The sequence below is a fragment of the Poromitra crassiceps genome, assembly GCF_964638095.1.
Source record: "Poromitra crassiceps genome assembly, chromosome: 19".
Lineage (NCBI taxonomy): Eukaryota > Metazoa > Chordata > Actinopteri > Beryciformes > Melamphaidae > Poromitra > Poromitra crassiceps.
The window spans coordinates 17,018,280-17,083,279 of record NC_139646.1 but is presented as its reverse complement, the minus strand read 5'-3'; the positions used below and the strand labels follow the sequence as shown (position 1 = coordinate 17,083,279).

The following is a 65,000-nucleotide window of genomic DNA, read 5'->3' as shown; positions in this document are numbered from 1 at the left end:
CAAAATAAAGGCACCAGCTACTGGCCAACATTAACATTAGCAAGCAAAAACAACACATAGAGAGCAAATCATGATTGGAGTGATTCCAGAGACTCTTGAAACTTTATCGGTATTTATACAACTGCTGGAACTGTAGAGATTCCTGAGGGGTGCCGGTATTGTTGGGAGGGACGATCTCTGTGCGCACTGGGACAACTGAGAACACTGTGTCCCAGTGTGTGTCCCAGTGTGTGTCCCAGTGTGTGTCCCAGTGTGTGTCCCCCTACCCGCCCACATTTAATAAGACCATCACTTCCTGAGATACTTGTAGCTGCTTTAATGAGGAACAGATTTAGATTTTATGGACATCACAACTCACACATGACTCTGCTGTGTAACTCTCTCTGATTTCCTTATAGGAGTCTCATTTTCCCATGTTCCTCTTTCTCCCTAATGGGCTTAATCGTCGATCTCTCTCTCTCTCTCTCTCTCTCTCTCTCTCTCCTTCCCTCTCTCTCAAGTTCAGTTCAACTTTGACACTTTTCAGCGAGGTAAGATGACAAACCACAGAGTCTTTTTCACATTCGGCCCTCTCTCTTCTTCGTGACAGTATGTGAGATATTCCACAGGCCAGACAGAGAGAGAGAGAGAGAGACGAGCAAGAGAGGAGAGAGAGATGAGAGAGACGAGAGAGAGATGAGAGAGAGACAAGAGAGAGAGATGAGAGAGAGACAAGAGAGAGAGATGAGAGAGAGAGAGAGACGAGAGAGAGAGAGAGAGAGAGAGAAGAGACGAGCAGAAGCCTGAGTTGCTCAATAGGGATATGCCAAGTCCAAGTATACGACTAAGCCATTTTGGACGGCGGTCCAAAACGATTTCTTCTTGCCAACCTCCTATAGTCGCCCTCTTTTTTCTCTCTCATCCCTCCCCTCTCCAGCTTCCTCCACCTTCTCCAGTCTCTCCTGCTCTCTCTCTCTCTCTCTCTCTCTCTCCATCTCTCACACACAAGCCTGATACATGCCTGTGTGTCAGCCTGTTTGCTCTGTAAACATCTCGGAGGGGACCGAGCGAGCTGCAGTGGGTTCCCAAGGTCTCTCTGGGTTCTGCTCCGGGGCCAAACAAACAAGCCAGCCCAGTCCTCCTCCAGCCTGGACTGCTGACCAACTCACACCACAGCTGGGTCGCACATTTCACATGTTGGGCCGGTCTGGCCTACTGAAACCTACAGGACTGTCTCACGTATTTGGCGAGAATAGGGGGGTTGTGGTTGCCACCCTCAGGTAATAATGAACGTGAGACTGGATACTGATCTCTGGTTCAACGCAAAACAGGAAGGAAGGAAGACAATAGATTTGGTTTGATATTTGCACCCTAAGCCATGCAGCTCTAGAAAATGGTCGAGTTGACTGGAAGGATGTCAGGTTTCTATTTACTGTAACTAAGGTCTGCTGTCGGCAACACGTTAATAGGCAACAACAAGACTAGACGGTTTCAACTCGACAACATAAACACTCTAAATTGCCCCCAGAGGACTTCCTGTTGCAGTGTTTGCTAGTACAATAACTGACAGAACATAGGGTAAGCTAGGTTCCAAACTGTCTAGAAACACAAATCTGTGAAAACCATCTATAGAGTGCCTGGGGGCCAAAGACATTTCATTCCTCATTCATTTTCCCATAGACATTTCTTAAAGTCCTTATACAAAGGGTTGAAAAAGAAGTGATTCAGCTATATTCAGAATCATGAGAGACCATAGAACATTTCGCTGGGACAAAAAAAAAAAAAAGTAAAATGAATGGGTAATGAAATGAATGAATGAAATCTCTTAGGCCCCATGCCGAACCCGGAAGAGGGCGTGACTTAGGCACTCTACAGAAAGGGTCAGTCAATAAAATGTGATGAGGACAAAATTATTTCTTTTTAAAGCACCCGCCCACACTGTATATATACCAACATTTAAACACGCATAGGAAAACATGGACAGATATAGACACAGAAATGCGTGTGTGCACATGCAGATTCACACAGTGTAAATGCAGAAATGAATTGAGTTGGGTGGGTTTGAATGACGACAGATCAGATCAGTGCACTATGCTTTGAGGAAGTTATAACATATTAGCGTGTCTGCTGCTGAAGGCTGATTACTGGCCTGCCATGCATTGGCATTTACTTGTTTACTTGCATCACACTTCTTGTGAAATTTGGTCTGCGAGTGTTACAGGCAGCTTGGAGTTATCAATTTCTGACATGTTCTTGATTTTAAATGCTGAAGTTTAGGAAGTATATTGTTCCAAATGCATCTGTTTTACCCGGTAATCTAAGAGGCGAGCATTGCTTCAGACGTTGTTTGCGATTCTTCCCAAACTTGTTGTGTTATGTGGTTAATTGCAGCAACACACTGAGGGAGTAGCATGTTCCTGCAATACCAGAGGCTGCAGTTTCTAACTATAATTAGACAGAAAGTAGTATTTGGGTGGAATAAACCTTTAAAACTATAAGTTGCCTTGAAACTGCAGCCTCCTCTATTTGCAGTCATCCAATTCGCTAGGTGGCGCTGTCGCAAAAAAACTAGGGTCCTAGAAATGCGGTCCTGAAACAGCAACCTCCGGTGTTGCAGCAACTTAGTAGCCTTGAGGCAGATCAGGCTAACCTGGACACATGCTCTTTGATGAATTAAGATAGTTACATTTAAAGTGAGTTCATGGACAAATTCTACGAATTCTTTGTTCCCACATTGCCTCTAGAGTCTGATCAAAAGGCTACTGAAATTACAGCTTCAGTATCTACAAAAACAAAGAAACAAAGAAACAAAAAACTCCGACAGTGGCATGGAAAAGCTACACTTTATACAAACTCTCTCTATGAAAGTTGGAATTTTCCCTCTTGCCTGAGCCTAATCAACTTGTAACAACAAGTGATAAATCATTTAAAGTAGGCTACTGGGCAGTGTAATTCATTTGCAGGAAAGCGATGGGAAGGATACGATAAAAAAGAAAGTGGGAGATAAGGCTGTAGAGCAGGAAGTTGACTTGACACACACACACACACACACACATTGCACACAGGCACAAACACGCAAGTAGATGGAGGTCTCGGTCGCACACACATACACACATTTTCCCCCACCCTCTTGAGAAATAGTGTGGGCAGCTGAGAGCCGTCTCACGTGCATCTGGGCGCATCTGATGTGTGTGTGTGTGTGTATTTACACAGTACTGTATGTGTGTCTATGTAAGGGTATGGTAAAGTTACAGCACATCTCTTAAAAACGTCATTTTCCACCTACGGCCAACAACAGTATCAGTTGGTTTATCTCTCTCTGACAAGGCAGGTAAACAGAGTTTTAACGGCTGCTATTACATGTACTTCCCAAATGTAGACAAAACACATGCAGCAGACCAGCTTGAATGTGAGAGAAGTGGGCATGACTTCCGCCCTCAGACTGAGTCAGCGATAGGAGTTTATCCGAGGACATTCTTTTGTCGAAAATATTTCATATGATTGACACCCGAAGCGCTTCTTCTTAGAATACCAAACACTTCTTCTTAAATACCACACACACGCAAGCACGCCCACGTACGCACCCCAGTACTTTTCCATCAAGTCTATTTGCCAACCGTTTGGTGCTTGTCTCCTCCCCATCTCCACCCCCTGCGGTTTTCTGATCTGCAATCTGTTTACTAAAGTTATCATCTGCTATTAACAGAGAGAACTGAGTGTGATGATCATGTTTCACTATGCATATGCGCACGCCAACACACACTGTGTGTGTTAGCGTGCACACACACGCGCACGCGCACACACACACACACACACACACACACACACACACACACACAGACACACACACACACACACACACACACACATATGCATATGCACACATGCACAGCAAAAGACTTCAGGTTGAAATGGGTGCCAGTGAAATGGGATCTGGATATAGCCCAGACACAAGCGTGTTGTCTTTCACAGAGAGAGAGAGAGAACGTAACAACATGGAAAAAGTCTGTAAATCTGACCCTGCTAACTCGCTCCCTTCACTCTCTCCTCTATCAGTTTGACAATCACTTTTTACATCCTGCAGGCAGCCGTTGCCGGGGGAAAAATAATCCTCGCTTTCAAGGGGAGGTTTGCCTGGAATAGACGGCCCAGAGACTGAAACCAGTTCTGGGAAATCATGCATTCAGCATCAACAAGCAGAAAAAGGAACCAATGACATGCATCAACAAAGCTGCAAATAGCTGCAGATAGCAAAGCCTCTGTAAGCACTGTAAGATTTACTACTACTGGCACGCGCTTTTGAAATCCACACAACTAGAACACAAAAAAGGTGCTGTAATATGTTGTGGGGTCAAGTTTCATACTCGATCACTCGTAACTCACCATGCAAAACTAAAATAACTCACATTCGGTGAAGGCTAGGCCAAACAACACACTGAACATACAATACAAAACATGTACATGGTCACACATGTCACCCACCCACCCATCTGTATACTGCACACGTAGAGCAAAGTCTTGTATATGCATAGCCAGAGCACAAGATCAGCTAACGATGGAATATTTTGGCGGAACACACCTCGCCCATTGCCACAGGTATTTTTAGAGGAGGGTGGGTGGGAGGGGTCATCTGTATGTGCCTCCCTAGTGTCTGTTCATCTACGAGCTCTTTGAAGAGCAGTATAGGAAGACAGCTTTGCTTGTGGTGACTTATATCTCAAGCTTGAAACATACATGTGGAGGCAATGCTGAGGTTGTGGTGGCTGGGATGGGCGATGGGGGGGGGAGGGGGGGGGGGTTGGGTATAGAAAAAAGATGTAGAGCCACATTCACGCCCACATCTTGCACAACATTATGCATGTAAAACTGTGCAAAGATAATACGATGTCGTTGGACAGGTTTTGTTGGATATGGCCAATAGTTGGGGCAGTTGTAGAGGTCAAAGGTGACAAAGGCGTGATCACTGCATGGATGAGGGAGGGGCACAGAAATCACCTTGGGACCCTCACCACTATATTCATATCTCAGAGTTGCTAATTGGCTCACAGAACAGGGAGGGCGGGTGCCACAAAGGTTGTGCTGGGAACAGAGGCATCTGACAACACATGATTAGATCATCAAAGATCAAATGAGACATAATGTCAGAGGTCTTAAGAGGTGTTACTCACTCGGTTCATTCAATCATGGCGCTGTGTGGAGAAGATGATTAGGGTTTGGCCGGGCGAGGCAGCCATCGGAGAACAATGACTTTGAATGATTGGAATGATTAGAGCGAGAAGAATGACCTCGGAAGGAGCCGGGGAATAAATGTTAGATTGGATAGAATGTTAAAGTCAGTGGGGTGATGGTGTCGAAGAGAGGGGAAGAACACAGGAAGAGAGCGAGAGAGGAATACAGGAAGAGATTGATATAAAACAATTTTCATTCCACGTGGTGAAGAATAGATGCCTTTTACATGAAGTAATACTGCCATGAAAAACAAAAACATCATCATCGAGCACCGGCAAATGACACAAAATCTATAAAACAACCAACAAACAAAAACAAATTTGCATCCACAGCGAAGTACATAAGGAAACCCTTCTGAGTTGTCATATTGAAAGTAAATGACAACAATTTCTCTCAGCATCTTGTACAATTGCTCTAAAACAGTCATTAAGTGGTAAAAAAAAAAGAAAAGAAAAGTAAAGTGAATTCTAGTCAGTGATCAGCACAACTCTCAATATAGACCAAGAAATACGTTTAAATATGATTTTTTCAATACATGATTTTTTTTCTCACAACACCATATTAATGAATGAAATTGAATGAAATAATATATTCAATATCAATCTGATACTACTTACTATAATATAAAGTACAAATCTGAACGGGGTTTCCCCCGCTCTCAGACCAAGCTCAGTGGAAAAGTACAGGCTTAAATACCATTGACAGCGACATCACATGAAAACAAAGATAGCCAGGTTAGCCAGAGAAGGGACCAAATTAGTGATAGCAATCCCTTCAGGGCTATTTCTAGGCCTGGCATGCCCCTTGCAACTGGGCCGAACCAAAACGACCGTCTCAGAGAGCACACGCACACACACACACACACGCACACACACACACACACACACACACACACACACACACACACACACACACACACACACACACACACACGCACGCACGCACACACACAGGAATACTGTACATACACCGCTGTATTTTTAAATTAAACAAAGCACCCAAGGTAAAAAAAAAAGACGTACATAAACTAACAAACTTAAAATATGAAAGTAAAATGCCTACACTCAACACAGCTTAAAGGGGCGAGCACATACAATACATACCTAGTGTTAACAGTTCGTGTCAGTTCTTAGTGATGTGAGTCTATTCCCACAGGACAGACAACAGGCCAGATGAGAAATGCAGTCCAGGAGGTGAGGGATGCAGGGCAGCACTCAGAGATGCAGGGCAAGACAAAGAAAACTAATCCTCAACGTCCTAAAAGTCAAAAAAAGACCAAGAAGAAGAAGTAGAACAAAAATGGCATCAAAACCTTTGTCTTTTTAAATGATCTGTTCAAATTCAAAGTTGATGTTTGGAGCTGAGGTTCAGTGAGGAGGGATGGAACTCTCTAGACTGAGCCCTTCGTCAGCCCTCCTCCGGTTATAAACCTCAGGGGGGTGGGTGTGGTGTCAGATGACACACACACGCGCGTCGCACACACACGCACGCGCACACGCACGCACACACACACACGCACAAACAAACACACGCATGCGCACACACACACACACACACACAAAAGCAGGAAGCTGCCAAAATTACCACGACGACGACTGCATCAATTTTCTTGTTTGTAGCCAATTAGTGCAGAGCAGAATGCAGGACAGACCCAGCCCCTGTGATCCATGTGCAGAACTGGGCTATAACGGGCCTGGGAAGGGCTTTGGGCGGGGAGGGGGACCTGTAGCTGTTCATGAGCTGTTCACGAGCCATTCAGCAACAGCTCTCTCTCTCTCCCTCCCTCCCCACCTCCGGCATCGCTCGCTGCCCTTACCTCTATTTCCTGCCTCTAACTAGCTCTCTTTCTCTTATTTTCTTCACACATCATGTCTTTCTTGCACACATCTCCCATCCACTGTCGCAGTGTTCAAATAATGAGGGCAAGATCACCCCTCTCTCTCTCTCTCTCTCTCTCTCTCTCTCTCTCTCTCTCTCTCTCTCTCACCTTATACGACCTGTAAATGTCAGAATGAGTGACTCACCCTGCCTCTGCCTCACCTGCAGCGGTTCCCAGTGGCCGCACAGCCAGACAGACGTCAGCGGTATCCTCAGAAACCCGCTACACATCGAGAAAAACAGATTCTCCCACCCCACCCTCTCTGTCTTCCTCATTTCTATTGGTGTGTGTGTCCGTGTGTGTGTGTGTGTGTGTGGGCGAGTCAAGCGCTTCCATGCCAGAACTGCAACAAAGCGGCGCTTGTTCCTCTCTGTGCAGTTTAGTGGATCAAGCATTTAGAAAATCACCTGGGACGAGCAGGACACTGGCTGTGGAGCAGCACAAGTTCTACAGTGCAGTTAGATCTTCTTGTATAGGTACATCAGCAAAGTCTGTCTTGGTGAAAATATAGGTAAGTAATAATTGCGTTCCAATTGTCAAAAAAATACATCCTAACTTCCTAACCCCTTTTCCTTGACCTCATGACGTTTTCCATCCAGGTCAAGGAAAGGTTTTTATTTATGTATGTATGTATGTATGTATGTATGTATATATATATATATATATATATATATAAAATATTATTTAATTTTTTTTGACAATTGGAACACAACCCTGCTGTAATTCCTGAGTGTTCTACAGGTAGCGTAAAATGTCAGCTATTTGTCACACACAGCTTCAAAGCCAGAATGTCCTCAGATAGTCTTCACACAGTCTCACATTGGTGGAGAAAGAGAAAAAAACAAAGCACATTGCCACATTCATCAAATCGGACATAATGTGTGAATATGTGGCTGTGGCAACGGCAAGGATAAGCAGCCCTGGTTTAATGCACAGGCTTACAGGGGCTAAGCAGCCCTGGATTAATGCACAGGCTTACAGGGGCTAAGCAGCCCTGGTTTAATGCACGGGCTTACAGGGGCTAAGCAGCCCTGGTTTAATGCACAGGCTTACAGGGGCTAAGCAGCCCTGGTTTAGTGCACGGGCTTACAGGGGCTAAGCAGCCCTGGTTTAATGCATGGGCTTACAGGGGCTAAGCAGCCCTGGTTTAGTGCACGGGCTTACAGGGGCTAAGCAGCCCTGGTTTAGTGCACGGGCTTACAGGGGCTAAGCAGCCCTGGTTTAATGCATGGGCTTACAGGGGCTAAGCAGCCCTGGTTTAGTGCACGGGCTTACAGGGGCTAAGCAGCCCTGGTTTAATGCACAGGCTTACAGGGGCTAAGCAGCCCTGGTTTAATGCACAGGCTTACAGGGGCTAAGCAGCCCTGGTTTAATGCACAGGCTTACAGGGGCTAAGCAGCCCTGGTTTAATGCATGGGCTTACAGGGGCTAAGCAGCCCTGGTTTAGTGCACGGGCTTACAGGGGCTAAGCAGCCCTGGTTTAATGCACAGGCTTACAGGGGCTAAGCAGCCCTGGTTTAATGCACAGGCTTACAGGGGCTAAGCAGCCCTGGTTTAATGCACGGGCTTACAGGGGCTAAGCAGTCCTGGTTTAATGCACAGGCTTACAGGGGCTAAGCAGCCCTGGTTTAATGCACAGGCTTACAGGGGCTAAGCAGCCCTGGTTTAATGCATGGGCTTACAGGGGCTAAGCAGCCCTGGTTTAGTGCACGGGCTTACAGGGGCTAAGCAGCCCTGGTTTAGTGCATGGGCTTACAGGGGCTAAGCAGCCCTGGTTTAATGCACAGGCTTACAGGGGCTAAGCTCCGAATCTTCTCTGAATCGCTTGCAGATTGTGCAAAATGCAGCAGAAAGGGTGCTCACCAGGACTCCACGTTGCTCCCACATTACTCCCGTCTTGGCCTCTCTACACTGGTTAGTTACCCATCAAATTTCTAATTGATTTTAAAAAATACCTTTAATTACTTACAAGGCCCTACATGGCCTGGCCCCTAGCTATATCAGTGAGCTGCTAATCACCCACACACTAAAGGTGACCTTGCCTTCTAAGCGGTGGCCCCCAACAGGCTTCCCGCGATGGCCCCCTGCCCCCAACAGGCTTCCAGCTGCTGTCAGGAATTCCACCTCAGTTGAGAGTTTTAAAAGGCACCTAAAAACTCACCTTTTTTCTGCTGCTTTTTTTAGACACTGTGCCTGTGGTGTGATTACAGCTCATACTGAGCTGCACTTTAAATTGTTGTTATGTTGTAATACTGTTGTACTTCTCATATTGTACTGTATCATGTTGTATTTCTATTGTACAGCACTTTGTGACCATGGTCTTGAAAGGTGCTATATAAATAAACTTTTACTTACTTACTTACTTTTCGCAGATCTGATGGTTGTAGTTGGTTGCCATTGCAAGTGGTCCTCTTTAGCAAGATTTGTCTTTAAGCTTTTTGGGTGTTTATTTAGCTTTTCCAACTTTTTGTACACAGATATGGTAATAACAATGATCCAAAATGATGTGAAATTGCATGTTTGTTTTTTAATTGAAAAACATGAAATTTCCATGGGGGAGAACCCAAATACATGCACCTGTCTTCCACAAACCTAGGGAAAACACACTATGGCATTATTGTATTTAAATTAAGCGTGGCTGAAGTTTGGCAGGGCAATAGTTGAGTCCAGGGACGTGCACAGATGGACCCCACGTGGTGCCCAAGCACCTGCCCCTTTGGCCTTTGACTGATAAGTGCCCTGTTTGCAAGACACTTCCGTGGCCGATATGATTGTCTTTCAGAGGCTCTCGCAGGCTCATTTATAAAGCTAGAGTGACGTGTCTGGTATCATATGAAACTAGAAGACCCAATGCATCCACTGGTACCAACCATGTCATGCTAGCTTGTTGGGAAGGGTTAAATAAACTAGCTTGGCCATTTTCAAAGGGGTCCCTTGACCTACCCTTGACCTCTCACCTCAATATATCGGAATGAGAATGTGTTCCACGGGGACCCACAAGTATCCCCTTTACAGAGACATGCCCACTTTATCCCCTACTTTATTTATTTAGGCTTTTTTCGCCTATTCTATTTGAATATTTCTGCATACTGGGTCCCTAAATAGTCTTGGAATGACATCAATTGGATATGACTGGAAAGCTGAGACTCTTGTGGATTCAATGAGCCCAATCGTATTCATGTGTGATTATGTTAGTCCCCATAATAGCCATTTCCTTGTAGTGAGACCATTTTTCGAAACTTGATCTCACTGTATAAAATGGGGAAAAAGAAAAAAAAGCTAGTACATTGTGTCTTACATTGTCTTTAGTATGCGTGTATGTCTGTAGTATATGTGAGATAATGAGTGAACTGTGAACAATGGTCTGAGAAAGTGAGCAGCCAGACTCAAAGCGTTACGGCTATGCAGTGCAAACACTAAAATATTGACTTAACATCATTTTGTCTTGGGGTTTGTAATAAGGTAATAGATATTTGCACAGATTTGAGTGTGCGGACGCTCCTTTTTTCATTCATCTTGATACTTTTAAGCTCCAGCACCTCAGCAAAGTCTGATACCTTGATGAGCGGTGGTAATTTTACTATTTTAATAAGGTAATAAAATATATCTAGGACATTTTTCTCACAGAAATGACACATGATGATGACATATATACAAGCAATGCAGCAGGATGTATGCTCAAGCAAACATTCTGTAAGTTAAATAATGTGTACAGATGGAGTGAAGACGTGTCTGTTCAGATCATATTGTACTACACTCTATACGACACATGCTTAATCGCTGTTACGATTATGAGGGGGTCTTTGGAAAATTTAAATCGAAAAAGTCGTAAGGGGGGCCTTTGAAAAAGTTGCAGCCCCGAGGCCCATGGCTACTTTAATCCGGCCTTGAGGATAAGACCATTTATTATAAATGTTATAGTATAGTAGTAACTATCTACAAACAGGAAAGGGTGGGGGAGAACATCAATGAATGGGCATGAATATAGCCAACGTGTTAAAAGAATACCACCGGATGCTGCTGAAAAAATGTGGATAAACTAACAAAGTAGCCTAGGTCTATTTTGATCAATCAATTAATATTTGTGTCTCATTAAACCAGTCATACACACAGTACTGTCTCATGTCTATCTGTGGACAGACATGTTGCTACAGTCTGTACAAAATACCGTGAAATGCATTGTTATAAACTGTTATTGCTAACAATGGCTAGCCTAGCTAGAGCTAACCCTGCTTCTTCCCCTTCCATCTCCACGCCCCCTTGCAGTGTGCACATGTCAGTAATGGAGATCTGCTGAATATCTGGCACTGCTGCTCTGAGATCATGAGTTTTGCAAATATAGCCGACTTTATTTGAAACCTACATCCTCTACCAAACCACATTCATTTGTACGCCCGATTTAATCAACGACACCTGCGTTTGCACAGCCCGCGTGTCGTTTACTTTCACTTTGACTGTTAACTCCTGCTGACGAAAATGAAACGTCTTCACTTGTTTAACTTGAGCTGCCTAAATGTCTCTCCATACATGCAATCGCCATGATACATTGAACAGGTCGACAACTTCACATAAAACATAGGGCGCACAGTATTAATATGAACACTGGATCTTAAAGCATTAAGGAGTCATAGGAGTTTCAAGAAAAATCTGTTTTTCCTCATTTTCCTATAGAAAGGTGCTCCAAAAACTAATGAGATCATCTACTATATTGGGGGAATCTGTATGAAGTTAGTAAGTATGAAGTTTCATACATGTGTCATACATGTATTGTTCTCGAGCAGGTGTTTTCAAAGTTGGGCCTCCCCCCAGACAAAGCTTGGAAAAAGGAGCCCCCCCTTGCTCAATTCCTGGATGCCTACGGTATCATGATTGCTATTTGATCCCATAGACCAGTGGTTATCAAAATGGGGTCCGGGGCCCCCAAGGGTTCCTTGAGGGAGTTCCAAGGGGTAAAAAGAGTAATTTATTTCACTAGAATTCCAACCATATGTATAGAACAGAATGTATGACTATTTTGGTCATGAGTTTCATACACTTTCTGTAATAACACAGCTAAAAGTGTGACGACGACCCTCCCACTCTCCTGGCCTTGCAGGAGCCTGGTGTTCAGACCATTCAGTCTCTCCCTCCTCGCTGATGCACCTTTTGTTCTGTTGGTTTGCATAATGTTTGTGAACTACCATTCACTCATTCATTCATTCATTCATTCATTCATTCATTCATTCATTCATTCATACCTCTTTCACCAAATCACACACATATAGGGTATTCTACTGTATGTGACCTACTTTCAATAATTAATGTAATATTTCTTCACATCCATTCACTGAGCCTCCCCTGAAACTGCTCGGAGCCGCCCTGGGGAGGCCCGCCTCCCACTTTGAAAACCTGTTCTAGACTTTACAAGAACATGTCCACATGCACGCACGTGCACCCATGGTCGCACACACACACACAAACACGTGCGCACACACACACACACACAGATTCCACCATGGCAACATCGCGTCCCACATACCGTCCGTGTACCATGGTGGTCGGACATAAAAAAACAACAAACAGAATGATTGTGATGCCTCCAGCCAAATATAGCGCGCTGTGCTTTATGTGCTGAACTGACTCCTGTATAATCTGACAGGAGAGACACTGAGATCCACAGTGCTGTTCATAGCCCACATAGGCTTACAGGCAACGTACACCAGATACGTTGCGGCTGCGTATCTGCATTATTATTGCATTATCTGCATTATCCGGCAAAACTGACGGATCGACTCTCGCCCATGTTAATAGATGGGCGATACAAGTGGTACGGAAAAATGACGCACCTGTGTTCTATTTTTGTCATATCCCGCATACATCTGATAGATGACATGAGTGTGGGTCTGTTCACAGTCGTTCCGGAGCCGTACCGCATCTGTTTCCGGAGGCGGTGTACATAAGCCCTTAGACCCTCAAGTGCAGTGGGATAGTGAGTTTGTGCGACAGTGAGTTAATCTCTATGTGCCGGATATGCCGTTGTCAGTAGATTTGTTTCTCAGCAGTGCGTTGGATGCATGTTGGAACTTGTGTGGTATGTCTGCGTACATGTAAACGTGCCCGGCATCAGTTGCTGAGGTGAAGGTAAACATCCAGCTAGACGGCGAGAGATGATCTATGAACAACAGACATAAGCATTATAATTTATTAAGCATGCTCGCCTGGTTACTGTCACTGTCTGGGGGGGAGATGTGGAACAACATTTCCATCATTTTCATTTGAATTATTTATACTCTATTTCATTGGTTTAATAAAAAGTCACCTGTTTATATCTAAACAGAGGGCGCTTCACTTCCCACGCAGTTTGCACGCTCCGCGAGGGGTTGCGTAACTGGCATGCACAGTTGAGCAATTGTGGGCCACGCAACCCCACAGCCTTATTATACTAGTGAGATTTATGTATTTATTTATTTAGTGCAAGAATAAACACTGATAGCAATCAATCAACCAATCAATCAATCAATTTGATATTTATATAGCGCCAAATCATAACAAGAGTTATCTCAAGGCGCTTTACAAGAGCAGATAGAAGACCAGGCTCACACTAAAATACATTTTTATAGTCTTAGTCAACTATGACTACTTGCCCAACCCAAGCGTTCTTCCATCTTGTTTTCCAGATACGGTTTTTCCTCAGGGGTTTTGGCAAAACACCTACCACCGCGCCCCCACCCATACACACATCATGTGTACTGCACTGCAACATCTAGATTGCAGTACATATTAAGATATGCACTGTATAGCCTACTGTTAATCGCCTCTACTATGTGACAAGTAGTACACACACACACACACACACACACACACACACACACACACACACAAGTGCATGTAATCCGAAACAAAACTGCGACTGGTTTCACTTACTATGGCAAGAGATTAGCCTTAGCCCACTGCCACTGTGCTCTCATAGGAGTTAGATTGTATTTTATCTGGGTGCATCATTCATAGCAAAGTACAAATTACATTTGAAATAATGAATGAGAGAATGGTATACTTGATTATATATATACTTTTAATTTAAACTTTTAAATAACTTATCGTTTGAGGAGAGGTCAAGGGAGGCCTCTGTCAAGGGAGCTCAGCTGTCCCCGGCTCTCCTGTAATTTGAATCCTGATTATGTAACCCCAATGCAAGCAAGTGAAGTGCCTAGCCCACGTCTGTTATGACACAGCAGAGGATGACCCTTAAAGCTGAGCCTGTCTTCAAATAGCCTAACCCCAATTCTGTTCAAAGCCGAGCCTATCCTCAAAACTTCTGTTTGAAGCCGAGCCTAGCCTCAAAACTTCTGTTCAAAGCCGAGCCTAGCCTTAAAACTTCTGTTCAAAGCCGAGCCTAGCTTTAAAACGTCTGTTCAAAGCTGAGCCTAGCATTAAAACGTCTGGTCAAAGCCGAGCCTAGCCTCAAAACTTCTGTTCAAAGCCGAGCCTAGCCTTAAAACTTCTGTTCAAAGCCGAGCCTAGCTTTAAAACGTCTGTTCAAAGCCGAGCCTAGCATTAAAACGTCTGTTCAAAGCCGAGCCTAGCCTCAAAACGTCTGTTCAAAGCCGAGCCTAGCATTAAAACCTCTGTTCAAAGCCGAGAATAGCCTTAAAACGTCTGTTCAAAGCCGAGCCTAGCATTAAAACGTCTGTTCAAAGCCGAGCCTAGCCTCAAAACGTCTGTTCGAAGCCGAGCCTAGCATTAAAACGTCTGTTCAAAGCCGAGCCTAGCATTAAAACTTCTGTTCAAAGCTGAGCCTAGCATTAAAACTTCTGTTCAAAGCCGAGCCTAGCCTCAAAACGTCTGGTCAAAGCCGAGCCTAGCCTCAAAACGTCTGTTAAAGCCGAGCCTAGCATTAAAACTTCTGTTCACACACACACTCAGAGAAATGTTGTCAACATAAGAACAAACTCACATCAGATCACAAGAGGAGTTACAAGAGGGTACTGCATTATTCCACTTTAGGAAAAGTGTCTTTAGTCAATAGTTAGTCAGCCATTTCTGTCAGAGCCTCACATGAGTGGAACAAATTCCAACACATATCAGAGAACTCAACACATTTAAAACAGTGGCTCATTTAACAGTAAAATCAGTCAGCACTAAAACGGCTTCCTTTCTGCTGCTGCCACCTTGTTAATGTCTGTCTATGAATCTGTCATCTTTTGTCTGTCATCTTTTTATGATTGATGTGCCTATGTGCTGCCTGCTTGATGCAACTACAGGAATAGCTGTTTGTTTAATGCTATTTAACTGTTGCATTTTGTATGCTGCTGCCTGCATGCCTCTCTCGTTCATATTTGCTGCTTAGTATTGTCCTGTTGCTTGCGTCATGTATTTTATGCTTTTTTTTATGCTACTGCTTGCTTGCTTCAATGTCATCCCTATACATTCAGGTGGTGTCTCGTCATAGACGCTTGGTGAATGGGTCAGCATGGGGGAAATCCTCCCCATTCAGCATAATTAGCATTTAGCTGCTAGCCCAGCCCAGGCAGACAGGATCGGGGATTCAACCACCGCAGTAAACGCACATCTGAACAGACGTCAATGTACCTGCTCTTGAACCCACAATCCTGTAGTGTAGAGCTGCAGCACTGTCCTTTGGTGAGTCAGCCCATTGAGATATATAGGGGGTGTTACCCCGCTCGCGCGCTAGCCGTAGTACCATTTTCACACACACACACCGACTGTATCCATAGGATCAATCAGCATATTTGTTAAGAAACCAGGTGGTGAAGCAGCCAGTCAGCAGGCTCTCAATGGTGCCTCTGTGGAAGTCCCTGAGGATTTTGGGCCTCAAGCCACATTTCTTTAGGTGTCTGAGTCAGTGCAGTCGCTGTTGGGCCTTTTTGACGACGGTGGTGGTGTGGCTGACCCACGTCAGGTCCTGGTGGATGTTGACTCCCAGTTACTTGAAGCTGTCCACCCTTTCCATCACTGTGTCGTTGATGGTGACTGGGGGGTGAGTTTCCGTCCCCTTCCTGTAATCTACAATGACCTCCTTGGTCTTAAGAGACGTTCAGGGAGAGGTGGTTGTCCTGGGCACCACTGTTCCAGGGCATCCACCTCTTTCCTGTAGGCCGTCTCATCTCTATTGGAGATCAGCCCCACAACCGCTGTGTCGTCTGCAAACTTACAATGGTGTTTGAAGTCTGTGTCGCCATGCAGTCGTGGGTGTAAAGGTCGTACCAGGAGGGGCTGGAGACATAGCCCTGCGGCGCTCCTATGCTGATGGTCAGTGGGGAGGAGGTGCGGCGGTCCACTTTCACCACCTGGTGGCGGTCTGTCAGAAAGTCCTGGACCCAGTCACACAGTGCTGTGTTCAGGCCCAGATCTTTGAGCTTGCTGACCAACCTGGAGGGCACTATGGTGTTGAACGCTGAGCTGTAGTCCATGAACAGCATTCTCACATAGGTGTCTCTCCGCTCCAGGTGGGAGAGGGTGGTGTGTAGCACATGTGAGATGGCATCTGCTGTGCTCCTGTTGGGGCGGTATGCAAATTGTAGGGGGTCGTGGTGGGGCAGATGTGTAATATGACCAGCTTCTCTAGGCACTGGCTGGCTATGGGTATACAGTATATGCCAAAAGCAAAAAGGATACAACTACTAGACTTAAAGGTCCAGACCATTTAGTAACACAGGGAAGAATTTTGAAAAGCACAGCCTGTCTATTCTGTGTGACACGTGTCATAGCCATCTATGTAGTATCCACCTTGAACCAGGACAACCATGTCATACTTGTAGATTCTGAGAAATTATCCAACAATCCATCTCCATGGATGCAGAAGTTGAAACCACAACAAAAACACAATGAGTGACCTATGAGTGGCATTCTGGCAAAGCGATAGAGATAAGTAGATGCACAGCCAACCAAACAAATGGCTACTAATATTACAGCTGGCATCATGTGCCGGACACTTCCAGAACAATCTGTATTCCATATTTGTAGTTTTTCTTTAGTTTCACTCAGCAATTCCAGGCATTTCAGTCTACTTATGTTGTCGCAGTTTGTGAGACACCTTTTCATAATTTCTATGAAGTATCCATACCAATAGTTTCCAAACACAATTCTCAGAAATTCTGAAAAATAAGGAGGTGTTTAACCATTTGGTTAAAAAAAGAAGAAGAAGAGGAAGGAATAAATCAAATCAATGTCTAGAGGTGATTTAGTAGCATAGTATCAATCCACTGATACTATGCATATTAGAGTCCGACTGACATATCGTCCGATAGACATACGACCTTTCCTGACTTTAATCTGTCTGGTAATGTTCTGAATGTCTGCAGTGAAGTTAAATATCTTGGTCACGTGATCACAGACCAACTGACAGATGACGAGGACATTTATCGTCAGTGTCGTATGTTGTATGTACGAGCAAATGTATTGTCACGTAAATTTGGTTGTTGCACTGATGGAGTGAAGCTGACTCTGTTTACAGCGTATTGTTCACCTTTGTACACTGCACATCTGTGGTTGAACTATAAAAAAGCCAGCCTTCAGAGACTGCAAGTGGCATATAATGATGCTCTGAGAATACTGCTAAAAAGGCCCAGATGGACTAGTGCGAGTGAGATGTTTGTGAGTGCTGGAGTAAACACACTGCAAGCTGTCTTGAGAAATGTAATGTACAGGTTTATCTGTCGGCTAAATGATTCTGAAAATCAACTTGTGGTGGTGCTGGTGAACATTGCGTACAGTGCCACACGCTGCACGTCTCCGCTTTGGGAGCACTGGTATAGGTGTCTTTTAAAATGAGTCACTAGACTATTTTTATTTTGTGTTTTCTTTTAATCTTTTTTGTATTATGTGTATTTGACTGTATTTTTGTATGGACCTCGAGTCTGCAATAAAGTCTATCTATCTATCTATCTATCTATCTATCTATCTATCTATCTATCTATCTATCTATCTATCTATCTATCTATATCGGTCAGCCGATATTGGCCGAAAACCGATATATCGTATCAGCCGATATGTTGGCCGATATTTTTTTGTTTTTTTGTTAAAAGTCATAGACAGCATGTGTGTATATTTAATCCTTTTCCTTAACTCAAGTTATATCTTACAGCCCAACTGATACTGGATTTTTGGGCCCGATGCCAATATTAGGGAGTAAAAAATCGATATATCGGCCAATATTCTCATATTATTATACACATATTACACTTTTTTTTTGCAATGATCACTCAAATCTCAAACACTTGACAAAGATATGACTCGACGTGACTTGAGATAATAATGTTGGCAGGATATTTTACAGTTTAACAATAAACTGTTTTGTCCAAAATTACATCAGTGCACTGAAACAGGAAAGTTCACTGGAAATGTAATATAATAATTATAAATAACTAGAATACAAAAACACAAATAGAACAAATGTGTAGCACAAACTGAAATGCACATTTGGTTTGGGCTAAGGTTAGCATTGATGACCATTAGCTTACAGTAGTAGTGAAGGCTTTGGCCCTACCTGGAAGTAGTTCTGGCATGTATCGCCCTCTGCATTGACCCACGGCGCCTCTCAGTCTCGGATCGTGGGCCGGCCAGGTCCGGACCACTGGCTCACCCCCTCGCAGGTCCAAGCAATCCAACTTAGCATTGGTTGTGTTGGGCCACAGCGCGCAGGGAGGACCCTCGATAAGGTCCAGACATACAGCCTACACACATAAACATGTGTTAGCCCAAGGAGAGAATGTAGTGCATGTACTTGGTAATAGCTTTCACTCTCTCCTGTTATCTCCCCATCTACATTACTCGCGGTGTTCGCGTCAGCAGTGTCGAGTCACACTTTCGAGGAGCTGCACGCAGGCTGCGCCGGCAGGCTCGCCAGCCGCGGTGCACCCCTCGGCGCAGGGTTTGACACACAAGTATGTAAAGGCCTTTAGAAACAAACTGGCATGAAGTTAGAGAGAACAGAAGGGTCCAGATTTTTCTTTTTGATAAGAGGCTGCACTACAGCATGTTTAAAAGCAGCCGGGAAACACACCCTGGCCTGAGATAAGAGAGGTATTTATCAAAACCAATACTGTTTGAATACATGTTTGTGAGAAGGGAGCTTGTGGTTATAGAGCTATTCATGATGAGGAGGATTTCATTTGGGAAACTGTTGGTCGCCGCAGCCCTAATAAAGTGATGTGTTCAAATTGAGTAAAAAAATAAAAGGGAAAAGGTTAAATAACAACCAGTTTGATTTCTCAGTTCACTGCCATGTATGTCAGGGAGTCACTAATAGAAAGGACCTGCAATTTGTTGAGGTTGCAAGCCAAATAGGCGAAGAGGCAATCTAGATGAGATACAGAGAGCACAGGGAGAATGGCAAAGTTACCTTTGACGCTATGACAGAATGACATACTCTAAATCCCGGCGATGGTCATACCCTAAATGACAGTAACGGCTAGAGTAACAGTGAAATATTTTTACCCTATTTGGGTTTGAATGTGTGACGGAGAAGCTAACATAACTTCTTAATGGTAGCAGCAACATCTCTGCCAGTAGTCAACATACAGAGAGCCAGCTGGCTTACTACTTTGCCACAGAGAGAGTGAGAGTGAGAGAGAGAGGGAGGGAGAGGGAGAGAGAGCTCACTGTGGAGTGTTTTTCCATGACGTCTCCCGTGTGTGTGAGTATGTGTGTGTGTGTGTGTGTGTGTGTGTGTGTGTGAGAGAGAGAGAGAGAGACAGAGAGAGAGAGTGTGTGTGTGTGTGTGTGTGTGTGTACGCGTGTATGTTTCCCCCGTTACAGTAAAGTAGGTGTGGTTATGAAGTATGCCATGTCTGGGAGGAGCAGGCAAGAGTTTTTTTTATATGAACCACAATGCAGTATTTCTTCATAACACATATAGACCAACATTGGTCCATCAGAAAAACATCCATCTCATCTTTCCAAACAATGTTCCTTTGCCGTCTGACGTGTGACAAATTCTGTAAGACTTCACTTGCAAACGGGAGATTACAGACTCGACCACAATGGAGGAGCCAGCAGAGCAGACCTTGAAGGCCATTTGATGCCATGGAGCGACACGTTCTAAGTAACACATATAAGTGGAACTTCATGACAGTACAAAGGTTATGGCACCTCCACCGGGTAGAATGGTGAAGAAAGCAGATCCTCATGGATCAATAGATTCTGAAAGATAGGAATGCAAAGTCTGGTTACCATGTGTACGCCTAACACCACTACAACCCATGGGAAATCATACAAACGTTGCCAAGATAGCTCTGACAACACCGGCACGAAATGGAAGTATTTTCCTGGAGTAGAATAACAACTGACACAAACTAATATGACGTCACAACTAGGTGGGGTTATTGTGACAAACCGTAGGACTGAGGACACAAATGTAGGTGCAGGTTAAAGATGCAAAATATTATGTCTAGTATACATCAAATTGAGGAGTCATTATAGATTGTAATGTAGCGCTTCTCTTTAGTGTTTACTTTTGTTACTTTTGTTCCCTGCTTTGCTGTATAGAGACAGTCCGCATGTCTGGGAACGCCCACAAAATGTTAAACGGCTGCCGTGCGAGTGGGGTAAAACCGCCCATATACTGTATCTCATGGGCTGACTCACCAAAAGACGGTGCTGTGGCTCTAAACTACATGTTTGGGGGTTCTAGAGCAGAACACAAGACGTCTGCTCAGATGTGCATTTACTGCGATGGTCAAATCCCCGATCGTGTCTGCCTGGGCTGGGCTATCAGCCAAATTCTAACTTTGCTGAATGGATAGAACGGGGGGTTTTACCCCACCCTGACCACGCCCCCAGCCAGGCTGAGCCAGCTAAACCAGCGTCTATGACGAGACGTGGCCTCAACCTATGCTGTTATGTTGCAGGGCACATAGAAGTGGTGGTGCAGCATGAAATCCTCCTCCAAGACAAACACATGCAGAGTAGGGACAAAGAAAGAACCTACCAAACCACCGACTACTTTTCCATATGGCCTCTGATGACCAAATGTCTTAGATATGTTGCAATGCCTTTCTAAAATGGCATTTTTGTGTGTAAAAATAAGGCTGTAAAGTGTGTACACCACAGCATCACGTAATGGCAACAGTTATACAAAAGCAGAAAATCTAACTGACAAACTGGCACAGACTTTCTGCATAGAAAAGTTATTGTCATGCATATCTGAACATCCTTTTAGGAAGTACACAGAGTTATCCTCAAAAGCCATCAGAATTTATGCAATTTCCTCTCTCTCTCACGTCAGTGAAAAAAGGAAGTGAATCATTTGTAAGCAGGAAGAAGACAGTGATGAATAGAGATTGGGAGTATGACTAAATGAAAGAACAATAACTTTTTTTGCAAATCAGAAAGCATATATTGGCTATGATTAAGTTAATTACAGAAAATAATAGTGAATATTAGTCAATTATGCTTCCTTCAATTCAGTATTATATCAGAGCAAACACACTGCATAATCACAATGCTTAAATTATAAATCTTCTACAACTTGCTTTTGGGCTGAATATCTGTCAATTGTGATTGTAACTGTTAACTGCGTAACTGTTGATGTTACTGCATCTTATACTCATAAGGTAATATCAAGTTTACTTGCAGATTTTTTTGAATCAAATAAAGGCATCTGATCATAGAAAAGTGGAAGGGCACATCAAGTAATACTAACCCGCAACAAGAAACCTCACAGCTACTCAATTATTCAAGTCACCACCTTCTCTAAAACCTTGGACAAAAAGGACAATGTGGAAATGGGCCTATAGTGACAAGGATGGATCAAGCCAAGGCCTGGTTTCTTGAGTGCAGTACAGGCTGGACCAAGGCTTGTCAAGTCAAGTCAAAATGTATTACTTGGTCAAAGCGCTGAACAGGTTTAAAGTACCAAAATAAACAAATATAAAAGTAAATCACAAATGATAAAATAATAATAATAATAATAATAATAATAAAAGATTTGCGGCACAAAAGAAAATTAAGTCAATGTGTCAAGCTCAACTTGGGTTGAAAGCCAATGAGAAGAGGTGGTTGTTCAGCAGCAACATAAAAGTTTCTAGGGTCTGAGCAGATCTTATATGGACAGGTAAGCTGTCGGTCTTAGTCCAAAAAAGGATACAGATTAGGCTACTACAACTCATCATATGGCCTAGCAGCACGGCAAGAGTATGAAACATGAAAACAACAACTAAAGAACAAATGAACAAAAAAGAAAAAATAATTATTTTTGAACCACATTTTAAAACATGTTCTCTGATACTTTGTTTACAATATTCTTTACTCATTAATTAAAACAACAACAACAACAACAACAACAACATACGCCAGCACATTCCTTTGCTGTCTCATGTTGTGATGAAATGCCTAACTATGATGTAATAGATGTTCAATCAGTAGCCTCATCCTGCCACATTATGGTAATGGTATTACCTCATTACTAGGTTGCCTCCATTTCACAATCAATGTACCAACACCGTCTATCAACAGCCAATTATCTCCACTGATCAACAATGAACTATGTCAAGGACGTGGTCTAACACAACCTCCTACGTCTACATGCTGCGCGGAAATGATCTAACACAACCTCCAACCTCTACATCAGGGGTGCCCAATACGTCGATCGCGATCGACCGGTCGATCGCGAAGGTAGTGTGGTCGATCGCATGGCATTGAGTTTTTTTTTTTTTTTTTTACTGTTTTTCCACTGTTTCCACTGTTTTCCCACTGTTTTTCCACTGTTTCCACTGTTTTTCCACAGTTTTTCCACTGTTCCACTGTTTTCCACAGTACTCAGTGTATATATATATATAAATAAATATGTTTGGTAGATCACTTTGACTTGGTCATTTTAAAAGTAGCTCCCAAGCTGAAAAAGTGTGGGCACCCCTGCTCTACATCATGCGTGGAGATGATAGTCATGGGACCAAGGACGTGGTCTCACACAACCTCCTACCTCTACATGCTGCGTGGAGATGATCTCGAACACAACCTCCTACCTCTACATGCTGCGTGGAGATGATCTCGAACACAACCTCCTACCTCTACATGCTGCGTGGAGATGATCTCATAAACACAACCTCCTACCTCTACATGCTGCGTGGAGATGATCTCGAACACAACCTCCTACCTCTACATGCTGCGTGGAGATGATCTCGAACACAACCTCCTACCTCTACATGCTGTGTGGAGATGATCTAACACAACCTCTTACCTCTACATGCTGCGTGGAGATGATCTAACACAACCTCCTACCTCTACATGCTACGTGGAGATGATCTCGAACACAACCTCCTACCTCTACATGCTGCATGGAGATGATCTAACACAACCTCTTACCTCTACATGCTGCGTGGAGATGATCTAACTAACACAACCTCCTACCTCTACATGCTGCGTGGAGATGATCTAACACAACCTCCTACCTCTACATGCTGCGTGGAGATGATCTCAAACACAACCTCCTACCTCTACATGCTGCGTGGAGATGATCTCGAACACAACCTCCTACCTCTACATGCTACGTGGAGATGATCTCGAACACAACCTCCTACCTCTACATGCTGCGTGGAGATGATCTAACACAACCTCCTACCTCTACATGCTGCGTGGAGATGATCTCGAACACAACCTCCTACCTCTACATGCTGCGTGGAGATGATCTAACACAACCTCCTACCTCTACATGCTGCGTGGAGATGATCTAACACAACCTCCTACCTCTACATGCTACGTGGAGATGATCTCGAACACAACCTCCTACCTCTACATGCTGCGTGGAGATGATCTAACACAACCTCCTACCTCTACATGCTGCGTGGAGATGATCTAACACAACCTCCTACCTCTACATGCTGCGTGGAGATGATCTCGAACACAACCTCCTACCTCTACATGCTGCGTGAAGATGATAGTCATGGGAAGTAATTTCCCATTGCAGGGCAGATTGTGTGCCTTCAGCTGGGTTCAAGGAGCTTGATGTTCAGCTTATATCACTAAGATCATGGTACACCAAAACACAAACACAACATGAAGGCTTTCATTGACACATGATCCCACATTTTGATATTAACAGAGAGGGTGATGACAGAGTAGGCCAATGGCGCCCTCTACTGCTTATTCAAAGGGAAAAGCCTTTAAAATGTCATCCCAATTTGTGACTGTTCACTGATTGTGGAGGATCTAAAGAAGAATTTGATACAATGTAGAATCTTAACATAAGTAGAATATAAAATAAGCAATACAATAGAAAATAATAAAACAATAAGGCACAGGTTTAATACATGCCAATTTGATGTTTGTCACATTGAGACTATGAAAATATTTTCTATTAATTTGGCCTCGATGTTCCCTAGGGTTGAGTGATATATGGGGGCAATTTATTGAATCGTCACTCTTGAAACTATAGTCAACTAGCTATTGGGGGGGGGGACTTCACTAAAACACCATTATTTACACCATTCTACTGCTGCCACTTTTCTTGAAAAAGATTAATATCTTGTCAGCTTCACCCAAACATTTTAAGAGGCATACATTCACAAAAAAGGACAATACAAATTCATTTAGAACAGCCACAGACTACACAGACTACACCATGAGACTGTACTGATATATAGCATTGTCTGTTCCATTGCCTATGAAAGCTCAGACTGAGCAGAAGTAACATATTTTCCCAAATTGATCAGCCTTTGAAGATCAAAATTGAAGATCCATCATCATCACTAATACAAATAGCTACATAGCTATCTTGCCTACCTTCACAGAGATCAGCAACATGTCTTTAAGTGCCTGATGACCATCATCATCCCTTGATTGGTCTGAAATGGTCATGAAGAGGGAATAAGTCTTTCAATTAAATCTGTGTGCATTTTCATGAAGGAAAAGTAGCACTAATCCTCACCTAAGATACATACCTCTTGCACTATCAACCTCACTGAGGACAGGGCTGGCCGGGGCTTCGGTCTTTTTCTTCTGCATGTTGACCTGAAGATATCAAATGGAATTCATTGTTTTGCTACTATAACCTGTGATAGTGGTGGTGGTAAAAACAGCTCACTACTCGCACCTTTAACCAATATTAAATAGCTATGCTATCACAAGCTAGCGAGCCAGAAGGCTAAACAACCAGATTGGGGGATGCTAATAAAGTTAATAAAAGTGCTAACTATGCCTAGGCTATAACTAAGTGCATTTCATTTTCACACGTTTGAAAACGGGATTGATGGTCTACTAACCACAACACAGCGTGTGCATGTGTATACCGCTAGGCTACCTGCTGACTAGACTGGGCTGTCTGGGCACGCTTTACGCCGCTTTTGGCCATGGGGGCGTAAACCAAGGAAACAGGAAACAAGTGCGCCAAAAAAATCGTCTTTGTTGCCGTTAGCTTGACGCCGCGAGTTTACTAGCTAGAGCCGAGCCTGATAAAAAAGAAAACGCTTCTTTATTGGCTTAAAATATGTGATATTGTGAATCTGCGATGTTTCTACAAGAACTTGTTCAAAAACTTTGTTCGGTACGTCCATTTCTTATTCAGTTTCCGCTGCTTGTGTCCTGTCTAGGGCGGGCTCTAGGCCGGAAACAGGCCGAGTCACAAAATCCCTTGTAAACAGAGGCCAGCCTCTTTCTCGCTGAGAAGAGCCTGGTGACGCTAGGTTACCTGCTGACAGCTGTTGCAATGAGAACGTGAGAGACTCAATGCACGTCGGTCTTTTGGAAGAAATCAATGGAAATATTGTAAATTCCTGAGGCTATTTCATTTAATTCCTTATGTGTGCATTTAGGCCTATTTGTAGCTTTTAATAAGGGTGGCGGGGGAATCAGATTGGAGGGGTAATTAAATACAGAGGGGACATTCCCGTTTTCACTTTAATTCAGTAATGGTCGTATTGCAGTGCTTGAGTGCTTACTTTGGTTGATAACTTTACTTGCAGTGCCCCCTATAATCAATGCCTTTTGAGCGTTACTTTGGTTGATAACTTGCAGTGCCTCCTGTAGAGGGTGATAGCGTACCGCCGTGTTGAGTGGTGTGCCCTAAACTGGTGGTGTGTAGCCATATAGACTGTATAATAATAGTGTAGCCCTGTGTTGGCTGTGTCCGTGCAGTGGTCCTACAATTCAATGGAAGCCTTGATGTAGCTGGTTGCCTCCAAGTTGCCTCCAGCCCTCATCCCCCTGTTATATTAATGCATTAGGGTTGCCTATTTATTTGATTGTGTAATAAACATTTGTATATTTTGTACTACAATGTTGCATTTCATTATTTGAAGCTTTCTGCTAACATTGACAAACCCACTTTTATTACAGTACAATCACACGCATTTTAATCAATGACAGAAATAAACCAGCAGCCAGCATCATCATGGATAAGAAACTATTTAACGAATCGCTCACAGACAGTTTTCTTTAATGGTAGTTATTCACAAGCTAAATCAGTAAGATGCGGAGTGCCCCAAGGAAGTTGCCTGGGACCTTTGCTCTACACCATTTTCACTAATGATCTGCCTCTTGTAGCCTACTAAATAACTCCTCCATCTCCATGTACGCAGATGATTCAACTATATACACATCGGCGTTCACAGAAAAATAATTAAATACTGTCCTTGACTCAGAACTGAAATCAGTAGTTGAATGGATAAAAAAATAACAAACTTGTATTAAATACATCAAAAACAAATAGCATTGTATTTGGTTCAAGTCATGCCCTTAGTTCAAACCCGGTCTTGAAACTCTCAATAGACAATGTGACAATCAATCAAGTCCAGGAGACAAAACTCATTGGAATCATATTAGACAATAAATGTACTTGGTCAAAACACATTGATAAACTTGTAGTTAAAATGGGTAATGGGATTTTTGTTGTTAAAAGATGTGCAAAATTTCTGTCGCCTGTGATTCTAAAGCATGCTTATTCAAGCTATAATTTTGTCGTACCTTGATTATTGTCCAGTGGTGTGGTCTAATGCTGCAGTGACCAATCTAAGGAGACTGCAGATGGTACAAAATAAAGCAGCTAGGATTGCACTTTGTTGTGATCATAAAACAAATGTGTCAGCCATGCACAGCTCCATGGATTGGTCATTTGTAAAAAATAGACTACTCTATTCACTTCTTATGTTTATGTGGAATATTCTTGACACTAAAGACCCCTTATCTCTGTATGAAAATGTAACTCTAAGTCATAACAGGCACACATACTCAACTAGACATGCTACTGCAGGAGGTTTTCCACTTCCAGTAGTTAGAACAAATGCGATGAAAAGAACTGTCATGTTTAGAGGTATGCAGGAATGGAACACCCTTCCCACATATATTACACAAAAGAAAAGCAAAAAACATTTTAAATTCTTGGTAAAACAGCACTTACTACTGTGATAATGCTATGTATATGAGTATGTGCCTTGAGCAGCACTTACTACTGTACATGTATATGTATATATAGAGCATATTGAAGCATGTACATAACTAATATATAATATATATGGTGATGGTAATAGTTATATGTCTAATTATATATATAAGATATGGTAATGGTATATATACATAATATGTGATGTAGTTTATGTATATTCTACTCATCTGTAATGATATGTAGGTATTTCTGATGTATGCAATACCTTGAAAGGTACAGTATGTATGTATGTAATATCCAAAACTGTACCGTTTGTAGAGAATGTATTTTTTACACAGAATGTAAATTTTGTATGTGATTGAAACTATGCAAATTGTTTGATGTCTTGAAACTATGCAAGTTTGTTTGACCCCAGGAAGAATAGCTGCAGCTCTGCTGTAGCTAATGGGGATCTTAAATAAAGACAAAGACAAAGACAGAAATAAACCAAATATATGGCCATTATTTGTAGCCTGCGGGTCACACATTAATTTTTAGATTTGACTGAGGAATGGATTAGATACAGTAGTATGTTATATGTTCATAGATGAAGGGAAATAAATTGTTATATAAGTTCCTCATTAACTATAGGCCTACTACAGTATATCTGTCATACAGTGTTGTATTGACCACACACAGAAGATTACAGAGGGGGGGGAAACAAGCTTTTAAGGATCGGCTACAGTTTGCAGTTAAGGTTGAAATAAAGGCAAGATAAATCTTAGTTTACTCCAAACAGAAAAAAATGACAAGCCTCACAAAAAGTCAAGTCTGTAGCATTGGCTGTAAAGCAACTCCAAGTCCATTCTCGTCACATGCTGCATTGCTTCCAGTTGTCTCCACAGGTAACGCGGAAACATGACATTTGACCTTGAACAGGTCCCATCTCTCAGGTAACAGGCCACGGTTGAACATGAAGGAAGCCAGGACAGAGAAAACCAAGATGGTTGTAAAGGTGATGAGCATGCAAGTTGTCCTGACAGGGGACCGCTGGATGTAGATGCCATCTTCCAGTGTGCAACCGGGAAGAGGAAGAACAACAGGAAGACCTATCGACTTCTCTCCTGACAAAATTCTTATTGTCAGCCCTGCAATGTAACCCACCGAGGCCCCGTAACCATTTGACACCTTGAAGAAGAGGACGCAGACCAGGTGGGGGAATATAAGGGTGTAGGCAAGGTCTGCTCCGAGGATCCAGAACAACAGGACACTGGTGCTGTGATAGGTTAGAGCTGTGCTGACCAGACCCACCACCACCACTGAGGCCCGAATCACCCACTGCATCTCACGGTCTGACGCCTGGGAACACAGCAGGGAAGGGAAGGAAAGGGATGGGACGTTCACAGAGAAAGGTTTAATTCTTCATTTATGTGCTTTCCAAAACCAATCCTAAACCACAATTCCACAGACACACTGAGCCACTACTGTACTTCACCTGTGTACGCAAGATGTTCTTGTAGATGTTGGAAGAGAAAACAGAAGTTGCTGACAGCAGGCCAGAGTCTGCGGATGACATGGCGGCAGCAGCCACAGCTCCAATCCCAATGATGGAGACGTAAGACGGGGTGAGGTATTGCAGGGCCAGTGGGAGAACCAAATAGTCCTCGCCACGTTCACATGGAGATGGAGAACCGTACAGTGTCAGGTTCCAGTCTGGACGACAGGAGAACCTACAACTTTATTTGTTGACATTTTGTTCTAGTTAACATCTAGGCTATCACAGATTTGTGGAACCATCCATTTTCTTGCACTCTGTTCTCACAAAATGTGACACAAATTGTGACTGACTGACAGACAGACAGACAGACAGACACCACCCGCCCGTCCACCTATGCAATTTTATTATAGGATTTCCCACCTGTGGAGGCGGCGACAGCCCCAACCACAACAGGGGGGATTCCCAGGATGGCGATGACAAGGGCAGCAGCATAGCAGGTGACCTGGGCCTTTGCTGAGGAGGAGGCAGATAGCGTCCTCTGGTGGAAGGATTGGAATGCCAGACTACCCAGACCCTGGGACAAGGGAGATCAGAGTTAGAGGAGGCAGATGGTGAGAAAAGATGGAGAAGAGGAGGAATGAAAGAGCATTAGGAAAGAGATCAAAAAGGACAAGTGAGAACTGAAGGGGGGAATGATAGCACCAAGGGAATAGACCCTTATCACATTTTTTGATTCTACGCAACGGAAGTGGTCATAGTAGGGAACAATATGGTGCCATTTATGAAGGAGGATGATACACGGAAGAGAAACCACACGCATTTTCGTTCTCATTGCAATATCTACCAGATCTTTCAATATTGTTCTTTTTGTGGACCAGATTTTGATTACAGAGAGAACAAAGATCGACTATGTCGACAAGCTTTTTTTTTTCTTCTTTTTTTTTTATAACTACAAAGGTCTAGTTACCTAATGTTTGTATACTGTTACCAGGTCATGCAGGTTGAAGGTAACATAATAGTATAAAATATATATAAACTAGAATGACCGCACCGCGGATTTATGCCTCCGCCATTAGTTCATTCTTGAGTCCAAATCACCATTTGAGGCAAATTGGAAGAAATTCCGTCAAGGCACTCCTGAGATGTTGCGTTACAGAGCTTGGAAATTGGGTGTGTGAGGTCACAGTGACCTTGAACTTTGACCTTTAACCATCAAAATCGAATCAGTTCATCCTTGAGTCCAAGTCGATGTTTGAGGCAAATTTGATGAAACAGCATCAAGGCATTCCTGAGATATTGCGTTAACAAGCTTGAAAATGGCGTTCGAGAGGTCACAGTGACCTTGACCTTTGACCACCAAAATCTAATCAGATGTTTAAGGCAAATTTGATGAAATTCCGTCAAGGCGCTCCTCAGATATCGCGTTAACGGACATCGGACGGACGGACGCACATACGTACGTACGTACGTACGGACATACGGACGTACGGACGGACAACCCGGATCCATGATGCCTCGGGCCTGGCTACCGCTGGCGGAGGCATAAAAAGGGGGGTTGGGGTATTTAAGTTAATTGTATATGAAAGCCGTTGATAGCTGCATTACATTGGACCTGTTAACGTTATTAACAAACATAGGTAAATAGAAAAGAGATTGTTCGAAGTTCCGAATAAATTCCCAAGAAAGAGCTTGAAAAGCCCTAGTCCTTTCTATTATTATTATTATTATTATTATTATTATTATTATTATTATTATTATTATTATTATTATTATTATTATTATTATTATTATTATTATTATTATTATTATTATTATTATCATCTCTTTCAGCTCACCAGCATTAAGAAGTCATCGATCCACTTCCAGACTTGGTCCAGCTCCAAAGTGCCTATCCAGGGGGCTTGGTATGTGTGGTTAAAGGCCGTTTGGGCAATGTTTATGGATGCAGGGTTGAGCAGAAGGAAGGGGACACACATCCACTGCACACATCAATTACATGGTCATGAGAATGAGACTGCCACACCACATAAAGGTAATTTAACTATAACAAAGACACAGGGAAGGGCAGAAAAATGTATGATTTAAATGGTAGTTCTTCCACCGGAAGAAAATCTTGAAAAATATCCTGTGACCAAAATGTCAATCACTGACGCTGGGTGTATTCAGTAACACATTACAGTAACACTTACTTTCCCCATTACCCAGTAGTGTAATAAATGACTATTTCAATTTCTGTGATATTATTCAAGTTACCAAATCCATCCCCCCTCCAGACGCACGCACACACACTTTCCAATTAGTTTTCATTACAGTTGTCATTAGTTTTCATTGTCTCAGCTAGGTTAGGTGAGAAATGACAGTTTGCAGTATCTGCGAGGAAATATTGTATATTACTTACAATATAAACACCATTAGATGTTTCACACCTGTGCCCAAATCTGATGCCTGGCATCCAATGGTGAAACATAGCCTAGGGTACTGCACTTCTGGTCTTTGTGCCAGGTAAGATCACCTTCTCTAGAGTATTAAACATGGTGGAATCACCTGGCACAAAAACCAGACAATAGACCAAATCACCGTGACGTCACGCTAACAACAGTCAAGTCACTTCAGAGTAGACAACTGGCGATTGATTTGAATTCCGGAGATAATCAGCAACTAGTTTATTGTTTATTTCTGTTGTCATTTTCAGCCATAACTGTAAACACGGTGGTCCGATCTATCTGACATTTCTGCTGCACTTATTTTATGTAGCCTACTGTGTTAGTGTCTTTGATAAAAAAACAAACTGATCATACTAACTGCTAGTTTTGGGTAAACTCAAGCTGTAATTTTCTTTAGTTCATGGCCCAACAGGTAAATTAGGTCTCCAAACTAACGTTCGTGAAAGTGTTGTTACAGTATTATTAATGAGATATGAAAGCATCATCAGACTTAAACATTTTCTCTTCATATCATTCTAATTTTAGCAATGTTCCTCAGCAGAAGAAAACAGGCTTAATGTGACAGAAACGAGACATAACATGGACCATGTTGCCTCGCTCTACTGTATGTTTCTGTTTGGGAACATAGAGCTGAGTGTCGTCAGCATAATGGTTGATTTATTTTAGGGCGCTCGGCATTTTTGCTAAGTGTCGCTCGACAGATATAAAAGAGTTGCACAACTTTTATAATTTTAGATCTTTGGATAAAAGTGTCTGCCAAATGACGTAATGTAACGTAAATAATTTTTATGATTATTTTCTGCCACTAAAGACGTATCTCTTTTGAAAGTGTTGAGGGATGAAGCTTAAATTGGGCTTAAAGTCGAGCTGAACCCAAAAATGACTTTTCTTTTCTTTTAGTTCAAATACCTGGGTATGCAGTGCACCTATTTAATAATGTATGCAAACAAAATCACAAAAGTCTAATTTCTTTCGTTTTTCACACTTTTTCACATCAAAAGTTAATTTTTCAAGATTTCATTGATAACAGTATGTACAGTTTGCTGACGTCACCTAGTACTATCAAATTTCGACCCCATTTCAACCAATGACATGCAGCTGTCAATCAAATCTTCATTTCAGGATAATTTTCTCTTCCAAAAGAAAGAGAAAATGGCGCCTAGTGCCTGTCATCTGGCAGAATTCCTATCCCATAAATTACCTACTAACTTGGCCAATTGGATGAAACATGAACAAAAAACAAAAACTAATCTCTATATGCAAAGAAATGTAACTGGCTCGTTAAAACACGCATTCCAGGAATATTATTTACATTTATAACAATAATGGCGCGCGCCGTCTCTGGGAGTTTCCAGGCGGGCGGGCAGCACCCATGCATCGGATTGTTCGCTCACTCGGCACGAAGCAGCCTGGCTGCCTGGTACTCCGCGGATCCCACTCGCGTAGCACGACAACACGCTGAATCCTACCCGATTTGGGGGTGGAACACGCCAGGATTGGCCAATGCCAAAGCCAGTCCTCAGAATTGTCAAATCAAATAATCGACACCGTATATGGTCCGCCTCTCAATTTGTTTTCAGTCTGAAACGGACTCAGATGCACGTGACGAACGGGTTCACCTCGACTTTAACAATGAGAATGGATGCCATCTTTACGAATAATGTACCACAAGGGATGCATGCATGTGGGTAGAGAATAATAAAGGACCTACAATTGACCCCTTGGGGAACACCACATGAAAGGGGGACAAGTTGCAAGGAAACAGTCTTCTCTAAAATTTCTGATAAAAACACTTTAGAAATACTTCAGAAATTGGTAAAAAAAAAAAAAAAAAACATATCTACTGTAGAATTAGCCTAGGTAAACCCAGCCCCCACGTGACCTGCTCTCTGAGTTCCCAGTCACTATCTACATACACTACATAGTGACTGAGAACAGGTCTGAGAGCAGGTCACGTGGGGGATGGGTTTACCCAGGCTACTGTAGAATGGCCTTTCTCAGAAGAGGTTGAATTATTGCGGACAACAAGGTGCTGTAACTCACCATACTGATGCATATAAGAGACAGCTGGATGATATCAGTGTAAGCCACAGAATAAAGGCCTCCTAACAATGTGTAGATAATGGCCACTGCTGAAGAAATCAAAACAGTGTAGGAGTAGGGCAAGTCCAGTATCACACTCATAGTTGCTCCTGTTACAAAGACACACACACACACACACACACACACACACACACACACACACACACGCACATGCACAGATGCACATACACACACACACACACACACACACACACACACACACACATGCGCACACACACACACGCGCACACACACACACACACACACACACACACACACACACACACACACACACACACACACACACACACACAGATGTTTTTTTTTTATTTGCATCCACTGAATGAACTTTGAAGTCTTTTTAACCTCCAAGTTGTGTTTACCTAAGCCAGTCAGAGTGCAGGCGCACCACAGGATGTCAATCAGCAAGGATGGCAGCACTAGTGCACCGCTCAGTACATTTCCATACTTTATTTGGAACGGGTCCATCATGGTGACGTACCTCTTGTCCCTCATTGGCTTGGCAAAGAAAAGACCACCTTAAAGAGTGGATGAAACATCATTAAATGAACACTCCGCCAATTTTCAACCAGCTTTGTATCATTACAAAATCAGTAGTACAGTATATCTTAAAACTGTAAACAGTTTACAGGCATTTTGAGAGATGATTTGAGTTAAGTTGTGGACCAGTGATGTCACTCATGCACAAGTGAAGTTTTAACATAATTTCAGAAAGAGTCACTTTAATGTTCTCACTTACACATTTCCCTCTCTCCTTCAGGTGTTATGCATCTACCTGATTAAGGGGGCGTAGGAGGTTTTGCTAATCCAATCACAGCTGGCCACATCCTTCCCATTCAGCCAATCACAGCTTTAGCGGCAACCTTTAAGAGCTGTTCCCTTCTCATACTCTTATCTGCTGTCATTTCAGTGCTGCTGTACCCCTCCTCCACCCCATTCTCCTCCAGGTCAGAGATCTCCAGAAGCCTTCTCGTTCACCACCACCAGGTCTAGACTCCACGGGGGGATATCCTATTCAACTCATGGCTTCACTACCCCCGTCATAATCACGATGACATCAGCATGACGTCTCAGAGTCGTGATGGAGTCTAATCGCCAAAGACTTTGAACTTTTTATAACCATTGAACATTCATAATCTGTTATTCATAATCATTGATCACATGCAAATATATAATTGCTCATGTTAATAAATCATTGTCATCAAAAGAATAGTGACTACTCTTCTGAAATGACACCAGACCTTTAACAATTACATCCAAACTAGTAGTTTCTTTGTATTTTGTTGTTGTTTTTGTTCTTCTGCTGTATATCTTGCACTGTGCAGCACCATACTTGCATAGTATGTCAGGTCCTATCATTCTATATTATATATCATGCAAGTTGTCGATACACCTACCAATGCTGCCACAACAAGCATATTCAATGTACATTTAACATTTTATTTGACCATTTTCGCCTTTGGTGGACTGTTGAAAGTAACATGCTTATAAACAGTAACGGTGCATACAGTACAAGAAATACAAGTCAGTACATTACATTGCACGCTTTGATGCCACCATTCAAAGTAATTGAATGGTGGCATCAGAAGTTTCAGAATTGTGTATGGTACTGTATATGTAGTCTATGTAGTATATGCTATGAAGAAATTTGAAATGAACATTGTACTATGAATCTATATTTCTCTTGGTTCGACTGAGACATGACCAAGAATAGCAGACTGTAGGCTACCATGGAGTGACTTGAATTGTGTGACGGTCTCACCAATTATGAAGGACACAGCGTATTGTACGGGCATAAGAGCCCATATTAACCCCATTTTAGGAGAATACACTGCCTCGGCCACGCCAAGGATGAAGCCGCCTCCAACCCATGTAGCTGCAAGAATGATACAGACACATACACATACACAACACATGCAGATGCATGCACACAGGCACAGAAACACAGCACTGTCATTAAAAATGGAATATTCCCATCAAGTCTGGAATGCTACACATTATGCTGAAACATTTAACAATACACAGGATGTGGATGGATGATGGAACATTAGCGATATCTTGTGCCATAATCTGGGTGAGCATTCGTACAGATTACACAATTTTACACAAACAGAACTGCGGCTGACTGCTGCTTACACCAACTCTGGGTCAAATTCAGCTGATCTGCCCCCATACAGTAGAACGACTTACCAGTCATGGTGAAAACTCCCACCACCGAATTGATATCCCTGCCTCCAAGGAGAATTACTTCTGTCCTGTCTCCCTGGCACTTCCTCTCAGCCTTCCTGGACTTCCTGGAGGCCCATATCCCCGTCCCCAGAATCAGGAGGTAGAACAGCACCACCACAACCACACCAGGGATGTTCAAAGCCATGGTAGTCAGTCAACCACTGTGGGGACAACACACTGACAGTTGGGGTAGCTAAATAAAAAATAAGGACGCTCAGACCGCTGTATCAGAACAAAGGTCATATCTAGCCAATGTTTGATCATGAACTCTCAGACCTGTTCTCTCAACTGAGAGAGCAGGTCACGTGGGGGCTGGGTTTACCTAGGCTAAATTGACAGCGCCAGTGCGTATGGGCAGTGGCGCCGGAACGAGTTTGCAATAAGGGGGACACAATTTTTTTTTTTTTTTTTGACGGCCCCCGAAGGGCGGTGTTTTTTGGGCGCCGACGAAAAATTGACGTTTTTATGGACGTTTGGATGATTTTTAGCCATATTTAGATGAATATCTCATTTTTAATTAACATTAGGATTATACTGTAGTAATGTAATTATTCAGTATTTTTCCTTTTCTCACTCACTTGGTGACCTGCTCTCCCTTTAGGTCATTTTATAATTACAGACAGCAACACAGGCAGAAACACTGAACTTATTATTATTATTATCACTTCGAAACACAGTGCAAAACTTGTCATCTCAACACAAAAATAAAATAACAATAACCGTATACGATTATAGCAGCAGCCAATGACAGTGAGTGCAGTACAGAGTCCAGGTCTGTCTGTCTCTCAGGTGTAATAATCCCACAATGATCACGGCTTTAACAAGTGTCACAGGCTGTGTAAACAGTGTAAAGTGGGCTCTCTGTAACTTGATCCCTGGGTCTGTCTGTCTCAGGTGTAATAATCCCACAACGATCACGGCTGTAACAAGCATCACAGGCTGTGTAAACAGTGTAAAGTGGGCTCTAAGCGTCAGGGGCAGTTGCCCCCTCAGATTAAAAAAAAAAAAAAAAAAAAAAAAAATTTTTTTTTTTAGGGGGACCAAATTTTAAGGGGGACAAAATGTCCCCATGTCCCCCTTGTTCCGGCGCCAGTGCGTATGGGTCTGTAAGACATATCCCATTAAACAACGTTAATTTCGATGCATAACATTGCTTATCACTAGGCGATAAGCTGTGGTAGTAAGCCGAGAACTGCATTTTAAAACTAAAATCTAACTGTGTGTCCCAGATGAGCACAGAGCAGTCCTGACAGCGGGGCTTTTACACAGTTGTGTCTGTCAATGCTCGGGTCGCCGGCAATACACCCGCCAAGTGTGAAGTCGATCGGACGAACGGTTCTCGAAATCTGCGAAGGACACGGATACTCACAGAGAGAGATTCCTTGCTTTATGATTGCATTTTTCCATTTGAATTATTCATGGTCTATAAAGTTAGAAAAAAATTATCATGAAATTAGCAAAAATAAATAAATAAATAAATACATAAATACATAAATAAATAAATAAATAAATAAATAAATAAATAAATAAATAAATAATAACTATATTACTAGCTTAATATCTTATCAAATATGAAAAATGTATTACAGTATTACTATCAGTGGTGGAAGAAGTACTGAAAGTCTGTACTCAAGTAGAAGTACTGTTGCATTACTGAAATATTACTCAACTACAAGTAAAATTATTAGTGTTAAAAAAATACTTCCATAAAACTAAAAAGTACTCTTCTAAAAAACTACTTGGAGTATTAGTTACTTTTTTATCCATCAATGTTTAATAGCAGGCTGTCACAGGCATTCAATTGAAATGGAAGACAGGAAGCAAAACTTTGCTGTTGTCCATCTCCATTTTTATTTTTCTCCAAAATTACCTCAACTTCTGCACTGTTCTGGTCAGTGTGGTCACCTCTCTCCAAAGCGGAAACCTAACCTGTCATCCCTATTTCATGGTTTTCATTGGTCCATTTGCGATCAGTTGATAGCCTTTTATCTGCATTGTAAAATGCAGATGAAAGGTTTGCATGTTTGGATTTACATTATTAAAATTGTACTCAGTAGCGAATTACGATTTTAAAAGTAGTGAAGTAGATGACATAGTGCAATCCACACTTAAGTAAGAGTAAAATTACAGATTTGAAAAAATTACTCTTAAAAGTACAAGTACCCCCAGAAAACGACTTAATTACAGTAATTTGAGTGGTTGTAATTAGTTACTTCCACCCCTGATTACTATGTAATGGAATCAAATTGTACTTACAAAAATGTGTTTTAGAAGTTCTCTGTATTTTACCCCTATAGCAGATTTGTGCTGTGATGATCACTGCTGCTCTCTGTTGCAGCAGAATCAGCAGTACTCTCTCAGATGTGCACCTTTAACAGCCTTTAAGGCTGTTTTATGGTTGTAAGTCCTGTCTGTCGACAGTCTCTCTTAAGACAAAAATGCTAAAGAATTTGTGAAAGAAAAACAGCGGTCACCCAGTAATGCATATATGTTCACACTTGTGCTGTCAAGGATGTCAAATGATCCTATAGTGCAGTTGACAGGAATGACAAAGTAAGCAAGCTGGAGAAACCCTTGCGTGAGATCCTATGCACTTTATCTATTACATACATAAGCGCATTGGGCAGCTGGTAGCACTACATTGCAATGTTAAATGTCGATGATGTATGTATGGGTTTGTTTTGTTTGTTTTTCTCCAAACTGGAGAAAAACTACCCTGAAAGAGTTGGGTTGCCGCATAACACAAAGAGACCACTGTATGTGACAACTGGTGCATTAGTTTTGCAGAGGCTGCTTAATCACTACTTCAACAAGATATGTATTATGTAAAACCAATGGAATGAGAACAGAGGTCAGGGAAAAGCCCAGGGAGACCTTTAGGGGGGCCGAGCCCCTAATGAGAGTTTGACAGCCCCCCCCCCCCCCCACACCCAGGCTAATCGCTCATGTCACTGGATAGCAATTAATGTTAGATGTTAGATTGGACATTGCGTCTTTATTAGTCACAGACACATATACAGACACGTATTTATTAACATTAATAACCAACAAAAAAGCTTAGTAAATGTTTAACAAATGACATAATTGGTAAGTTACTTTGATACAATTAATGTGTTTGTAATACTATTATATAAAAGGAAAGGTAACGAAAAACTGTCATGAGGTGCCGACCACTGGAAGTAAACTTAATGTTGAAAAAACATTACGTTTTTGGCTTAATGTTTGGCTCCATTATGCGTTTCTTTCATAGAATGACGTTTGGGCCCTCCGGCCTTCTTCAAGATCAACAATAGTATGACAACAGGTACTGGGGATGTTATATACTGTAGGCTAGGCCACACCTTGAACACACATCTGATGCTTAGACAATCATTAGGGTGAGGCTCTACAACACTGACAGGCCAAAAGTCAATCAAATCACTTCAAAGTGACAACAAAGTGACCTATATACAGTATCTCTCTCTCTCTCTCTCTCACACACACACACACACACACACACACACACACACACACACACACACACACACACACACGCATATATATATATATATATATATATATATATATATATATATATATATATATATATATATTTTTTTTTTTTTTTTTTTTTTATGCAATATATATACTTTAATTTGCATAAGGACACAGTTTGATTAGGAAATGATTGTATCTTTTTTAAAGATGTGCTTTGATTTAAAAACATGTAACTCAATTTGTAACTTGAGTTACTTAACTGGTAAGTAACTGGTATAATATTACTGAAATCCTACAAGTAATAAGTTACATTACTGCGTTACTGCTAAAAGTAATATATTACATGTAATATGTTACTTTTGTAATGAGTTACCCCCCAACACTGCCTATTAATGCTTATTACAAGGACCTTAATATAAAGCACCCCGCCGCACCGCCCCTTTTCAGACTTTTTTCTTTCAGCCAACCCGTGTTGTCATGGCGACCAAACCTCGCAATGTCACACACACACACACACACACACACACACACACACACACACACACACACACACACACAACAATACCAGTCATGTCACTGATCGCTCGTGTTGCTGGACATTCGTAGGATTATGCACAAACTTATTGTGCATAACTTTTGGTAAAATAGCCTATGATAAGAAGCACAAGGACAAAGCGCACTATATTCTCTACTTTCATGTGGGGTGAGTTGTAGTCTAGTTGAATACATCAGAATAACCAGTTAGTGAAACTATAGTGTAAAGAAACCCCTTTGTTGTGTGAAACATGTTTATTATTACAGGGAAATATTTGCATCATAGAGACAATCTATCATTTTCTATAATAGCCCCATGTCTTGTCAGAAGTGTTCCTGAATGCTAAACTTCTTTAGATAAGATGTGGCACTCGTCATAATGTAATGGGCATATCACTCATCCTCTCTCCCTCTCTCTCTCTCTCTCTCTCTCTCTCTCTCTCTCTCTCTCTCTCTCTCTCTCTCTCAAAAAAAGTTGTATTATTATGACTGTATTTAGCCTCAAACTAGTTTGATGGTGTTTGTAACATACAGAACTGAGATTGTGCAAAGTCAAATTTTGACATGATGGTGCTATTGCTCATTATTCTGCTTCAGCTATTTTATACTATCTTATTAAGAAATCTATGATTCCTGAATCTTCACTGTAAATACATGTGCATCATATAATAAATTATATCGTTACAGATAGCAAACTCAGAATTTTCAATGTTTTGGTTCGTTTTTGATCTTCCATTCCCCATACATGAATGTTCCATAATAATAGTACACAATAGTGGAGGAAGACTTGGCTCTGTGCTGGTTCTGTCTTGGAGCCGTTTGAAGAGGCAGCGGTCCATTTCCTAAGTATCTTACAGGGCCTCAGAGGAAACCAAGGATACTCTGGGCTTCCAGGTTCTGAAGGACTTTACCAATCCCTTCAGAACAGGGTTAGTCTGGGTCTCAAAAGCCCAACTGCAGAATCAGATCTCTGAAACTGAATAGCTTAACTGTCATTTGTTTTTGTTTCTGAATAATCATTGGTTATTGTAACAGCATTCCCTGCGCTGCTCTGCCACTCTGCCTATACCCCATTGTACCACAATGTGCCACAACATATTCAATATAATAGTATTCAATATCACAACAGAGTGATTCAGGGCATTTTGTAGTCTACAACAATATTTTCGGGGGTTGATTGAAATACAAATCATTAGTAACACAGATATCAGAGTTTGATGTTATGTTTTCGGCTTGCAACAAGCTTTTGATGACAAAACAACGAGTCCTCCAAGTACTCTCAGTATTCCCACAGGATGGCAAATGCAATTCTTATGTCACTCGCCAAAAAGATTCACCCCATATGATGTCTAACCTTGCATACACACCTGACCTACCTTGCTAGGGCAAGTTCTACTATATGCTGCAGGGTAAGGGTCAAGATGTACCTTTCTGTCAGTGCCTGCTTTTCTGCACGATGCCTCATTCATACTATTGTAACATTGAGGCAAACCTGTAGTATATCTGTAGCTGTGTAGAGGCCAGGTGCCAGACCCGGTGCTACAGTATGGGGGTGCAAGAGCATGCGTTGCACCCTCAGTTGAAATTTGAATCCGCAGCCAACATTACTGTCGCTGTAGCCTCTGAAAGAAAAGCTAGAGTGAAGATACTGGTATCGTATGAAACGGGAAGACCTAAGGTATCCAGTGGTACCAACCATGTTAACCTAGCTTGTTGGGAAGGCTAAATAACGCTCCAAAGTTAAAGTTCCCTGGCTCCATCTCTCACATCAAGATATCTGAATGGATTCTATGGGTACCCACAAGTCTCCCCTTTACAGACATGCCCACCTTATGCTAATCCCATATCGTTTTTCGCAAAAACAATGTAGTTTTTGCATGTAGTGTAAATGTATTATTTTCACATAAATATTTCTGGGGTCCCTAAACCATCTTGGAATTGCATACATTGGGTATGACTGGACATGCTGAGACTCTTGTGGATTCAATGAGCCCAATTGCACTCATTCGTGTGTGATGTTAGTCCCCACTGTAGCAGCCACTTCATTGTAGTGAGACCATTTTTCAAAACTTGATCTCATCTGTTCATTGGCGACCACGCTCTGGACCGTACCGCCTACACTATTTTTCATGGCTGTTTGCCAGCCCACACTGTCGCTATAGTGCACCCCCACTAAATTCAGATGCACCCTAAGTAATTTTGTTCTGGAACCGGGCCTGCCGGGAGCTCTGCTGCTGTGTGATGGCTCTGAGAGATTCTACATCAATGCTATCAAACCTGATGCAAAAACCCTGCCAGTCTTGACTGCCAGCATTCAGCCATAGCAGGAGGAGAGTCACTTGAACAGCACGATGAGCAGGTCACTGATGAAGATTCCAGCGATGAGGATGAGGACCATGAGCAACGTTGTCAGACCACGCCGGACAACCAGCTGCCTGACGGACAAAACAACTCCCACTGTGGCGGTGGTGGTGGTGGTGGCGGCTGTGCCCTGCCCTGAACCAGGCACCTCTGAGTCTGTGATGCCCTCCTCACAAGTCACACAGCTGGGTGGAGTGGTGGTCGCCTGGGCCTGGCTCTGATCCACATCTAGGGCTTTGAGTGACAGAGGAGGCATTTTTCACAATGCATCTGTACTAGGAATGCCCCTCCCTCCTGTTCTCTTCCTCTCCTCTGCTTCTCCATACAACCTTGCCCTGAACCGCCACTGTTATCTGTACCTGTCCCCTGTATCTGTTGCCTGTTCCCTGTATCTGTTGCCTGTTGCCTGTATCTGTTGCCTGTATCTGTTGCCTGTGTCTGCTGCTTGTTGCTTGTTTCTTGTTTTACTGTTAAGCGTCTTTGAGTCTTGAAAAGCGCTATATAAAATAAATGCATTATTATTATTATTATTAAAAACAGTTGGCACACAAGTGTCCCGGGTGTTTCATGTAAGACTGTAAAAGGAGCAGGAAATGCTGTTACCTACCTTCATTTTCCATCCCAACTATCTTGTTTTCTCCTGTGACCTGGACTCCTGCTCTCTCCAAAGCCTGACCAGAGACATTAAAGACAGTTGCTTATAGCACATCAGCTGTAAAAAACAACAACAGAAACATATTTCCAAATAATAGTTTGACTGTTCAAGTGATCTAGGTATACGCACCTCCTCAGTGGCTTTCTTCCAATTAAGTTTATACAGGAAAACTATATAAAATGTGGCCTGTAATGCCACACAAATGACAAGTCCTGACCACAGTCCTATAACAGAGATTGGAAGGAGGGTGTTATTGCTTTTCCCAAATGTTAATTGGCAAGAATTGCTATGGTAAATAGCTTATCTGTTCTCACCTACGATGCCCAAGTTGGCTGCGAACATCAAGGACACACCGATGGGGAAGCCAATGAAGTAGTATCCCACCAGATTACACAGAGCACCGATCTTCTGCTTCCCTGCTCCTCTAACAACGCCCCCTGTCACACCCTGTGGAGATCAAACACACATTTGGTAGAATCCCCTTCTGTGTACAAATTGCTTGGCTTAGCAATGGCATGAAGTTATAGTTTGTTTAGTCCCTCACCGCAGTGGCGTCTACGAGATGGAAGAAACCATACATGATCATGACATCAGCAACCCTCTGAACAATGTCTCTAGGAGATGTTGGGATTTAGAGATTATTTCAGTCAAGAACACTTTCGTCATAGATTTAAGCATTTATCGCAACAAATGGAAATACAGTATGCTTGGCACTGATGGCTCCGTTCTCTAGATGCTCCCGGTTAATTAGCCAATTAACCAGCATGCTAAGCATTGAAGACATTGAATACAAGTTTAACCTTTGAGCCATGTTAAGACTTTGAACTAGAAAGGTGGAGGCTGGTGGAGGCAAAGCTTTGCCAGCAGCAGCAGCAGCAGCAGCAGCGATGTGTGTGGCAGCATTGGTGTAGCAAAGATCAGTGTAGAAGGGAGCCATATTTAAATGGTCCGCCTTGATGTGAGAATGGCTGTGATTGGTGAATTATCAGAAACACTGATCCAATCAGTGGGCTGCCAGCTGATTACAGCTGGGGCATAGGCTTATGGCTTTCGTGTCCTGCATGAACTAACGTGATGCTTCATTATTAGATGCAAAAATACATGAAAAACGGATAGGAGTCTGGAAATCTAGTGTTAAACTAGCCTGGGTAAACCCAGCCTCCACGTGACCTCTATGTGCTATCAGTTACGCTACAGGCATAGCCTGTGACATCACGTTGAAGGCTGGGTTTACCCAGGCTAGTGTTAAACATAGTGAGGTTTGGTTCTATGTAAAAAAGAGTGTCTTTAAGGAAAAAGTGTTTTTAACTTTTGATAACTAGGCATCTTGCACACTCCTAGGCTCACCTGCTGCGCGGGCTCGCCCGCCCTGCAGCTCGACGAGCTGGCAGCTCACATACCTTAAGTTTACATCGAACAGTCTTATGACATCTCTGATGACATCATCAGTGTCTTATGACATCATCAGTGACTTATGACATCACTGATGACATCATCAGTGATGTCACAATGCCTCTGGGACAAAAATTTAAACAGAGAACAAACCTTTCCCACATGCTCCCTTTTATAGATAATAATAGATGAATAGCCAAATAGAATAAAGGCTTTTAAACCTATTCTGCAGTTCCTTGGATCACCTTTCCCTCATACAAAAAATTATAATTATTGAAATATTGCAAAGATAAATTAAATACAAGGTCAAAGGACAGGCTCACCCTCTGCATTTTGGTGAGGTAACTATATCTAAAATTATTGTGCCTTTTGATGAATAAGATTAACTAATTAATTTGACAGACTCTGATAAAGCAGAATAGTGTTATAGGCCAAGAATGAACTGTAAAAGCTGACAGCAGGTTGACTAGCTCACTCCGCTGTCATGGTTCAGTGTTTCTGAGTGAGCATGAAGGTGATAATCTGAGTTAATGTGTGACTGTCATGACGGCATTGTAAGCATGACTGTGTGACTTTCTGTGCCACATGGACCGACTATGAATTGCGATTAAAACTTAAAACTTATATTTTTAGAATTCTGTGAGTGCAAGAAAGTGAATGGTATTTCTTCACAGCCTATAGTCTACTTACTGCTCTGGTGTGAAAATGTATCCAATGACATCTTTGGGGATTCCAAGACAAGCTCCAACAAAACATGAGACTATGACTGCATTTGGGAATAAGAAATACAGCATTAATTAATTATTATTATTGTTAATAAAGTGGAACAATCATATGAACTGGTATCATTTAAAACAGTGTGCATATTAAAATCACCAAGGAACTAATAAGCTTCCTTTGGATGTTGCTGTAAGAATAAGAAAAGTTTGGTTTATGCATGAAGAATGATTAAAGTTAAAGTGTTTAAATGCTTCCATTTAAAAACTACCGGTAGCCTTGATGCCAAAATTTGTCGGTTGTATTAAGTTTCTCGAATCTTGCGTTTCTCCTCATTTTCTTGTGATATGTCAAAATTCCTATCAGTTCAGGCTAGGGTATGAGTGACATATTTATTTATTTTTGATCAAGTTGTTTTTTTCCTGAATTTTTTCTCCTATTTTCTCCCACCCCCTCTGCCGATCTTGGGGAGAGCCGTAGACTAGCACATGCTTCCTCCGATAAATGCCAGCCGCTTCTTTTCACCTGACAGCGAGGAGGAGTTTCACCGGCAGGACATAGTGCGCGGGAGGATCATGCTATTCCTCCGGTTCCCCTCCCCCCAAACAGACCGACCAGAGGAGGCGCTAATCTAGCGACCCGGACTCCTACCCCACCCGCTTCGCACCCGCAGACACAGCCTATTGTGTCTGTAGGAACGTCTGATGAAGTCGGAAGTACTGCTACCGGGAATTGAACCCGGGTCTCCGCAGTGATAGGTCAGTGCTTTTACCTCTACAGTCTACCAGACACCCCATTTTGGTTATTTTCATTTTCATGGATGTTGTTTATCTGGAGATGTCAACTGATTTTTTATTATTAAAAATTATAATATATTGTTATAATGTATTGTATTGTATTGTATTGTAATCTCATCTGTCAAGGTTTCTGTCTTCCAAATGTTGTATGATTTCTAAATAAAAAATATTTGATAAAAAAAAATCCTAAATGAGACCAAACATGTCCAGAAGAAGGTAGAAGAGCTGTTTTCATTCTCATGACTTTTGTGCTTTTCTGTGGAGAGTTTGCAGGCAACATGTTATGCGTTGGTTCATACATGCACAGATGATGGCGGTCTTGCTAGACAGCTTGGCCTGCTCTGTGTTCCCTGCACCAAGAGCGTTCCCAACCCGAACGCTGACAGCAACAGAGAATCCTAGAGGGAACTGTGGGAGAGAAAAAAGGAGAGACATGCAAATATATATTGTGGAAACACATGATCTTTAGGTGATATTTCTCTTTGGTAAAACATTTACAGTACATATTTTAGTCCACAAACTGTTGTTACTCTGTGGCTAACAACCAAAACTGGCTGCTCTTGGGACCTGTAGTCGGAACCATTTACTTTCATATTACAAACTTTAATCGTGCATTCTTTCATTCTGGGTCCCGGATCTAAGTTCTCTTAAAATATATTTGCAAGTCAAGATATTGAAAGCAAGCGCTAAATATTCTGAATGCTGGTGATGGCAGTGGATCCCCAGAGATATCCTGAGATATCCTATACATCTTCAAATGTACTTGCCCTCCAAAAATAAACGCTTTCCTAAAATATTATATCATATAATCACCAACATAATAGCAGAGGCCAGCGACTCACAAAATCACAAGGTAACAAATACTTCTTGGCGTTACCATGTAAGCTATAGTGGCCAGCTCGTATACCACCGACTGAGCTGCCAGCTCAAGCTCACTAATCACACCGGCCAGGAATCCTCCCACTTCAAACATCCACCACTCCAGACAAAGCATCAGCATACTGGGAATGGCCAGCTTGATGAAGGGGCCCCACTCCTGCAGACACTCAACTGTCCAACCTATAGGAGTCAGAGGTCACAGGTCAGGCACATAACACACAGTATACAATAAAACACAATGTTTTCTTTTCATTTCATCATCTTAGAGATTGCTAGCGAGTGACTCGTCATGCTACACTGGATGAAATGATAATAATGCTATATGAAATATCTGTTTGAATTAATTATTTGAAATAATATGAATATATCTTTTGGAAATCATACAATGGGCTTTTAACACTTTAATAGAGTCGACGAATGACTATGCTTACTCAATACACAAATAACCGTGCAAACTTTCAATTCAGGTAAGACAAATATCAGACTTGCTGTTACAAGGTTTTTGCAAATTTTGTTGCTAATTTCCTGACAAATTATGGGACTTAAAAATAACCTGGAGCTGTGTGGGACTGTAACCTCTCCTCTATATTGCATTAAACAGTGATGCAGTGGAACTAAATTGGTCAAACATTACACACGGGAATGTTCACAATGGACAAAGTTGAACTTGATGAAGTGAACCAAATCTGTGACAGGCCAGAGTGACACTTTAAACTTTAAAGGATATGTTTGGCGATTTTGGAACTATATATAATTGTCTCTTAAATACCTGTGGACCTGCAGAGGACATCAGCGAGCTCCTGTTTCTCGGGCCGGGCCCCCTTGGGATCGGGCCAGAATGCAGTGCTCTGCTTTGGATATAATTATGTTGGTTGGGCGCCATATTGTTTTCACAGACTGACTTTTTCGGAGATATTTTGACATACCCTGGTTGGGCTCATTAATCGCAGAGCTCGCCGTTCCAACTGACAGCTGAGTCGGGTGCAAATTTGTCTGTGGGTCCAAGTAGGCTACCTACTACAAGTACTGTATGTAAGAGACTATTATATTATATTATATACTATTATATTAGGTCCAAATTGACCAAACCTCTCCTTTAATGATGAAAAAGAAGCCAATCACACACAGAGTAATATCACTACTAAGCCCAGAATGGGCTTAGTAAAGGGAAACATTTCGGTAATAAATTCATATTAAAATTATACTCGAAGGAAGAAAAGAACTGACCTCCCCATGTGGCCTTGTGCAGCCCCTTCCAGCAGATGGTAATGTATAAAAACACAGCCAGAGAATATTGGGAGATCGCATTGGCTGCTGCAGATCCACTTCATTGGGAGCAAGAGGAACAGGCAGGTGTTAGAGCAAGGGTGGAAAAAAAGAAACAGAAAGCACTTTAATTTACCGACAGACATCCATTCACTGACAACTGCTCATAGCTATGAAACTAGGCTTCATATAGCCTCCATTTGCGTATGTCTCCAGATAGTCATTGATAACTGATTAGTAATAGTTTGAATAGTATACTCAATATACCTTAAATTCTTTGCATTCTTTGCTGCAAAAGTTTTGTACAATAATAATTAGTCATCTCTAACATGAGCAAACTCACGCGACACCCAACTCCAGTGGATAGAGGAAGACGTAGTTGATAATTGCGTTAAGAACATTCCCCATCACTCCAGTTATCACCATAGGCCATATAATTCCCTGTAAAGCACAGAACAGCTTTGTGTCAGTGTTGATATTAGTGGCTACGCTTCAGCCATTATTATGCTTCACATCGGTGGCCTCGCACCTGATTCAGGAGATACCTCCCTTGCAGCTGGTACATGAAAGCAGCCTGCAGAAAGAATATGAGTCAGTGAAATGGCAAAGGGTACGAGTCGGGTGTGCTCCAAATTTGAGCCTTCAGTTTATTATAATGAGAGAGTAAATAAATATTACGCAAAGAAATGTCAGAGATCTACTTGGAAGCCATTTCTATTGAATTGATGCCTCGGTAAAAGGTGTCTAGAAGGAACCAAACTGACCGGCAGAGCAGGCATGAAGACCTTCACATACAGCTGGGAGATCCTTTTGGGCAGAAAACACATACCATAATAAGTAAGCACGTAAACCCGTGTGGCATTACGATTGATGATTAAAAATGACTGGTATAATACATTATGAAACGACATCTCAAATTAGACCACTATCCGTCATATTTGGCAAACAGATGATGGAAGCAACAACATGGTGTCCTGTTGTCCTTCTAGCATGTCTGCCAGTAAAATATGTCAGCTGTTAATATCTTTGCATCAATGAATTTAGCTGTTTACTTGCAGCATCCTTTAACAGACTGACCCCAGTTTTCCCGAATAAACCATTTCACAGAATATCCCTGCCCACACTTGTGTTGTCCTGTCCACTGTCGAAAAAGCATGAAAAGGTGCGACAGCCTGCCAACCTCTTAGAGTTTACTTCTAATAAAAAGAAAATATATAATGATCCCAAAAGCAACAGTAATAGTAAGTGATGCTCACTGGCATGCTTTTGATGACATCAAAATGGGACCATAATAGACAACGAAAAACAAGAATAAAAGGAAAGGAGATGTTTGCACACCACAGGAACATATACATAACATTTACATGCGTCAAAGCAAAACCGGATTACTTGAGCAATCAGGTTAAGATTAACAATGGAAAACCCTGCACATGTAAACACAAGACCACCTATATACAGTTTGTATGAGATGCTGGAGGACATGTTTTGTGGGGGATTAGGTAAGATCTAACCTGGCCACCTCCTGGCTCTGTCTGACAGCCAGGAGGATGGGCTCCGTGTTGATGAGGAGAGCCCAGCATGGGAAACAGGCCAGCAGCAGAATCAGAATCCCTCTCTGGAGGATCACTCCCACACGCTTCAGGTTACCGCTCCCATAGGTCTAAACCAAACAGGTGGACAGTGAGTCAGAAGATACACAAATAAGTCGAGTTAGAAAACACCGATGACACCGGCGCTAACCAAGAGTGTGACTGGGACAAGAAAACAAACTTGATCCAAAAGCACATTGTTGAGCTGTTTTTACGCGGACCCTAGGATAGTGGGAACCCAGCAGTAATGGTTGGGATTATCCTGGCTAGATCAATAAAATGAAGAAGAAGAGCCTGTGTGTGGAGGATACTACCTGAGATATGAGGGTATCACAGGCCGAAGCCAAACCAGTGCCAATGGAAATGCCAGAGACATTAATCACCTACAAGAGAAAAACTTTGTTAGGCAATCTGTGTAGACAAGGAGAACATGGTTTCAGGGTTACAGGGATAAACGGATCGATACGTAAACAGATAGAGAGATACTGTACATTCAAAGGCAAGTCTACAGTAGGCAGGTAGCAGTGACCTTCTGGGATGCCAGTAATATATCGGATATAATATCAGAGGGCACTAGTGTTTTTTCTCACCGCAATTGCTAATGCTACGCCCGCGAGCTCCCTTTTCCCCATATGGCCGCAGAACACTGTGCTGACGAAACTGATCAGAAAGGACATCAACTGTGAAATGAACTGGAGAGCAAAAACAACAACAATCATCATCATCATCATCATCATCATCATCATCGTCATCATCACCATACAAAAAGTGAATTGTAGAAAAAGTGCCTGAGATTAGAATTAGAATAGACGGAGCTTTTTGTTAAGGCAATATCAAAATCATACAAAAACGCAATAGTGCTTCATCTCTCATTGCTATGGGTATAATAGATAATGAAACCGACTCAAAAATATTGAATAGGCTATAAGAGAGGCCTATTGGATTTTGACAACCTATCCAGGTATCCTTGAAGATTTTGATTTGACGTGTAATTATTTTTGTGTGCATATTGCTTTCCTTTGTGATTTTCTTTTCTTTATTAGTTATGTAGATAGTACCTATTTTTGTCATTGCAAATGCTTATCTCCTATTATATTTGCTGCTCTTTACCTTTATAACCTTGTTGTACATGTGTTTACCATGCCCTTGTTTTCTGATTGGTTCACAAGACATCTGTAGGCTACTCCTTGTTAACAGGAAACAGGATTCATCAAGAATCAGGAATCAGGAAGTGATGAGATGTTCTTTTACTCCCTAGTGAAGGCATGTTGCTGAAACACCATGGAGTTTTTGAATGTGCTATAAAGGATTTTCAAAGGTTTCAACTAAAGAAAAGTTGCCTGTATCCTTTCTTTCTTTTTTTATACAAACACAATCATCTTCCCTCATTGTCTTAAAGGAGGCCTCAAATGAAACATAAACTATCGTAGAAAATGATATACTGAAAAACATGTACAGTAAAGGCCTAATAGGTATCATATAGCCTTATAAAACAACAAACCAAATATTTATGTGGATTTGTGAAGTAGCTGGTTTACCATTAAAACCTATTTACGGTAGTAGCCTAAGACAACTTCACATCAGCGGCAGGCGGCAGCTTGTTCTAAACACACCTTGACCCTGACCTTGACCCATCAAGTAGCCTATCCAAAGAGTCCACTCCATCAGAAATCATATTCAAACCGCTCATATGTGTACACCTATTGAAGATAGTCAAGATATCATGCAAATCTAAATCTAAAGAAGTGAGGTGTTTGAGGCCCTTGGTTGCCCGGTGGCGGTGCCCCATGGCATGAGTCCTGCATGTCCAGTAATCCTATAAGGCCTATATTCAAGGGTTGTCATTTTGAGTGGTCAAAAGCTGATAAATTTTAAGGTCCTAAAAGAACAACAAACTATTAATATACAAAAGACATTGCACAAACCCAGATGTCTAACAGCACAAAAGTGTAACTTAAGCCAATCAGAATATTAGCACTATGTGTAACCTATAGTATATAAATTTCAAACTGATCCTTACCACTGGTCCAGCTAGTCTTAAGAGTTGGACTATCTCATTCCTGTACTCCACCGGTATCCAGCCTCGGATGCGCCTCCGGCACGCGCCACAGCCTTCACTGGAGTTGTGAGTAACAGAAGACGCTTGATCTATTTTGGAGGGTCCACTTACCCCATTTGCTACAGAAGTTGAACCCTCCATACCCTAACAATAGTGTGTGCCAAACAGGCAGTTCGGCCTAACCTCTATGACCTACAGTACAGTTAGAGAAACTGACATTGAGGCGGGTAAATGTTACAGTTTAATAACCAACAGAGAAGACAGGACTAGTGGGACAAGCCAGCCCCCATGTGCAGCTGCTATATGTTTGGCTTCACCCCCACAGGCCCCATTGGACAGACCATATGATGCCTTCAAGTACTCCCTGTAAACTCTATGGCTCCTGCATACAGTGTTGTAGGCTATAATATCATTCACCAAAACTTCAACTTTCTTTTATCCATTCATGGAGACAAAAGTATAGCAATCACTAATGACTGACAATCTAAATTATTTGATCAATGTGACAAATTAGATGTGGATTGCCAGACTGATTGGACAGGTATAGCCGGTCGTGAATAATCCCTGATGTGACTTTTCTCTATGGTTACATTTCTGATGTTTTTTCCTTTCTCTTTGCTCTCCATTATTCAAGATTCCAGATTCCAGATTCATTTTAATAGCCATACTGAGTAATCAGATTACAAATGGAAGAATTTGACTTAGTGCAGCACAGTGATCACATCAATAACAGAAGATGGAGCAGCAACACAGAAAACCATCTCAAATTCTAAATGATAAAATGCAAAGTAAAAGTGACATAATGGGGGAAGGGCGAGGGGGATAGTGTCCATGGGAGAGAGAGGGGGGGAGGGGTCAGCCCGTTGCAGAGCCAGTTGTGCTCAGTGGGCATCCGGAGGGGGAGGATGGGGGCAACAAAGTCCTGATTTAGAAGCTGTCCCTGTGACGAGAGGTTCTGGTACTGCCAGACATCAGTCTTCTGCCGTCCTGAAGGGATGGCAGGCTGCACCCGACCACCTTTTCAGCGAGGCGGATGATGCGCTGCAGTCTGGAGATGTCCTTGCGGGATATTATGATAGAAGTTTGACTCACTTAAGCCAAGTATCAACTTCTGGCATAGCCTACCAAATTGTTTTTGTTCGTTGGTGGCTTGTTGTTTTAAATCACATGACACAGCGTTACATTGTGCAGCAGTGGCAGAATGAAGAGGAGAAATGCATTCCTTAAACAACACTTGTTTTTCTAATCATTTTTACCATACATTTTGGCACGGCTTCCATACTCAGCCGCCCGAACGTCACAACATGAATAATTTCCCCGTCCTATTTGGCACATTCTTGGCTTGCCCCTGCGCATTGATGTAATTACGATGCTTCCTGCAGCACTTGAATGCAGCATTTGCACAAAGGGACTGGTCTACTGAAACCTTTTCATTCCATTAGCCTACTTGTAGGCTATGTTAACTGCGCAGACCGTCTGGCCAACATTAGCTGTAATGCAGAATTAGAGGGATTATAATTTACATAAAATGACCAAGTTATATTTTGACTTGTCATAGCCTAATACTTTGAAGAAAGATTTTATCCTGCCTGTTCTTTGCCAGTAGAGGGCAGCAATAGACCACTAAAGGAAAATTTTAACTACAACCTGAAAAGGATTTACAAAAAGTCCAAACTGAAAAAATGTAAATACGTTATTCCAAAGTAGAAGAAGAAGAAGGAAAGAAAATGTAATATTATCAGGCACATTGTTTGTGTGGTAAACCGAGGTAGAGAAATAGTAGACAATTTCAGATGACTGATTTCATATTGCTTCATAAGACAATACACCTGTTCAATTGTGTGTGTGTGTGTGTGTGTGTGTGTGTGTGTGTGTGTGTGTGTGTGTGTGTGTGTGTTTTCCTCAATTAAGAAATATTGCAAAAAAGGTTATTAATGCTGTTCTATTTCTATCTATATCTTTGCATTTTAATATCCTGCTTTGTTTTTGTTGTGTGCATTGACTGTTTTATCCTGTAGTTTGATGTCTTTGCTGTTTGATGTGATTTACTATTTTATTGTGAAGCACTTTGCAACCCTTGGTTTTGAAAGGTGCTTTAGAAATAAAGTATTACATTACATTACATAAACATCAACTGATTAAATTGGCTAGGTTTCCAAACCGAACTGCAGAAAATGTTGATTGTACTGTCAGCTTCCAGGTATGAATGTGTGTGTGTGTGTGTGTGTGTGTGTGTGTGTGTGTGTGTGTGTGTGTGTGTGTGTGTGTGTGTGTGTGTGTGTGTGTGTGTGCGTGCGTGCGTGCGTGCGTGCGTGCGTGTGTGTGGGTCAGGATCAGGATCTACAAGTAGGCTAAATCTATGAAGTGCTGATGAGTGGTATGGGCAGATGTCATAGCATGGGTTAGGGACAACATTCCAGGGATCACCAAATTATGTGAAAGACATGGCGAGTTACTTAAACCAACAGAAGTTTAACAATCTGCTGCAAAGTCCACTCTGAGCTGATAACCCTGTGGACAGACTTTATGGAACACCTCTGTCACAACAATGGAGAGCTCTCCACATTCTGGATGTCATGCTTGACATGGTAGAGGACGTAGTATTTGGCCTTTTTTGCGGGGGACTAGGACTTGCACCTCCATGCTATAAGGACCATGATCCCATGGTGTTTTGCTTATGCCAGGTCTGTCCCCTTACTTTGCTCAAACTACGAACCTCCCAGAGAAGAATCTTTCTGTGTATGAGGCAGTGGTAGTGTTGTTGCCCCACAGCTAGAAGTTACTGGTTTGATTCTTGCCTGTGACGCTGTGGGCACTTGAGGGGGTGTCCCCCACGTCTTCAGTGCCTACTGCCCAGGTGGGCTATCTCGTCAAAAGGGCCTTTCTGTGTTGAGTTTGCATGCTCTCCCCGTGCTCCCCTGGGGTTTCGCCATACAACATCGGTATGGACCCCTACTAAAAACATGCAGAAGATCGTCATCTGACCAGGGACGACAACGTTTGAAGATGGTCTCCGCGCGTTGTACACAAGAAAGCGGCCCACTGCTCCTGGCCTGCACACTGGAGGAAGGACATTATATATTATTAAATATTAAAGAAAGATACGATGAGATAAGATTAGGTTGATAGGGTGATGTCATCAGTGATGTCACTCAAGCAATTGTGATGTCATCAGTGGGCCTAAAAACTTTAAATATCGCTGGGAGTTGGGGTTTGATGCCGGTACACATTTGGAACCAGATGATGGCTTCCGCCCCTGGGCTGAAATCTCTATTAATGGAGGAGCCCTTCACGAAGGTGAAGGCGTGTTGCTCTGCAGGGGAGGAGCGGAGGAACATGAGACGAGGGCGCACAACAGCCAAGATTGAGGAGGTGTGAGAAACACCGGAAACATGAAAGAAGAAGAAGAACCAGGTCTAGAGTGAGACCATCCATCTGTGAGAGGCAGCAATGTGCCGCAAGGCATCCAGTCTGCCGGAAAGCCATTAGAAGAAGAAGTAGGGCCGTGGGCGTGTTTTTTTTCTGGCTTTTTTTGCACCAGACCCCTCAAAAATGTTTTGGCGAATTTTGGAGGTGATCAGAGCAATGGTGCAAATTGTGACACCGCCGTCCCCCCACCTAGCCAGTTTTATTATATAGAATCTCAATAGAATACATTATTACCATTAGCATATCACTAATAACTGAACCATTGGTGTGCAGCAAGCCGTTCGACCTTACGGGCTACTTTGTTTGTTTACAACCTAGACATTGCATTAATCATTAAGCCAACTAGCTCTCTGAGATGGTGGTCAGGGAATGGCCTTTGACCTCTTGCTCTATACTGTGTTGCCTGCTAGACAAACACTGGATGAAAACTGGTGATCAAAACATGTGTGGTCAGTTTAGTTGTTCACTGTTCAGCAAAGATGTGCCTCAATCCTCCTTCCCTAGATGGTGCTCAAGGTTTTTACATTCTTGTTATGGGCCATTCTCTGACAGCTGTAGCTGAAAATAAGCTTATGTTAATGTTGACCTATCATCCTATGTATCAGCCTCTTAGGTCCCTTTCAATAGGTTGAGAATATCATGACAAATATTGGGATGGGCCATGAAATGACTGACGATGGATTTGTATTTGATGAAAGATTCATATAGCGGGATAGCTCACTAAATTATATCAACTAGTCTCAACACCAGACACATGAGAGTTACGCTGATACACTACGTTACTGCACGGGAGCGCAGTGATTCAATGTAGTATTTTAGTCTGGGAAGAGACTATACCAACTTATACAAACATACAGATTATTATTATTATACCTTTATTTATACAGGGGGAGTCTCACTGAGAGCAATGCTGTCTTTTTCAGGAGTGCCCTGTTCTCACACACACACACACACACGCACGCACGCACGCACGCACACACACACACACACACACACGAGGTGAATTGTGGTCAATTCACCTTTCTATTCGGAAAGAGTTTTCAATTCAGGTGTTTCATTTGACAGGATACATAAACTCTGTGTGTGTGTGTGTGTGTGTGTGTGTGTGTGTGTGTGTGTGTGTGTGTGTGTGTGTGTGTGCACATGCGTGCGCACGTATGTGTGTGTCCCCAACATGTGGCATTTGCAGTTGCTTTTGGAACCTCTGGTCACCACGGGCCCTTCAACACCCAAGTCACTCTGGTTTCTAAGAACATCATCACAAACATTGGAAAACATTACAACTCACTCTTTGGTCAATTCAATTGTGTTTAACATTTCTATCCTCTGACTTCAACAAGTAAGCAATCTTATGGGCTTTGGAGTGCAGGTGTGTGTTCATTAAATTCTATGGGCTTTGGTGCCGTGGTGTGTGTTCAAATCTAGGGGTCTAGTGTAAAGGTAAAAGCATGCTCGCTTACTGTACCACCGTGGAGACCCAGGTTCTTACTGTACCACCGTGGAGACCCAGGTTCTTACTGTACCACCGTGGAGACCCAGGTGCTTACTGTACCACCGTGGAGACCCAGGTTCTTACTGTACCACCGTGGAGACCCAGGTTCTTACTGTACCACCGTGGAGACCCAGGTTCACTTCTGTGCTTCTGACTTGGTCAGACGTTTCTACAGACATAATGGGCCGCGTCTGCGTGTGGGAAGCTGGTGGGCTAGGCATCCTGGTCGCTCCACTGGCACCTCCTCTGGTCAGTCGGGGCACCTGATCAGGGAGGGGGGGAACTGGGGGGAATAGCGTGATCCTCCCACGCGCTACATCCTGCCAGTGAAACCCCTCTCGGTCAGGTGAAAAGAAGCAAATCCAAAAAATCTGTGGGCTTTGTGTGTGTGTGTGTGCATGAAAACCACACTGCGTCATTGTTTTGCATATAAGATATTAACACCTCCCGTTCCTCCAGGTTTTTTCACAGCACCAGTCTCAGGACAGGAGTGTAGGCTACTACTTTTCAGAGTCATGATCTTTGGCCTCCTGAAATACTCGACCATAGAGGCAAGCCTGCACCTGTGCAGAAATGGACTTAATATTGTGGTTGCAAATTTCTATGGTGATTCATATCGTGAGGACTATGTCTCTACTGCAGCCATGCACACACTAATGCTGGAGAAGGTGATGTGATCGATGTCGTGATCCCCCCAGATGTAAAGCTTTATGATGATCATCTGATGCTCAACATCTTCAGTGGCTTTCTGCTCTTCCCCATGTCAGGAGTTTAGGATTACATGCCAAGCCTGTCACAAAAAATATGTTATGCAACCTTAATTCTTTTTTTACTTACCATGAGATATGAATTATAGATGAATTAAATAATTAATATCGTTGGAATCTCTGATTTTGATAATGTCTGGAGCATTGTTCCCCCCCCCATCGATGTAGCAATGCCAATGTCATGAAGAGTGAAGAATGTGAAGTGAATGCTTGAATAAATGAAAAAACAAAACCTCAGGAAAAATAAATATCCATGTGAGCACTCTTTCAGTCATCTTTTGTGTGCCAGTCTATTCTCAGTGCCTTCATTCTACTAGACAGATACTGTCACACTGTGCCAGTTCTGTCTGGATCGGTCGGAAAGACTTTCTGTGTGTGCTGAGAAACAAAAGCAAGTGAACTCCAAAGCGGAGAGGCTGAATAAGCAAACAAGGAGGTATTTGGATGACTGAGGAATAATAATACAAAAATCTTGACTTTGTTTTTAATGGTGGGAGATGAGCATTACAAAGCAAGAGCAGACGTCATCATCGTTCAGTCATTCACAGATAAAATCCCTGATAAAACAACAATGCATTATTATGGCTTATTATTACGGCATGCTTTGTGAGCAGAGATGATGCGTAAAAAAGTTTTTCCAGCCATTGTTTGGGCCAATTTGCTCATGGAGATCAAAATGAAAAGGAATTAATTTCATCCTTGCTACAATATTGGGAATGCAATGCAGGAAACTATATTCTGTTGCAACCAAAGCAAAACATGTGAACATAGTCAAAGTTGAGGAACAAAATCTTTCTGCACTATTGCCGCTAAAAAATATTGTCTGCAATATAATGTGTTCCCAGTCATTATAAAGAGGTGATTTTTTTTTTTTTTATTAGTTTAATTTCTCCAGTGAACATGCAGGTCCAATGAGTGTCAATTATCTCATTGAAAAAACATTCCAAGTGAAAATGGCACAATGCAACAGCTTACCACCAATAATAAGCTGCAGGTATACCTTATTGTGTCGAGTTGTTTCTATTTCCACGATTCACAATGAACTCCAATGATTGGCTGTCAACCAACGATTGGAACAGAGGGATTGGATGTCATTCTCTTGGACACTCCCACATGTTGTGGCAATCAAAGGCTGAAAAAGCATCTGCAGATAACCAACAGTTCTGCCTGACGCTCACTATATTATATATATATTAGATATATATATACTATATTATATATAGTACCATGCTGGCCTATTCCATGTTCTGACTGGCCATCTGTCTCCAGGCTTAGTCATTGTTATACTGCACCATGATGTATAAGGCTGGGGACTGGGAAATCAAATCTCTACTAATTACAGTATGCATTTAATGCAAGGGACAATGTAGTCTGAGGTCCCAAAAGTCTTTCTGCTGACTCTCATCTAAAGCTTAGGCAGAAACATTTTAATGTTCTCTGCCCCACGTCTACTGCATGGAAGAGCCTGCAGAATGCCTTGGAACATAACTGGTTACATTTAGTGAGTTTTAAGAGGTCGTTCGGACGACAACGGAACATGAATCTGTTGTACTGGATCATTTTAAGATGGTGACACATTTCTTCCCTCTCTGCACCCCTCCCTCACTATATGAAATGTTTTGAATGTGTCACTCAGAATGAAGATTGTTGCTCTCAATAGGAAGAACATAGTTATATAAAGGCTAAAGAGAAGAAAAATACATCTGAAAACAAAAGACAAGCAGTGGTTGACAGCCACATCATCATACACTGGAGGGTTTATAAGGGCTCAGTATTTGAACGTTCTAAGTGAGCGCTGAAAAACTGGCAAATGAGAGGAAAGCTAGCAAATGCATTACATTTCCATAAAATCATACCAATTATCTGTGCAAAAATGACAACAAATTTAACATGAGATTCTCATGTTAAATTTGACTGTAGCTCACCCCAAACTATAGCCTACTGTTGTTTTGAAAAGTCATAAAATGTGCATACATCAGCATTCTGCTATTAGATTCATAAAATTATTAAATAATAAAATTAAACTTCCATAATCCTTATACTACATATCTGATCAAATCACACTTTCATATGTATTCTTCGTTCCATACTTACTTGTGTGAAACGAAAACAAAAAAGTCTGACTTGATCGGATCTGATCAAATCAATCAATCGTCACTCTCTTTTTTGGTTTTGTAAATGACTAATAAGATTCAGATAACTCCTCGCTTGACAGCCTGGTGAATGATGAGATGTATGAGAAAGATGAAAGCATCAGTAAACAGGAGGGTCTCCTATCAGAAGAGGAAACAAAAACTTCACTCAAACCAAACACCTATACATAAACTAGATGAATCCAGTGCTGTGTGTGTGTGTGTGTGTGTGTGTGTGTGTGTGTGTGTGTGTGTGTGTGTGTGTTTTATGTGTGTGTGTGTTTATGTGTGTGTGTCTATAGGGTCGACTACTCTCATAATACCGCGACTCTTCGGTCTAAAACTTTGCCGGTAAACATTCCCCAAATTCTTTCACCCGTCTTTACATTCCTTGTGAATACACTGCAGTAACTCATTATAATCATCCGATACCATGAGAGAAATGATAAATTAATTAAACATACATTAATAAATAACATAGAATACATTCAAGTACATCAATTCCTCAATACTGGAATGCAGGCAGGTTCTCCTTCTTTTGCAGTGTTATTTCAGTCTACAGCCCAGGTGACTGATTGAATGTTTGGTTTGTGGGCTACACTACGTGCACAGCATACAGTACAGTAACCACATGCACCTCACCAATCTATACCCTGCTAAGTTCATTTTAACTTCACAAAAGGGCATTGGGACGTCCCTCTGGTGAGTTCTTGTGATCATGTGCGCTATCATGGAGCTCTGTCGCACTAGTGTGTCTCCCGGGTAACCTCACCTCACCGTTTCCTGCCACTTCTAAAATGTGCGCCGTCCCAGGTCGCTCTCTGCCCACATCTACAGCAGCTGTTGGCTCACTCAGCGACCCCGTGTAGGGTTAGAGAGGTTGTCTGAGGCTCATTCCAGAACCTTTACAAGTTGTGTTGCACTCATAGTGCGGTGAGGGTGCGGAACAGCTGGGTGAGGCAGAAGACGGAGGCAGTGAGCGCCGTGCACTGTTTGGCCAGCAGCTTGGTGCTCAGGTCCTGGCAGCTCCGCTTGCCGCTCGCACGCTCGGCTGCCAGACAGAAGTCCCTGAACGACCGCGCCACATCTGCCAGACCGCTGACCGCCTCTGCATTCCTTCGGTCGCACCGGTCGCACCCGGAGAACCAGATGCACACCCCGGCCAACTCCACCAGGGTCCGGAAGCTGTCAGCCAGCGAGAGGAGCATTTGCTCTGGGCTCTGCCCCACCCCCACCACTTTCTGGCAGCCTGCCATTAGCCGCCGTGCCTCTATGTGGAGCGCCCGCTTGTTCTCTGAAAAGTGGGCGGGGCAGGTGTCCCTGGGATGGCGGCCTCCGCGACCTCCCACGGACCGGTCCGCTCCTCCGCCTTCCAGTGCGGAGAGGAGTTGGTCCACATCGCCGCGGAGTATTTGGAAGCCCGCGGGGGGTTCTGGGTAGCGCTGCTGGCCTAGCCGACTGATGGCGGCCTTGTGCGTTTGAGACAGAAAACAGTCGGAGGCCTCGGACAGTGGTGAGAGAAGAGGGCTGAGCTCGGAGGCAGAAGAGGAGAACAGGATGGAGCGTGGGAAGGAGGGAGAGAGGGAGGAGGTGGGAAAGGATGGAGGAGAAGTGGAGAGAAAAGAGGGGACAGGGGGAGTGGTCATAAGAGGAAGACCTGCCCCAGAAGTTTGGGTTACACCGCTGCTCTGCGTGCGGCAAGAGAACTCATAGACTGTCAGCTCGTCATCGAAGCTGTCCCCCCCGCTGAAACAGTTGGTATAGACCATTGGGCAACCACAAGCATCCAGTGGTATCTGCACCCCTTCCACAACTGACTCACAGCCAGATGCTAGCACAGAACTGCAGCCAAAATCAGGCTTCAAGGGTGCAGTAGACTCCATCTTGAGTGGGGTCTTTGTCTGTGAGGGATCCTCACAGATAGCAAACACACCACACCGTGAAGAATCCACATCTGACTTCTCTCCTGTAGGCATACAAAGGCCCATTAAGGGCCTGTCACTACTGGTCCTTACTTTGTCTGACTGACTGTGAAAAGAGAGTCCTGGCCCATTTAGATTCTGGGTGGTCACCACTATTGGAGGGGGGATGGAAGGTGATTGATTGTCAATGTTATGACCTGGAATCTCTGTTGTTAGGTTTGGGACTTTCATCTTTGATTCTGGTGCCTTTTGTATAGGGCCAGGAGTATCCATCTTTGGGTCTGAAGTATCTCTTTGGAGGTCTAGTTTGCCCAATATCGAGCCTGGAGGCTCTACTATTGGACCTGGTGTGTCTTTGAAAGGTCCTGCAGACAGAGGCTGAGTTTTGGGTTCTGGTTTGGGCTCAGTCTGGATAGGCACTGGTGGGCTTTCATAGACCATTGCCACCCTCTCCTTCACCTCCATCACTTCTGACACTGTAGAGCGAGTAATCTCAGCTGAGGTTGCTTCCACGACAAACTCACCGTCCACGTCTGATCCTGTAACTGTTGCATCAGAATCATCTGACTCCACTGCTTCTGTAGGCGTGACAATTTCCAAGTCCATTGTTTTTGTGACATCATGAACGTCTGTTATTTTGATGGTGATCTCGGGGTCATCGCTGCTGATGTCCTCCTGAGAGGGGCTCTGGGCTACATTCCCCAACTCAACTTGGGTGAGGTTTTCCTGGGAGCGAGATACTGGTAAATAGAGGGGCAGCATTTGAATCTTGCCCCTAAGTGTGGAGGCTGATAAGCGGCCCATGATGCTAGGGGAGCAGGTCTGGAACAGGAAGTGAGTTGGAGGATCTTTGGAGCGATCATAGATTGTGGCCATGTTTGCCTTTGCTAAGCTAATGCCAGGAGAAGGAAAACTGCCTTTAGGTGTCGTTTCAACAAGAACCTTTGTTGAGCTATTCTTAGCTTCAACACTACTCAAGGTGGAATCACTCTTGGGTGTATGTACATTGTGACGTGAGCATGAAGCAAGTTCACTTGTAGCCTCTTTATTCACTGTAACACCAGAATTAAATGTAGGAGATGTAACACTTGTTGCAGCTCCAAGCTTTGCTGTGATAGAGTTAATAGCACGAGCATAATCAGAATTAACAGCATGAATTCTTGCTCCAGTTTGTGAACTCGTATGCGCTTCAATGGTTGTGGTGGTAAGAGATCGATTACTAGTTTGGATCTCAACATTAATACCCTCTGTGGACGCATTAGCGTTGATGCTATTTGAAACGATGCTAGAATCATTGCTTTCTGCAGCTCTCTCATCACTCAAACCAGAATGTAAAGAATTACTCACTTCATCATCATCATCAAAAACATTGTCAGAATTGGTGCTGTCAGTAACGTCATCGATACTTGTCCTGGTAGAACTAACAATCAAAGTTTCATTGTCGTTGACATTGGTTTGGACCTCAAAACCTATTTGCGCATTGTTAGTGTAGTTACGCTTACGAATTGTCAGCCCTGGACTGTCGGCTTCAGCAGTTTCGTCGGGGTTAGAGATGGACATTTTGGTTGAGGTTTCCATGTCTTCGCTGCCCCCTTCTCCCATCACTGAGTAGTCACCGTGGGATTTGTAAAGAACTGGTAGTGGAGGTAGAGGGCTGGTGGGTGGAGGTGGTGGGGGTGAAGGGGTCTTCAAATTGTCATCTTCATCATCTTGAACTAACATATTATCCTCACGATATGAACTTTGCTCTGAGGTACTGAGTTGGGATCTGGGAAGGGCATTACTACTATTGGCATTCACATCTAACGGACATGTAGGTGATGTGCTGGCTTCTAGCTGCCTCTCAGCACCTGAGCACATGAGCGGTCTCTTTGAACTGGATGAGTGCCCCTTCTCTCCCGTTTCCTCACCCTTATCTTCCTCCTCAATGATCTCTTGCAAAAACATATGACTGCTGAATGGTCCCGACACACCTGCTAAATCTTCTTTTGCTCCCTCCCTCTCTCCTATCACCTCCTGTCCCTCTCCTTCCTCCTTTCCGTCCCCCCTTCGGTCAGCACTCTCCTTCCCGTCTGGCTCCACCCGGCAGCGGACAACAGTGATAGAAGGAGAGACCGCCATCACCAGATCTGTGACCGATTTGGATTCCATAGAATCAGGTTCCATTTCCATGTCCTGCTTCTTGGTCCTGGAGGGGGCCGCTGAATCTCTGTTCTGGTCGTGAGACCCAGGACCATGGGGAAGGGGTTTGGACAGGATGGGTTTTGACTCAAGCTGGGCCGGTTCCCCCTCAGAGTGAGTCAGGGAGGAGACAGTAGGACAGGGGTTCTGGGTTTGTTCGGAAGGTTCTGCGTCTGAACTCAGCATCTGGCCATCAGCGGTTTGTACCAAGAGGTTCTTATGTGAGACCAGATCCTGGTTTGAATCCAGATCTGGTTCTGGATATGACACCGTGGAGGTAAAATCTGTCTCCATGAAGGAGCGTCGCTTACGGGATCTCTTCCTGAGCTGGAACAACGTTTCTCGCCCTCCTCCATCTTCTTCTCTCATCATGTCCTCCTCTTCTTTCCCTTCCCCTTCTGCTTCCATCACAGAAATCCCAATGTCGCTGAGGCTGAGTGTGCTTAGGAGGTCCACTTTCATATCTGTGCAAAGATCTGTAAGATAGTAACGTTTTAAACAAAGTGATTATCAAAACCATGTTTTCACTTTTTCCAAAGAAATGAAAGGATTCCACCGATATTTATGACACAGCACAGAGAAACACGAAAAATACAAGAGAGACGAGGTGACTCAAACTCTCAACATGGCGAACGAATAGTAGCTTATGCATCATTATCTCACTGAACTATCAACTATTAGGTTGTAGGAACATGTATTGGTTGAGCTAGTTTTTTATGTTTTCATAAACTAGTTTGTCTCATAGTGCTTTGGAGAAGACATGCGAGATAGTGCTAAAAGCTCAAAGACACACAATGAAAACTAAATCACCTCTAGGTAGAGCCCCTGAGGCCGGGTCTTCAGGTGAGGTGAAGCGATCTCTGGCATCAAAGAACTCCTCGTCCGAACTGCTGTCTCCAAAGCCTGGCGGTGGATGGAGGATGGGGATGGGATCCGGGTCCACAGCCTTGGCCCGATCTCCCTCCACCTCCCCCTCCTCCCCCTCTTCTCCTTCAGCCTGCGGCAGGAGGCGGGGAAGGCTGCGAGCGCTGTCGGGGGTGACGTTGGTGCAGAGTTTGTAGTAGCAGCGCGCGTCGCTCTGGTCGAAGTTGAACACATATTCCATGTGGGAGGAAGCAGAGGACGGCGAAGGGGAAAATAGATGGATGGATGTGAAGCTATCCTCCCCGCCCGCTCCACCTCCTTCACCCGCTCGCCTCACCGACTCATCCATCTCTTTCAACACCCTCCTCCTTACTTCCTCCTCTTCCTCGTCCTCTTCCTCGCTGGCCTCCGGGGGGCTGGGCAGGTAGTCCACGAGGCGGGAGAGCTCGGCGAAACACAGGGCGCTGTCGTCGCAGCGGGGGTCGACCGAACATTTTCCCAGGTCGTCGAAGCTCCCGGCGTGAGGAAGCAGGTGGTGAGGATCGGCTCCGTCGCCTGACCTCCTGCGGCCCCCTCCTCCTCCTCCCTGGGTCTCGGTGTCGGCCGTGAGGTGGACGAGGAGGTGGGGGTGAGCGGGAGGAGGGATGAGGAGGTGGGGGTTGGTGTAAGGATGAAGCCGAGAATGGATGGAGGAACAGGAGCAGGAAATGAGGTCATCTTCCTCCAGGGCGTCGAGGGAGTCGCTGGAAGGGCTGGTGAGAAGGCGGCATGAATCGGACGTCTCTGACGCAGATGGCTGCTCTTCTGCTGCCTGCACACCTTCTCCGCCTTGC

The 65,000-nt window shown here is 43.0% G+C and overlaps 4 protein-coding genes across 4 annotated transcripts in view; all 4 read right to left on the bottom strand.

The window, feature by feature from the left end:
- Positions 1-6,532, bottom strand: part of LOC310793851 (high affinity choline transporter 1-like) — a 39,913-nt gene extending 33,381 nt beyond the window's left edge. The window contains exon 1 of the mRNA XM_083655744.1: positions 6,312-6,532. The gene's annotated coding sequence lies outside the window, so the exon portion shown is untranslated. The remainder of the gene's footprint in view (positions 1-6,311) is intronic.
- A 21,673-nt stretch (positions 6,533-28,205) lies between these two features.
- On the bottom strand, positions 28,206-35,799 carry LOC310793922 (high affinity choline transporter 1-like; the record flags this gene model as incomplete). Its single annotated transcript, XM_083655810.1, has 8 exons — positions 28,206-28,739; positions 28,876-29,093; positions 29,299-29,452; positions 30,714-30,857; positions 33,366-33,514; positions 33,788-33,943; positions 35,188-35,301; positions 35,616-35,799. The coding sequence occupies 8 exons, from the start codon at positions 35,797-35,799 to the stop codon at positions 28,206-28,208; spliced, it is 1,653 nt and encodes a 550-aa protein (XP_083511936.1).
- A 6,201-nt stretch (positions 35,800-42,000) lies between these two features.
- Positions 42,001-50,013, bottom strand: LOC310793921 (multidrug and toxin extrusion protein 1-like; the record flags this gene model as incomplete). The annotated part of the gene is made up of 15 exons (XM_083655809.1): positions 49,912-50,013; positions 49,636-49,704; positions 49,244-49,392; positions 48,497-48,539; positions 48,262-48,306; positions 48,076-48,173; positions 47,694-47,791; positions 46,465-46,646; positions 45,887-45,995; positions 44,764-44,839; positions 43,226-43,295; positions 42,996-43,128; positions 42,811-42,905; positions 42,634-42,697; positions 42,001-42,260 (listed from the first exon to the last, which is right to left on the bottom strand). Exons 1-15 carry the CDS (start codon positions 49,996-49,998, stop codon positions 42,001-42,003), a joined length of 1,578 nt encoding a protein of 525 aa, XP_083511935.1. The 5' UTR covers positions 49,999-50,013.
- Positions 50,014-60,123: 10,110 nt separating this feature from the next.
- The window catches only part of frmpd1a (FERM and PDZ domain containing 1a), a gene marked incomplete at both ends in the record, with an annotated part of 25,405 nt that continues 20,528 nt past the window's right edge, over positions 60,124-65,000 (bottom strand). Inside the window, 2 exons of the mRNA XM_083655808.1 lie at positions 60,124-63,779; positions 64,114-65,000. The exon at positions 64,114-65,000 is cut by the window's right edge and continues 415 nt beyond it. Coding sequence (XP_083511934.1) covers positions 60,124-63,779; positions 64,114-65,000 — 4,543 coding nt within the window. The remainder of the gene's footprint in view (positions 63,780-64,113) is intronic.